General features: G+C 33.8%; 4 pseudogenes; all 4 read right to left on the bottom strand.

The window, feature by feature from the left end:
• Positions 1–2,683: 2,683 nt before the first annotated feature.
• Positions 2,684–7,215, bottom strand: LOC149555819 (putative disease resistance protein At5g47280; annotated as a pseudogene).
• Positions 7,216–21,519: 14,304 nt separating this feature from the next.
• Positions 21,520–26,051, bottom strand: LOC149555820 (putative disease resistance protein At4g33300; annotated as a pseudogene).
• A 30,117-nt stretch (positions 26,052–56,168) lies between these two features.
• Positions 56,169–60,702, bottom strand: LOC149555821 (putative disease resistance protein At5g47280; annotated as a pseudogene).
• Positions 60,703–69,162: 8,460 nt separating this feature from the next.
• Positions 69,163–72,089, bottom strand: part of LOC149555822 (putative disease resistance protein At5g47280) — a 4,532-nt pseudogene continuing 1,605 nt past the window's right edge.

Raw genomic sequence — 72,089 nt, forward strand, 5'->3', positions numbered from 1 at the left:
AACTAAAGTACAAATCATTTTTATGAAAACCTGAGCCTCCTACTAACACCGAGTTAATCGATATTTTCCCCAACACACCAAAATAGCCCAGTCGCTACAATATCAATATATTGTCACTTCCATTTATAGTTATAGTCTTCAAGTTTGTCAATCTACCAATCTCATAACTAAATTTTCAATAGCTAATCTATAGCTAGACTAGTGAATATCTTCATTTTCCACCTGATTGTTGTACCCATGTAAACATTTTGGTCGTGTTCATATGGCTTGGCACTTCCTCCCAAGTTGTTTTTGTCTGCATGATTAGTTTGATTTTATATGATTAGTCTGATGTTTTCATTGTATTTTATCTCTTGATCAGTCCATGGGCCTTTTAATGACTTGGTAAAAAATCCACCAATTATTTTGGTTCATCCAAGTTTTATTTATTCTATTCAACTTTCGTTCCATACTAGAGTGGGCCACTTGTCAGATTTCATGATCTTTTTGAGATACCCTAGTAGGTGAACTATAGCTACTTTTGCAATTCGACAAGTACCCATTTTCTATAGAGGGATCTCATATAAGATTTTAATCTTTAATCTTGAATCTGCTCATGGTAACTTGCTTTTGAGTTCTTTTGTCTGCCTACATTTGAGTTAGAGATAGATAGAGGGGTACTGAGAAATGTTGTTGGTAAGAGAGACAATATTAATTAATAACAATCAAACTAGAGTACTGATCCAAGTCATAATCTAAGATTGAGGATGAAAAAATTGTCAGTGTATGAGTTGTTATTCTTAGAAGAAGCAGAGCCAAGGCTTTTATTCTCTAATCAGTTAGAGCCACCAAAATTTAATGAGTGCTTGCAAAGTGTGACAATAGGAGGGAAACAATGCAAGAGAAAATGCACCCTCTAGTGGCAAATAACACTTGTGATTTCCTTTCACTTCTCCTAAAGCATTGAGCTTTTAAAAATCAATAGACATTTTGATTGACATAAGAGGACAGGTAAGAAAAGATACAAAACCAAATTGATTGCAGAATGCATTGATCAGTACAAGGAAATTGACCAGGGTTCATAATTTTAAAATTAAAAATTTTGATGTTGAAAGAAGATTTCTTCCAATTAAAAAGAGAGAGTTGCACGGGGAAGCAGACATCGTACCATAAGATTTGCTAATTGGGCCTCATATTAGAAGAAAGGACTTCTCAATTTTCAATTTACAGTGGCTAGTTTTGGGTTGAGGCTAGAAAATCCCCTACCAATTTAAGTGTTGTTTGTAAAAATGATTTTATTTGAACACACCTAGTAGATTTTGGGTAAGATGTATGTCCCTAGAATAAAATGATACAAAATATCCAGATTGATGGAGGCTTTTTAGTCCCAGAAAAAATACTTTTAGCCCCCCACAAAAATATAACAATCAATAAGAATGATGAAATTAGTAAACATAAATATATTTTAAAAATAAATCATTTTCAATTTTGGACTATTAAGATATTTCTTTTTTTAAAAATTAATTGTATGCCCATACATTAATTTGCAAGGACTAATAACAATGTACAAAGCTTTCTAGAATAACAAAAAGATTAGCTCACCAACATTGAAATATATATATATTCCACTAATTGTCAAAATAATTTAAAAATGTTAATACAAAATTATAGTATACTATAAAATTAAAAAGTCAAATGTATTATTTATTGAAATAAAATAATAGTATATTAATTGTAACTGAATATATATACAAGTCCCTTATTCAATTAAACTATCAAAAGTAAAACAATATTATTAAATTTAGTTACATGATAATAAATTTAAAAACTATGTACCAATCAAAAAATTAAAAATTAAAAACTATCAAACATAAATATAGTCCAAATTGATTTTAATAATATGTTAAACTTTTTATAAAAGTGGTTCCTACTTTTAGAAGGATTTTGACTTCTGTCATACATAGAGTCCCACATCAGAATTTTGTTGGCAAAGGGCGTGATAGAAATTTTGCATGGAGTATTCATTTTTGTCCTCACTATGGATCTTCCTGTTCTCTTGTATCTTGATGATGGATCATGTAGTATGATTCAAAACATTGATGGTAAAAAAACTCTACACAATCAAATCCAGAAATTACGTACTTATACTGATGAATCATGTACTATGATCCAAAACATTAATGATAAAAAAACTCTACACAATCAAATCAAGAAATTACGTACTTATACTGATTCTGTTTGTTCTCCACCATCTCCTAGATGTATGTTAAGGCTTAAGAATTTATAAATTCCTTTCCATTTGCCAGACCCAAGAAAATGTAATATGCGGCAAAGAAAAATTTTGATCTGCTAATTTCTTACTCTAGGAAAACACGTTAAAGCACGAGTGAATGGATTTAATTGTTGCTCAGGCACAATTTACCATGAAAAGAACATTGCAGCATGATCACTCGTGTGTCTGCTGTAGCTAGGGACTAAAACCCTTAATAATTTAAAAATTAAAACATATGACATAAATACAATATTGACGGTAGTGCTAAGCACTCTGTGATCCTGCCATAAGTTTAAAGTGCATAGATAGAACTCCAACCCCAATGAAACAAATGGTCTTAATTTCTAACTCCGCTTGTAAAACTAGAAAGAAAATTACTCAACCCATGGTCCATAGTCACTGTTCACAATATAAATGATTGCCGGAGCAAAGTTATGTGTCCAGAAACTCTAAACTAAATGTTGGTTCTGCAATTATCACATTAATCGACTCATGGAAACGAGACCACTCTTTTTTCAATTGCTCATCGCAGATTACATCTGACAAATACGTAAGGCCATTAACCATTCTAGGAAGTTTCTTGATTTTTTTGCAGTCACCCATGTTGAGAATTTTGAGTCTCTCCAACTTATTGAAGTCACGTGGAAGAGCCTTCAAGCCTTGACAAGGAAATGTAAATTTCCAAGTTCATAAATTGAGGCTGGCAGTTCTTTGAGATTCAGAAAAGCAACTAAGCTCAGCACTTGAAGAGATCCTGCAAGCTTCCCCAGATTCTCAGGAATCTTGCGAAGTTGATGGCAATTTGTTATAGACAGTGTTTTCAGAGAAGTGAAATTGCAAATACCAACAGGAAATTCCTCAATATCCTCACAGCAGTCAATATTAATCTCTTCAAGTTTAAGCAGCTTTGAGCACACTTCAATGTCCAATCATCCCTTATCAGTGCTGTAGAGACTCAGTGAGAGCTTCCTGAGATTTCCTAAATATTGAAAATAATCTAGATTAGGGACAATCAATTTTTCAAGCCGAAGGCTCTTCAGTTGAACCAATGAACTAAAGGTTGACATGCCGTCAATTTTAGCCCTAAGGATTTCTGGTTGATTATGATAAGAATTTTCAACCGAGACATTTCCTGCACAAATGGTGGAAGGAAATATTCATTCCCATCAAATATCAATACAAGAGCACGGGCCTCTGGAAACTCCAACTTAGGCCATTTATTCTCTTTCATTGGACCTGCAAAAGTATTCAAAACCTTTTAAAGAAGGAATATATATGTTTTGATGGGCCTCACTAATTTGCTTGAAGCCTGATACTTGTGAATATCAATAAACCAATTTAAAACAATCAACCTGTGCGAATGGCAATAATCTCAACAACTTTTATATCTCCATGTGAGGGATCTTTCCAGCAAGATAATGGAGATAATCTCAACCTTTTGCATATCTTGTCATTTTGGTTGTTGTCCGTAGATTCCGCACAATAAATAGCCAAACGCTGCAACATATCATGTTGAACTGAATATATCTCACAATTGCTGGGAAAGCAAGAGTTAAGATGCATTCAATCTTCAGTGAGACATCTTTTTCAACTTCTCAAAATGAAGTAGCAACATCTCAATGATTACAAATTTTGAGTTGAAGTAAAACGATTACATGTCCAAACTCCATTTAGATCATGCTGGAAGAAATGGGAGATTTACTCATTCGGCTTGATGATCACTATCTATATCTTTCTGCTACATATTTCAACGCAATTTCAACAAAAGAATCTAAAAGAAGACACTCACCTTGAATTATGAGTTAGCTGTACCGAATTCAAGAGCCCTCTTTTTTTGAGATCAACAAGAATCATCGATGCATGCTCTAGGCTTAAGTTGTGAACATGAATCCAAATATCATACAAAGCATCAATAGGGATTTTTTTAACTTCAGGAAACAATATCAGGTCCAAAAAGCATTTTTTTGTATCATTGTCCAGATCTTCTATGCTCAGTGCTAGGCGCTTGAGAACATCCTCTTCATAAGATCTAATATTGATTCGTCTTCCTTGTGAAAGCTTCCTTTTGGCGTATTCCCAATATGCATTTTCACTGTATTTATGTAAATAACGTCCAATCACCTCCAATACAAGTGGTAATCCTAGACATTCTTTTGCTACCTGTTAGTACAGACTAGTTAGCCGCAATATAATCTCAAAGAGTGGCCTTCAGATCTACACATATTGAACTAAAAAAACCATGCTTCTTAAATTGCAAACACGGAATGGATAGCAGATCTACACAATATCAGCTAGCAAAATATAATGTCGTATTATGGAAAATTTAGCAGACTTCAGATTCACTAAAATCAACAAATGAGACGTAGATAGACATAGGTATACCTCTTTGACTGGTTGCTTGTTGAACCATCCATCTGGAATGCTTTCTTGTCCAGAGGCCCAATAAAAAAAGAGGGATAGAGCATCTTCCTATCCAAGAGAAGACATATAATGAGTGCTATCAAGGTGTATGGAATTGACACTGTCCCTGACTGTAACAACAATCTTGCATCCCTCTGCTTCAAGCAACAATTCTTCGAGATTAACATTTGGCCCCACATCATCTAATATGACTAGAATATTTTCTTGCTTAAGCCTGAGTATTTCCTGAAGAGCCTCATGAATGCTCTCACTCTGAGAATCAGACAACGGTTGATCCCCAGTAATCATTTTCCATATGCTCTCAAGAATCGTCTTGTTATCTGGTAGCTGTGAAACTGTTTAAAAAATTATCTTGTCTCCAAAACGTTCTGAGAAGAAGAATGGAGAACGTAAGGTCAGGGAAATCAGAAAAGAACGCAAGGGTCATTTCCAATAGATAGACAAGTATTAGTAAGGTCTCATTAGTAATTAATTAACAAACATAAATAAGTTTATTTGCTAAATTGCTAATTCATTGAGTCTGTATCGTATTTGTGTTGTTTTTCTTCTCCTACTAAGGGTAGTTTTTTCTGCGATGTGGTGGCCAATAAATTGCAAGGGTTGAGCACATATGCAGATTCGTAATTACCGCAGCAATATATGAATTCTTTCAACTCTCCCATTACTGCTGTCGTTAGAATGCATTGGGAAGTAAGTTAGGATCAAGATATTGAAATTTGACTTCTTTATTGAGAGGTTGACGGGCAAGTCTAATCACGATTCGGTGATGTTACCAATATACACAAGTGTGAACACAAAGAGCATACTACAGTAAGTGAGATCAGGTCTTATGTTCTAGTCTCCCTAGAATTTTAACGTAGGATTGTAGCTAGGCTAAAAATCCCCACGCAACTTTGCCAACTAGACTAGAAGCTCTAAACACACCACTTCCTCATTGGAAACATTTTCTAACTTGTCATTTTGATATCAGAGGACAAGCCCACTTCCCAGTGAAAATAAAAGCTATCTTAAGCATAAGTATTCCGCATATTGGCCACTTGACCTGATAGTAAGGTCTTGATAGATCAGGGGCTCGAATGGATGGATCAAAGATGAGAAGGGGAGGACAGATGTCTTCACAGGAGTGACCAAACAGGATAGCTTAAGAGGAAGAGGAGAGCAGAGCAGAAAAGAGTATAGATTAAGGGGAAGAAGAGAGGACTACACCAAGTAAAGCAAGATGATGAATAAATGCTCTTCATACGCGTAAAAGAGGAGAGGAGGGGGTTATTGAAGGGAAGAGAGGAGATATGAATGGCCGTTAAGCTCTTTAAGAAGAAGGAGAGGAAGAGGATATATTGAGAAGATGGGGGACAACATTGCATTGACATAAGCAAGTTGAGGATTCAATTGCCTCTAACCACTTCAATGAAGACAAAAGAGAAAGAGGGGAAGGGGAGAGGATTTCACATCAAAGGTGGAGGCATGAATGGTGTTCAGAAACTTCGAGGAGGCAAAGATAGATCGAGGGGAAGGAGAAGAGAATCCAGAAACCACATTAAGGCATGAATCATTTTCAGGCACTGTGAGGAGGAGAGGATGGAAGAGGACTATCTAGCCTTGTCAACAGGAGATGGTTCACACAATGAAGAGCTCATCAATAGCAGACGAGACACAGTTAAAAAATACCAATGGAAAAGGATTCCCCTGCATGACTAACTGAGGAAGATTTCCATGCTAGAGCAGCTCCCTAACTTAAGCATGAGATTATATACTTAAAAAGGAGGTCGAAACATAACCTATACACAGAGATTGCCACAAACTAGAGGTAAATTTTCTCGTCACACCACGGTTAAGGTTGTTGGTATGATTGATGTTTTGAATATAGGCTTATCTGAGTGCGATGGAACACATACAGTTCCTGCATCCGATTGCTAAAGTGATGCACATTTTACCTAGCAGCGAAATAGGTTGCCCAGCACTTGGGCGAATATAGGCCAGCATTAAAATAGCCTCCTCTTCTCAGATCTAATTCCTATCAAAGCCCAGACAATACAAAAACAAGTATTTAAAGAAATTTCTTGATTCAGCAAGAATTTTTGTGTGGGTGTGTGTAAATGGTTAACTTATGGTTTCAGCATCCCTCCCGAGAGCAACTCCCAAAAAATGCATTTTACGAGATTACTTGATTCAAAGAGTAAATATATGGTCTACTTACGTTGGACATCAGAATCCCTACAGAGAGCAGCAACCAAGGTTGTTTTGCCACTGCCCGCAATTCCCATCACTCCGATCTTATTGAAATTATCTTCAAATAACCACCTTTTCAAATCCGCTACTTGATTCTCCAAACACACGCTATGTTTGGGTAGTTTTGGAATGTATGAGTCTGCAAATGAAGATGAGGGTTGCAAGCATAACAACCCCTCGCTCACCCATTGTCCCAATTTTTGATAGCCTGAGAGAAGGGTATCGACACCCGCATCAACAGGCCTAGAGAGAAGTGCTCTAACAACCTCTCTAGCAGCTCCTTGAACAAGCGCGAGAACATAGGCAGAAACCATTTTGTTAGCGTATCGGGGGTGATTAGGGCAGCCACTTATTTATCAATGACTCCTAGAGTGAAGTGGAAATGGCAGGATTTGAAAGCTGAGAGGAAACTTCTTGCAGTGTTGATTCCACACTGAATTGTACTCATTTAGCAAGCAAGCAAACAAATTGAACGCGGGATGTTGGAAGCAGAGTGGAAATTTCTCGCACATTTTTTCCACGATGAATTGTCTGCATTTAGGGAGCGAGCAAGCAAATTTTCCACATATGGGGCCCTTCTTCCCACCCTTTACCTCTCTTCAGTTTACTGTATAGGAAAACCCGCAGTCTTTCAAGAAAATTAGAAAAATAAAAGTTTTCAAAATAGTACAAGAGAGGGAGAGTCAGTCAACCATTTTTGTAATTATTAATTTATTAAAAAGTAAAAGTTAGAATAGAATCATAATTATAATAATAAATATGACATTTTGAGCACCACAATGATTTAGTGGGTATAATTATAAACCAATTTAATCTAATGAATTTTTTTTTTGACAAATGACAAAGAAAAGAGCCTACTAATAACTTAATAAGGTCGAATGCCATGGCATTTATTTAACCTTTTGTATATCTTAGTCCTTAAAGTTAAATTCTATTAGTTGAAAATCTTTGGAAATCTTTCCCATGTATGTAGGATTATAGTTTATAATTTTTCTTCAACACCGAAGAAAAAATGAATCATTTGAAGTGAATGGTAAAGGGAATGTAATTGATGGTGATGGGACATATAATTAATGCCAACTCACATTGCAAGTGTGAAGTGGAGGTGGTGGTGAGGATAGTGGACACTTCTCACCATTATGGAAATTAAAATTAGATCGATGTTTCATTTCAGGCATTCGACCCAAAATAAGACTTCCACCATTGATATGTAATCATCAAACGATATATTATTGTTCAGTACAACTCCACTGTGTTGTATTTATTACCCATTTCCATTTTGTAGTTGTTACTTAATACATTTTAATATGTACTTTTTTCCAAACAAGGAGGGCCTTTCGAGATAAAGTCTAGTAGGCAAAAAATACCTTGATCAAACATCATCCAGTAAGGCATAAAATAGTCTGGATTTATATTAATTTGAAAAATATGAGTACAATCAAGCTAGAAAATTGAAATAGTTGCATAACCTTATAAATTATATTCTATGAACATTTAACAAAGTACAATAACTTATAACTGTACGTATTATATGTTGTATATCCTATAAATACAAGTCCCAAAGGGTCTTGGCACCCATTCTTATAGAAAATGAAGGGGTGCATACAAGCTTCAGTACCTTTGGTAACTAATAACTAATTTGCAGAATTTTCCCAAAAATTTTACAAAATGATTTGGGAAACAAAAAATTAATCAAGTACCCACCGCATAGCTTGAAACATTACCAATAAATTGTCAAGGTGTTCTATGTTTGCAGCATGTGGATTGAGCCTCTTTTGTCATCACAAATCATGAATTGCCTGGTCCAACACCTCCCTTTCTACCTCCTGCTCTAGTTCATGTCGGTCACTGATATACCTAGGATAATTTATCTAGAGATTCCACATAATGTTCATCATGCTACTAATAATATCATACTAATCTCCTTCAGACCCAACCTACCTTAGGTGCACTATAGGGTCTGGTGCCTGTCCTTTTGGATGCTCATGAATATGAAGTCCTGGGATGCTCATCAAATTTCCCAACTGCAGTTGTTAATCTAGAGAAAACCTTGTGCTTTGAGTACACGTTCTCATTTTTGTCAGCAACTTGGTTTTATAAAGCATGCATTTAATGCCAAAAGGAAATTAATTGTCATGTTTCACATGCTTTGAAAACAAGTTGTACAACATTCACCAATGTGTTACATTTGTTTGCATTAATAGCCACCAAATTGCCTTATTAATTATGTACCCTTTCCAGCTAAGGGGAAAAATTGCCTCATTAATTATGTATTTTTTTCCATCAAATGAGGAAACATCACCTCATAATTTATATATTATTTCCATTCAAGAGGGAAAAAATTGCTTCCTAAGTTATGTATTTCACTAAAAAGAAGGAATTAATCACACTGATTTTATGAAATTCTTCCACATTGGAAAAAAATAGTCAATTAAAACAAAGTTTTTGTACATTGAAAATTTTGCCAAGTGAAAATATTTTTTTTCCTCTTGAAAAATGATGGATTTGAAAACATTTTATAATTTTTTTGGGTAGGGGGTTTCTTAAAGTTATCCTTGGATGAAACCCATAACTCTTTATTGTTGCAATAATAAAAGTTCACCTGTTAGGGCTACAATTTGATCATATCTAACGATCTACCCTATTAGAGGTATGCTCTATTAAAATCTTTTAAGATTATTAGGTCATACCTTAATTGAAGGATTTAATACTTACAATAAATTAAGGACTCTGTTAGAAGAATTAAATAGGACTACTAAAACCACTTTGTTAAGAAGTTCTCCCTGACTCGGTCTATTAAAATTGATTTAGTACTTGATCCTTTGGTTTGCTCTACAAGATATTTATGGATCTCCTCTCTTCAATATCTCTATTTGACCTCCCTATCTGATATACTCTATTTCATCCTTCACTGCTTTGGTTGCTTTTTCTGACCTCTTATCTGACTTAGCTTTCCTTATTTTGGTCTAAGTTTTTTCACTCCTCCGCTTCTCCATTCATCACACATAATGATTTTACGGTTAGAACCCCCCCTTAAATAGATAATTGTAGAAAGTTGTAGATCATAATCAACGATCCATATTTCATCTTTTTGTCATTTAATCCATCTAATTTTTTGATTGGTTAATATGCCTATCTTGGGATTAATGTCTTCCTCCAAAATGTGTAAGTTTCTCCTTAACTATCTCTACAATCATTCAATATCATGTAGAAGTCAGCTTAAATGATTTACATAAGTGTTTGCATCATTACAAACTCATATGTCAAACCTGGTTTACTTGGCACTTGAATGTTCTAACGCTCAATGATAACTAACATTCATGTTGGCACTCAGCTTCTATATGCTTGACATATACTAATTCAATCGACATTAATTAACTTTCCAAATTCTCAATATCTACTATTCTACTTGGCATCCTGACACTTTCTCTACTGGGGTACTTGACAACCTTTGACTTGTTCGGCATGTGAAGAAATATAAACAAGTCCTTTGTAGCTTGACCTTCTCTAGATGGCTCAGCCATAGTGATGACTGACCAACACTACCATGGAAATGACTAAGTGTTAGACACTAATAGGAAACTTGGGCTTAGAGATCAACACGATGTGCATCCATGCTTGAGACCCATTTTTGTCCCCCTCTCAAGCCCTATTCAAGGATTGATTTAAGGAGTTATTTAAGGTTTAGTCAACTTGTGGGATAAAGTTCACTTTGGACCCTTTATAAGCCCATCCATTTGCTCCATTTTGCATCATGCATTCATGACATCATCCCACACACACTAGCACTCAAGCACTCAAGCCTTCAAGTCTTTAGTTCTTAGTTTTTGTAATTATTTGAGTTTATTTTCTTACTTCTATTCGTGTTGATTTTGCTAATTAATTTAATTTTTTGATTTCAAAATTAATTTAGTTTCTTTCTTAGATTATTTTAATTCTAATTTTTAAACTAGTTTAATTTTTAATTTTTATAATTATTTTTTTCTCTTATCTTTATTTGTGCTATTTTGTTCATTTTATTTTTCTATTAATTTTTTGAAACAATTTTTTTACATATAGGTTTTTCAAATGGTCATTTTATTCATATAAAAAAAATAATAATTAAATAACATATTTAATCTATTTAAAATATATTTTAGAAGTAAATTTTTTACTTAAATTGAAAATTATAAATTACTTATAATTTTCGTGTTAATAGATCTCGTGGGGTTAATCCTCTTAGATTCAACAAGAAAAGAATTTGTGGAAGGTCCTAGAGGAAGGTTGGATCAAAGTCAATTTGGAAAGGACTTCCAAAGGAAACCTGGGACCCTCTGGGATTGGTGTAGTTGTTAGGGATGAGACTGGCAATACTAGTAATAGCGATAAAAAGGATAGTAGAAAAACCAATAATCAGGCTAAGTGTCTAGTTGTAGTAGAAGCAGTATTGTTGGGCATGAGAATTGGAGTCGAAGAATCCATTTGGAAGGTGAATCGCAACTAGTGTTGAATGACATCGCCCAAGGTGAAATGGAAACTTGGTAATTAGATAAACATGGCATGTTGATACAAAGTTCGTTGGACAAATTTGAAGAATTATATTAATCACGTGTAATAAGGGAAGCCAACAATGTGGCATACACATTGTCAAAGTTGGGAGCTAATGTGAAAATTTGTATTTTAGAGGAGGATTTTTGCAACCTAGACCTGTACAAACTGATGCCACCATTGCATCAAAATCTCTAAAAGTAGACATTCCTTATGCAAATGGAGGTAGACGAGATCGTAGATGACTAAGTACCCATAGTTTTGGCATGTGTGGTAGATTGGCAAGATTGGGTAATAATGGTAGTTAAGATTAGGAGTTGTTTCTTGTCACAAACTTTCAAATACTCACCTTCCAAATTTTATTTTTATCTAAAAATTTGAGGCACGAAAGAGAGGTGTAGTGGCAAGATGGAGGCAAAATTTTCCTTGGCTACAGATGGGAAAATCCTATGCTCCAAGGGGTTGATTTCAACCATGTGGCTCAAGAATGTGTTCATGTTCGATGAAGAATTTTTCTAGGAGGCGCTAAAGCTATTTTTTAGTGAAGAATATCTACAAAAAGATTAATGTGCAAGGTCAAATTTGGAGATTTCATCTCTGTTTTTGGCTTTATCACTTACGGTGGTTGATTTGAAACTAGAGGTGATGTATTTGGTGAGAGAATGTGTAGAGCCGAAGTGGGGTGGTGGAATTTAAGATATTTTCATAATGGCGGAGTTGGGGGTTATTTCCTGCATGGAAAATCAACCTCGGTGGATGATTGGTGGTGCCCCAAGTGAGTTCCAATCCTTACCAGTGTGGTCGGCTAGCGCTCTTGTTGAAGAACATCTCCCATTTTCTCGAAAAGTGTGGTGCAAGTTGCTGGAGTTCTTGCATGCTATGGAGTTGGATCAGGTTTTGATTAGGTACTGAGTGGTGAGGAAGTGCAAAGTGACAACCTAGAAGTCAAATGCGCTTATGGGTGAGGATAGGAAGTTGAGAATCTGAAGGCAAATTTTGGTAAGATAGAGTAAGAGGAGCTTTGAGTGGGATGGTGTTGGTTCTGTTGGGGCCAGGCTTAATCGACTCATACGAACATGGGCCTAGCCACTCTTAGCCAATAGCCTAGGGCCACTGTTATGCATTAGGCTCAGGCTATTGGCTAAGAGTGGGCTGAGCCTACTCTTAGCCAGTATTAGTCAATGGTTTGAGTGTGTCAGTTAAGCCCCTTGTTTTGGGGGTGGTTTTTTGTCTATGGATTCAAATGCCTCTAGTTAGCAGGGAGTTGGGCCAGGTGTTGATCTGCTGATGGGTTCCCTAGCTAAGTTTATAGATGTCTCTAGAACAAGCATTGATGTGTCTTTGCTTCTTCTCGTATGAAAGATTCTGGTGGGAGGTAGGCTTATTGCAAGGCTGCTGTTGTTAGGGCAAGCATTGGGATTCTGAATTTTACCAAAAAAGATGTAGGGAAGTGGTTTTAATAAGTTCAGGTTGAGTAGCATTTGGTTTGGTTTTGGAAGTCTAGGTGTATGGATCATATTTATGTAAATTATGTGGTCATTTTGCTATGATGTATGTAAAGGGTTGGGTGGCAATTTTTGTTGGGAAGGTTTTTTTTTCACTGGGTTGGCATGGATATGTCCATGACATATGGAAGGGTCTTCTTGCCTCTAATGGCATATCTTGATATATAATTTCTTTTTTAGTATTAATATAAAGACTTTATTAATGATTAAAAAAATTAATTACAATTTAATTTATTCACATTAAATTATATCTAAAAAATAATTGTATTATTAAAAACATACTAGTTTATCATTGTAAGCACAAAATAATGATATAATAATTTTTAATGACACTATATTCTTCATGTACCAACCATTTTAATTAATTGATAAGGAATTCCCTATGTGGGCACTACCTACTGGATTTGTCTTGCGTTGGAGATAAACAATGTTTTTCGACCTCTTTCACACTGCCGACAAAAGAAAAGGGTTTTTTTTCGACTTGTTTAACTCTCCCTACAGATGTTCGGGCTGCTAAAGATGGGTTTCACACTAGAAATGCGATTTCCTCGTTGTTGGGAAAGGTTTTCCGATTTATCTTATCCAACTGATAGTGGTTTTTTGTTTTCAAGGATTTTGAACATTCTATAGGTCAAACCTAATGCATGGTTGATCTTCATTAAAATGAGAAGTTGCTTGAGGAGATTGTAGTGATTTGTATCAGCAATATATTTTACATGAAGGAGAAATATTGCCATGAAGAAGAAGTTCGTCACATGATTTCTCACGGCATAGGCTTTGCTTCTCTGATATTTTTTTAATTCCCTTTAATGTTTAGATTAATCATGCATACTTTAAAATTGTTTATTATACATGAGGTAAATGAGATTAATATTTTGAATATAATATTCCACCTCATTTGTTGCGTGGGATTTAATTTCGATTGTCACCAACCCGTCCGAGAATCCCTAGATTCGGCTACAAATGCATCATTTGTCTTTCAACATTCCTCTCTGCTTTTGAGTTGCTTGCTTTCGACCAAGTTAACCAGATTCTTATTATAATAAAAAGGTGTTCCTAGGAGAAGCAGCAGGAGTATTCTTCTCACAGAATATGAGGCTAAGAGTCCGTTTGGTTCCTGGAAGATGACAGGGATTGGTTTTTCTAAATCCGGATTTGTAATTTTTTGTGTTTGTTTCAAAATTGGAAAAATGGAATTAACGAACCGGACTTCCAATTTTGCCTCAAAACCAGATTTTCCAACTTCCTACTTGCTAGTAGGAATTGAAAATCAAAACCTGGTTATGTCTTTTAAGGAGTGTGAAAACAATAGATTGGACTACTTTTTGAAATTTGTCTTCAACTCTAAGCTTACTCATAAAAATGTGCCTTCACATGCATCTTCCAAGTGAAACAAACTGTTTAAGTAAAATCCCAAAAATTAGAATGAAGATTTGCAAAACCTTGATTTGTCTAAACCAAGATTCGTAGAAATTCCAATTTTTTAAATTCTAAGAACCAAACAGACCTTAAGCATAAAGCCACAAAATACGATTTGCCTTAAAACAAAGTACACTATTCCGACAAACCGAAAGAAAGGAATTTGAAGTCTCTGTTATTAATAAATTTAGAATGACTTGACTTCAAAGATAAAATCAAAGAGATAATCTAGTGAGGGAGAAGGTAATTGTAATATTCACAACTATGGGGGTGTTTAAAAAATAAATACAGAATGAACGTGCCTTTCAATAGAGCGAAGTAATCAAATAATTGCTGCTGCTTGTGTCAAGATTGTACTGGGATGGGTGACCTCCCGGGAAGTCCCGGTGCTTCACCCCTGTGAGCATCACCTAGATCCAATGAGTGCTAAGTGTTCCATTTATTCTCATGAGAGATGGATTCATGTTGAATCACTACTCATGAAACATGGGTCATTGAGTTTGACTCAAAATCACACAGTTAAATCCTGATATTCACATCACAATTTGACTAGCTGTGGAAATCATGTCCTACTTATCAAGTTTCATATAGTAATAAATGCATAGTGAGCAATTACAAAATGCATGCATATTGATTATAGAGAAGTTGAGGAAGCAAATAGAAATGGTAATACATGCATGACAAAAAATAAATATGAACAAGATTAAATCATATTAGTTTTGTTTCAATTTATATATTGTTCAAATCATTTTTGATAGCCTCAATTTGATTTGCAAATATATTCATTTCTAAATATATGTACTCATAAATCTGTGTTATTTATGAAAGATCTTAAAAATCTATTATTTTTATTATCAAATATATTGGCAATGATTCATATTTTTTTCAATAAATCTTAAAAATAATAAAGATAGTTAATTTATATACACATTTTTTTTTGAAAATTAAAAAATTAAATTATCTTAAATTAAAACTTGAAATGCATAAAGTAAATAGAATACAAAATTTTAAAAGATAAAAAAAGATTGCATTTGTATCTAGATTTTATATTTAGAACTGTTGATTAAGAAAAGAATATTGAAAGATTGTTTTCATATCAATTACAATTTGAAATTATATGCATCCAAAAATATAAAATAGAATACAAATATTTATATTGTTAAAAAATATATAAAGTTCGTATTAAGTCTAGATTTTTAGTTTTTTGATTTTAAATTTCAGTTGATTCATTTTAGAAAATTGAAAATATAATTTAATATAATTCTAATTTTTTAAATAATATATAAGGAAGAAGAAAAATTAAAATATATATATCTAGCACATATATATTTATATTTTTTGGATATAGTAATTATTAAGATAAAAATAAAATGTATCAAAAAATGTAGTTTACATATCTTCAATAGATATAGACATATTTCCTTTGTAAGTAGATTTTAGTTTTAAATTTGTAGTTTAATGTTATCATTTGATTTTTTACAAAAAAATAATTTCATATTTAGAAAAGTTTGTTATATACACAGATTACTTTCTATATTTTTAATAAATTATAATACAAATGTTGTTTAGAGTATAAATATAAAATAATTGTTTTCTTATCAATATGCATGCAAAAGCATAAAATAAAGTAGAATTTTTTTAAAAAATAAATAAATATAGAAAGGTAACATTTAAGTATAGATTTCAATTTTTTAGTTTTTAATTTATGTTGATTCATTTTGAGAAATAGATATAGAACTTTGTTTAGTTTTAAAATTTGAAATGATTTACAAACTAGAAGAAAAATTAAAATATATGTTATACAAATTTATTTATATTTTAAAATAAAATCATTTCTATTTTTTAATTTAGTAAGTATCAAGATAAAAATGAAATGCATGCAATTAAATATTATTTACATACCTTTAATAAATAGAGAGATTTTATTTGTATCTAGGTTTTAGTTGTAAAATTATGGTTTAATTTTATAATTTGAAATTTTTTACATTAAAAGGATTTGAAATTTAGAAATGTTTGTCATATATGTAAATTAATTTCTATTTCTTTTTTATTTTCATAATTTTGACAATTATTTATTTATTTAAAATAAATTATTTTATTTTAATTTCAACATAATACATAATATAAGCATTTATTTACCTATATTATAATAATGTATTCTAAGATCATCATATTCTCACAACTTATAGAGCTATCCATTATGTAAATCCTAGCAATAACCATAATCTCCATCCTAACTATAATCATAATCCCAATTTTAAAAATAATCATTTTACCAAACCCTTAACCCTAGGCTAAACCTTAATCCAAACTTTAACCATAATGTAACTACAATGTGACCTTAACTATGGCTTAAACCTTAAACATAATCTTAATCCTAACTTAATTCAATATTGTCTATGGATTGAAAATTGTATTCACCTACTAAAAATATAAATCCATCTATCTTAATAAATTAACCATTAACCTAAAATTAAGCTTTATTAAATCATACTTAGATATTGAACCCTTACTTTAGAAATAATGAGTTTTCAATATCGTCCAAAATCTTCTCCAATAAATTAAGCTTTTAACCTAACTTGAATACTTACACATAAACAAGTTAACCCTAATCTTACACTATGTAATTGATTTTAAGAAATGTTAGTGTACTATTGCATTAATCCTAAGTGATATTAAAAATTTAAGATATATTTAAATCATAATCCTAAATCTAATCTCGGCCAACTTGAAACATCTAACCTCAAACTTAACTCTAACCCTAATTAAATATTAAGTTAAATTGTAAACCTAATCTAATTATAATTCTAAATTTAACTATAATAGTTCTTTGTTTCCTTTCATTCAATTACACAAATCATTCCTATCGCTAATCGTTGCACGTACATAAATGCACAACTGCTAGTTAATTTCATCTTTCAAATCTAATTGAAGTTTTAATTCAATTAAATCTTCTAAAATCTAAAAAATTAATTTTATGAGAAATTGAAATTTAAAAATTAGAAAATCTTCATAAACTGAAAAATCTATTTTTTCTAAAAATACAAAATCAGAAATGATTCTGAAGTATCAATTTTCAATTTTTGGAAACTTTATCTCTCCAAAATTGAAAATATCTCAAATTTTATCCTTTGTCTTTTTCAATTTAAAATTGGAAACTTTTCAATTTTTCCTCCAGTCTCTTTCATCCTTGTCCATTCATCATGATTTTCCCAAATTGATCTCAACCATTTATGGATTTCCAAAAAATCTATATAAACAATTCTCATATATCTTAATTTCATAACTGGCTTTCAGATCGAACCTATGTCATTTTGCTATCATTTGAAATCCTATCTTTCTATCATATTTCTTGGAGCTCGGAGTCTAAGTGCTACCAAAATCACAGCTGTGTGCACACTTCATATGACCAAAGACAAGTAACCAAATCTTGGAGTATTTGATTGGTTTGCATATTTTATTATGTGATTCCAATTATTTAATGCTTCTTATTTTGTTGAACATTCATAGGCTCATGTTTGGTAGCTTATGTGATTTCATTATTAGATCATTTGGTGCTACTAATCCTCATTTATTGAGTGTGTAGATTTAAGCCTATACACTAACTAGTTTTTTTATAGAGGTCTCAATAGAGAGGGGATTGGGGAAGTTATGTCTGGACTAAAGTACAAATCATTTTTATGAAAACCTGAGCCTCCTACTGACACTGAGTTAATCGATATTTTCCCCAACACACTAAAATAGCCCAGTCGCTACAATATCAATATATTGTTACTTCCATTTATAGTTATAGTCTTCAAGTTTGTCAATCTACCAATCTCATAACTAAATTTTGAATAGCTAATCTATAGCTAGACTAGTGAGTATCTTCATTTTCCACTTGATTGTTGTACCCATGTAAACATTTTGGTCATGTTCATATGGCTTGCCACTTCCTCCCAAGTTGTTTTTGTCTGCATGATTAGTTTGATTTTATATGATTAGTCTGATGTTTTCATTGTATTTTATCTCTTGATCAGTCCATGGGCCTTTTAATGACTTGGTCAAAAATCCACCAATTATTTTGGTTCATCCAAGTTTTATTTATTCTATTCAACTTTTGTTCCATACTAGAATGGGCCACTTGTCAGATTTCATGATCTTTTTGAGATACCCTAGTAGGTGAACTATAGCTACTTTTGCAATTCGACAAGTACCCATTTTCTATAGAGGGATCTCATATAAGATTTTAGTCTTTAATCTTGAATCTGCTCATGGTAACTTGCTTTTGAGTTCTTTTGTCTGCCTACATTTGAGATTCGATTTGCTGCTTATCCAAACATCCCATCCATAAAGCTCCATTGACATGACAAGTAACCCATGTTCTTGGATACCTGCATGTGTTTTGAAGAGCATATAGTGTTTTCCAACCTCCTTTATCTCTCTTCATCCTCTATGATTCGTAACTAAGCTTTTATTATTTAAGATTAGTCCTATGCATAGGTATCCTTATTATGTCATGATCTCTGTGGAGCTCCACATAAGTGTGAAAGTTTGTACGTTACCACATTATGTTCCTTTCTAAGTGAAAAGACCAACATCTTGGTTTGTTGACGTTTAGTTACATCCATGTTTCTTTGGAAAATAGATGTGTTCCTTTCAAATCGTCGAGCTTAAGCAACACACTAAGCTTTGACTGCTTAGGTGGTTGTGGGCTCGTTTCTTCCCCTTGCTTCATTTCAGTTTATAAAATAATTGTCATTAATGTTTGAGTTTGTACAATTTTTTGTTCCAACCTGTTCAATTGCATAGAAAAAAGCGAATGACAATATATTGTCATCTAACTTGCCACTAAGATATTTTCAAACATTTCCTACTTAATGCAGCGAATACAAGCCATGGGCGTCCTAACAATTCAGTCACATCAATAGTTTGGTTGGATGCCCCGTGGTCTCATGAAAGGGTGTAGTTACAGGTTGCAGGTCATGGTTTTGGTCTTTGCATGGAGTAGCATCTATCACCTTTTTAAATATGCATTATCATGTTTTATTCATATTTGACTAATCTAGAAATTTGTTTCTATTACAGAGTAAGTATTATATTTTATTTTATTAGGAAAATGATCTAAGGTAAGGTAAGTGGAGAGATAGAGGGGTACTAAGAAATGTTGTTGGTAAGAGAGACAATATTAATTAATAACAATCAAACCAGAGTACTGATCCAAGTCATAATCTAAGATTGAGGATGAAAAAAATGTCAGTGTATGAGTTGTTATTCTTAGAAGAAGCAGAGCCAAGGCTTTTATTCTCTAATCAGTTAGAGCCACCAAAATTTAATAAGTGCTTGCAAAGTGTGACAATAGGAGGGAAACAATGCAAGAGAAAATACACCCTCTAGTGGCAAATAACACTTGTGATTTCCTTTCACTTCTCCTAAAGCACTGAGCTTTTAAAAATCAATAGACATTTTGATTGACATAAGAGGACATATAAGAAAAGATACAAAACCAAATTGATTGCAGAATGCATTGATCAGTACAAGGAAATTGACCAGGGTTCATAATTTTAAAATTAAAAATTTTGATGTTGAAAGAAGATTTCTTCCAATTAAAAAGAGAGAGTTGCACGGGGAAGCAGACGTCGTACAATAAGATTTGCTAATTGGGCCTCATATTAGAAGAAAGGACTTCTCAATTTTCAATTTACAGTGGCTGGTTTTGGGTTGAGGCTAGAAAATCCCCTACCAATTTAAGTGTTGTTTGTAAAAATGATTTGATTTGAACACACCTAGTAGATTTTGGGTAAGATGTAAGTCCCTAGAATAAAATGATACAGAATATCCAGATTGATGGAGGCTTTTTAGTCCCAGAAAAAATACTTTTAGCCCCTAACAAAAATATAACAATCAATAAGAATGATGAAATTAGTAAACATAAATATATTTTAAAAATAAATCAGTTTCAATTTTGGACTATTAAGATATTTCTTTTTTTTAAAATTAATTGTATGCCCGTACATTAATTTGCAAGGACTAATAACAATGTACAAAGCTTTCTAGAATAACAAAAAGATTAGCTCACCAACATTGAAATATATATATATATATATATATATATATATATATATATATATATCCACTAATTGTCAAAATTATAGTATACTATAAAATTAAAAAGTCAAATGTATTATTTATTGAAATAAAATAATAGTATATTAATTGTAAATGAATATATATACAAGTCCCTTATTCAATTAAATTATCAAAAGTAAAACAATATAATTAAATTTAGTTACATGATAATAAATTTAAAAACTATGTACCAATCAAAAAATTAAAAATTAAAAACTATCAAACATAAATATAGTCCAAATTGATTTTAATAATATGTTAAACTTTTTATAAAAGTGGTTCCTACTTTTAGAAGGATTTTGACTTCTGTCATACATAGAGTCCCACATCATAATTTTTTTGGCAAAGGGCGTGATAGAAATTTTGCATGGAGTATTCATTTTTGTCCTCACTATGGATCTTCTTGTTCTCTTGTATCTTGATGATGGATCATGTAGTATGATCCAAAACATTGATGGTTAAAAAACTCTACACAATCAAATCCAGAAATTACGTACTTATACTAATGAATCATGTACTATGATCCAAAACATTAATGATAAAAAAACTCTACACAATCAAATCCAGAAATTACGTACTTATACTGATTCTGTTTGTTCTCCACCATCTCCCAGATGTATGTTAAGGCTTAAGAATTTATAAATTCCTTTCCATTTGCCAGACCCAAGAAAATGTAATATGCGGCAAAGAAAAATTTTGATCTACTAATTTCTTACTCTAGGAAAACACGTTAAAGCACGAGCGAAAGGATTTAATTGTTGCTCAGGCACAATTTACAATGAAAAGAACATTGCAGCATGATCACTCATGTGTCTGCTGTAGCTAGGGACTAAAACCCTTAATAATTTAAAAATTAAAACATATGACATAAATACAATATTGACGGTAGTGCGAAGCACTCTGTGATCCTACCATAAGTTTAAAGTGCATAGATAGAACTCCAACCCCAATGAAACAAATGCTCTTAATTTCTAACTCCGCTTGTAAAACTAGAAAGAAAATTACTCAACCCATGGTCCACAGTCACTATTCACAATATAAATGATTGCCGGAGCAAAGTTATGTGTCCAGAAACTCTAAACTAAATGTTGGTTCTGCAATTATCACATTAATCGACTCACGGAAACGAGACCACTCTTTTTTCAATTGCTCATCGCAGATCACATCTGACAAAGACGTAAGGCCATTAACCATTCTAGGAAGTTTCTTGATTTTTTTGCAGTCACCCATGTTGAGAATTTTGAGTCTCTCCAACTTATTGAAGTCACGTGGAAGAGCCTCCAAGCCTTGACAAGGAAATGTAAATTTCCAAGTTCATAAATTGAGGCTGGCAGTTCTTTGAGATTCAGACAAGCAACTAAGTTCAGCACTTGAAGAGATCCTTCAAGCTTCCCTCGATTCTCAGGAATCTTGCGAAGTTGATGGCAATTTGTTATAGACAGTGTTTTCAGTGAAGTGAAATTGCAAATACCAACAGGAAATTCCTCAATATCCTCACAGCAGTCAATATTAATCTCTTCAAGTTTAAGCAGCTTTGAGCACACTTCAATGTCCAATCATCCCTTATCAGTGCTGCAGAGACTCAGTGAGAGCTTCCTGAGATTTCCTAAATATTGAAACTAATTTAGATCAGGGACAATCAATTTTTCAAGCCGAAGGCTCTTCAGTTGAACCAATGAACTAAAGGTTGACATGCCGTCAATTTTAGCCCTAAGGATTTCTGGTTGATTATGATAAGATTTTTCAACCGAGACATTTCCTGCACAAATGGTGGAAGGAAATATTCATTTCCATCAAATATCAATACAAGAGCACGGGCCTCTGGAAACTCCAACTTAGGCCATTTATTCTCTTTCATTGGACCTGCAAAAGTATTCAAAACCTTTTAAAGAAGGAATATATATATTTTGATGGGCCTCACTCATTTGCTTGAAGCTTGATACTTGTGAATATCAATAAACCAATTTAAAGGAATCAACCTGTGCGAATGGCAATAATCTCAGCGGCTTTTATATCTCCATGTGAGGGATCTTCCCAGTAAGATAATGGAGATAATCTCAACCTTTTGCATATCTTGTCATTTTGGTTGTTGTCCGCAGATTCCGCACAATAAATAGCCAAACGCTGCAACATATCATGTTGAACTGAATATATCTCACAATTGCTGGGAAAGCAAGAGTTAAGATGCATTCAATCTTCAGTGAGACAGCTTTTTCAAGTTCTCAAAATGAAGTAGCAACATCTCAATGATTACAAATTTTGAGTTGAAGTAAAACGATTACATGTCCAAACTCCATTTAGATCATGCTGGAAGAAATGGGAGATTTACTCATTCGGCTTGATGATCACTATCTATATCTTTCTGCTACATATTTCAACGCAATTTCAACAAAAGAATCTAAAAGAAGACACTTACCTTGAATTATGAGTTAGCTGTACCGAATTCAAGAGCCCTCTTTTTTCGAGATCAACAAGAATCATCGACGCACGCTCTAGGCTTAAGTTGTGAACATGAATCCAGATATGAAACAAAGCATCAACAGGGATTTTTTTAACTTCAGGAAACAATATCAGGTCCAAAAAGCATTTTTTTGTATCATTGTCCAGATCTTCTATGCTCAGTGCTAGGCGCTTGAGAACATCCTCTTCATAAGATCTAATATTGATTCGTCTTCCTTGTGAAAGCTGCCTTTTGGCGTATTCCCAATATGCATTTTCACTGTATTTATGTAAATAACGTCCAATCACCTCCAATACAAGTGGTAATCCTAGACATTCTTTTGCTACCTGTTAGTACAGACTAGTTAGCCGCAATATAATCTCAAAGAGTGGCCTTCAGATCTACACATACTGAACTAAACGAACCATGCTTCTTAAATTGCAAACATGGAATGGATAGCAGATTTACACAATATCAGCTAGCAAAATATAATGTCGTATTATGGAAAATTTAGTAGACTTCAGGTTCACTAAAATCAACAAATGAGACGTAGATAGACATAGGTATACCTCTTTGACTGGTTGTTTGTTGAACCATCCATCTGGAATGCTTTCTTGTCCAAAGGCCCAATAACAAAAGAGGGATAGAGCATCTTCCTATCCAAGCGAAGACATATAATGAGTGCTATCAAGGTGTATGGAATTGACAATGTCCCTGACTGTAACAACAATCTTGCATCCCTCTGCTTCAAACAACAATTCTTCGAGATTAACATTTGGCCACACATCATCTAATATGACTAGAATATTTTCTCGCTTAAGCCTGAGTATTTCCTGAAGAGCCTCATGAATGCTCTCACTCTGAGAATCAGGCAACGGTTGATCCCCAGTAATCATTTTCCATATGCTCACAAGAATCGTCTTGTTATCTGGTAGCTGTGAAACTGTTTGAAAAATTATCTTGTCTCCAAAACGTTCTGAGAAGAAGAATGGAGAACGTAAGGTCAGGGAAATCAGAAAAGAACGCAAGGGTCATTTCCAATAGATAGACAAGTATTAGTAAGGTCTCATTAGTAATTAATTAACAAACATAAATAATTTTATTTGCTAAGTTGCTAATTCATTGAGTCTGTATCGTATTTGTGTTGTTTTTCTTCTCCTACTAAGGGCAGTTTTTTCTGTGATGTGGTGGCCAATAAATTGCAAGGGTTGAGCACATATGCAGATTCGTAATGACCGCAACAATATATGAATTCTTTCAAATCTCCCATTACTGCTGTCGTTAGAATGCATTGGGAAGTAAGTTAGAATCAATATATTGAAATTTGACTTCTTTATTGAGAGGTTGATGGGCAAGTCTAATCACGATTCGGTGATGTTACCAATATACACAAGTGTGAACACAAAGAGCATACTACAGTAAGTGAGATCAGGTCTTATGTTCTAGTCTCCCTAGAAGTTTAATGTAGGATTGTAGCCAGGCTAAAAATCCCCACGCAACTTTGCCAACCAGACTAGAAGCTCTAAACACACCACTTCCTCATTGGAAACATTTTCTAACTTGTCATTTTGATATCAGAGGACAAGCCCACTTCCCAGTGAAAATAAAAGCTATCCTAAGCATAAGTATTCTGCATATTGGCCACTTGACCTGATAGTAAGGTCTTGATAGATCAGGGGCTTGAATGGATGGATCAAAGATGAGAAGGGGAGGATAGATGTCTTCACAGGAGTGACCAAACAGGATAGCTTAAGAGGAAGAGGAGAGCAGAGCAGAAAAGAGTACAGATTAAGGGGAAGAAGAGAGGACTACACCATGTAAAGCAAGATGATGAATAAACGCTCTTCATACGCGTAAAAGAGGAGAGGAGGGGGTTATTGAAGGGAAGAGAGGAGATATGAATGGCCGTTAAGCTCTTTAAGAAGAAGGAGAGGAAGAGGATATATTGAGAAGATGGGGGAGAAGATTGCATTGACATAAGCAAGTTGAGGATTCAATTGCCTTTAACCACTTCAATGAAGACAGAAGAGAAAGAGGGGAAGGGGAGAGGATTTCACATTAAAGGTGGAGGCATGAATGGTGTTCAGAAACTTTGAGGAGGCGAAGACAGATCGAGGGGAAGGAGAACAGAATCCAGAAACCACATTAAGGCATGAATCATTTTCAGGCACTGTGAGGAGGAGAGGATGGAAGAGGACTATCCAGCCTTGTCAACAGGAGATGGTTCACACAATGAAGAGCTCATCAATAGCAGACGAGAAACAGTTAACAAATACCAATGGAAAAGGATTCCCCTGCATGACTAACTGAGGAAGATTTCCATGCTAGAGAAGCTCCCTAACTTAAGCATGAGATTATATACTTAAAAAGGAGGTCAAAACATAACCTATACACAGAGATCGCCACAAACCAGAGGTAAATTGTCTTGTCACACCACGGTTAAGGTTGTGGGTATGATTGATGTTTTGAATATAGGCTTATCTGAGTGCGATGGAACACATACAGTTCCTGCATCCGATTGCTAAAGTGATGCACATTTTACCTAGCAGCGAAATAGGTTGCGCAGCACTTGGGCGAATATAGGCCAGCATTAAAATAGCCTCCTCTTCTCAGATCTAATTCCTATCAAAGCCCAGACAATACAGAAACAAGTATTTAACAAAATTCCTTGATTCAGCACGAATTTTTGTGTGGGTGTGTGTAAATGGTTAACTTATGGTTTCAACATCCCTCTCGAGAGAAACTCCCAAAAAATGCATTTTATGAGATTACTTGATTCAAAGAGTAAATATATGGTCTACTTACGTTGGACATCAGAATCCCTACAGAGAGCAGCAACCAAGGTTGTTTTGCCACTGCCCGCAATTCCCATCACTCCGATCTTATTGAAATTATCTTCAAATAACCACCTTTTCAAATCTGCTACTTGATTCTCCAAACCCACACTATGTTTGGGTAGTTTTGGAATGTATGAGTCTGCAAATGAAGATGAGGGTTGCAAGCATAACAACTCCTCACTCACCCATTGTCCCAATTTTTGATAGCCTGAGAGAAGGGTATTGACACCCGCATCAATAGGCCTAGAGAGAAGTGCTCTAACAACCTCTCTAGCAGCTCCTTGAAAAAGCACAAGAACATAGGTAGAAACCATTTTGTTAGCGTACCGGGGGTGATTAGGGAAGCCACTTATTTATCAATGACTCCTAGAGTGAAATGGAAATGGCGGGATATGAAAGCTGAGAGGAAACTTCTTGTAGTGTTGATTCCATGCTGAATTGTACTCATTTAGCGAGCAAGCAAACAAATTGAATGCGGGATGTTGGAAGCAGAGTGGAAATTTCTCGCACATTTTTTCCTTGATGAATTGTCTGCATTTAGGGAGCGAGCAAGCAAATTTTCCACATATGGGGCCCTTCTTCCTGCCTTTACCTCTCTTCACTTTACTGTCTAGGAAAACCTGTAGTCTTTCAAGAAAATTAGAAAAATAAAAGTTTTCAAAATAGTACAAGAGAGGGAGAGTCAGTCAACCATTTTGGTAATTATTAATTTAGTAAAAAGTAAAAGCTAGAATAGAATCATAATTATAATAATAAATATGACATTTTGAGCACCACAATGATTTAGTGGGTATAATTATAAACCAATTTAACCCAATGAAATTTTTTTTTGACAAATGACAAAGAAAAGAGTCTACTAATAACTTAATAAGGTCGACTGCCATGGCATTCATTTAACCTTTTGTATACTTTAGTCCTTAAAGTTAAATTCTATTAGTTAAAAATCTTTGGAAATCTTTCCCACGTATGTAGGATTATAGTTTATAATTTTTCTTCAACACCGAAGAAAAAGTGAATCATTTGAAGTGAATGGTAAAGGGAATGTAATTGACGGTGATGGGACATATAATTAATGCCAACTCACATTGCAAGTGTGAAGTGGAGGTGGTGGTGAGGATAGTGGACACTTCTCACCATTATGGAAATTAAAATTAGATCAATGTTTCATTTCAGGCATTCGACCCGAAATAAGACTTCCACCATTGATATGTAATCATCAAACGATATATTATTGTTCGGTACAACTCCACTGTGTTGTATTTATCACCCATTTCCATTTTGTAGTTGTTACGTAATACATTTTAATATGTACTTTTTTCCAAACAAGGAGGGCCTTTCGAGATAAAGTCTAGTAGGCAAAAAATACCTTGATCAAACATCATCCAGTAAGGCATAAAATAGTCTGGATTTATATTAATTTGAAAAATATGAGTACAATCAAGCTAGAAAATTGAAATAGTTGCATAACCTTATAAATTATATTCTATGAACATTTAACAAAGTACAATAACTTATAACTGTATGTATTATATGTTGTATATCCTATAAATACAAGTCCCAAAGGGTCTTGGTACCCCTTCTTATAGAAAATGAAGGGGTGCATACAAGCTTCAGTACCTTTGGTAACTAATAACTAATTTGCAGAATTTTCCCAAAAATTTTACAAAATGATTTGGGAAACAAAAAACTAATGAAGTACCCACCGCATAGCTTGAAACATTACCAATAAATTTTCAAGGTGTTCTATGTTTGTAGCATGTGGATTGAGCCTCTTTTGTCATCACAAATCATGAATTTCCTGGTCCAACACCTCCCTTTCTACCTCCTGCTCTAGTTCATGTCGGTCACTGATATACCTAGGATAATTTATCTAGAGATTCCACATAATGTTCATCATGCTACTAATAATATCATACTAATCTCCTTCAGACCCAACCTACCCTAGGTGCACTATAGGGTCTGGTGCCTATCCTTTTGGATGCTCATCAAATTTCCCAACTGTAGTTGTTAATCTAGAGAAAACCTTGTGCTTTGAGTACACGTTATCATTTTTGTCCGCAACTTGGTTTTATAAAGCATGCATTTAATGCCAAAAGGAAATTAATTGTCATGTTTCACATGCTTTGAAAACAAGTTGTACAACATTCACCAATGTGTTACATTTGTTTGCATTAATAGCCACCAAATTGCCTCATTAATTATGTACCCTTTCCAGCTAAGGGGAAAAATTGCCTCATTAATTATGTATTATTTTCCATCAAATGAGGAAACATCACCTCATAATTTATATATTATTTCCATTCAAGAGGGTAAAAATTGCTTCCTAAGTTATGTATTTCACTAAAAAAAAGGAATTAATCACACTGATTTTATGAAATTCTTCCACATTGGAAAAAAATAGTCAATTAAAACAAAGTTTTTGTACATTGAAAATTTTGCCAAGTGAAAATATTTTTTTTCCTCTTGAAAAATGATGGATTTGCCAACATTTTATAATTTTTTTGGGTGGGGGGTTTCTTAAAGTTATCCTTGGATGAAACCCATAACTCTTTATTGTTGCAATAATAAAAGTTCACCTGTTAGGGCTACAATTTGATCATATCTAATGATCTACCCTATTAGAGGTATGATCTATTAAAATCTTTTAAGATTATTAGGGCATACCTTAATTGAAGGATTTAATACTTACAATAAATTAAGGACTCTGTTAGAAGAATTAAATAGGACTACTAAAACCACTTTGTTAAGAAGTTCTCCCTGACTCGGTCTATTAAAATTGATTTAGTACTTGATCCTTTGGTTTTCTCTACAAGATATTTATGGATCTCCTCTCTTCAATATCTCTATTTGACCTCCCTATCTGATATACTCTATTTCATCCTTCACTGCTTTGGTTGCTTTGTCTGACCTCTTATCTGACTTAGCTTTCCTTACTTTGGTCTAAGTTTTTTCACTCCTCCACTTCTCCATTCATCACACATAATGATGTTACGGTTAGAACCCCCCCTTAAATAGATAATTGTAGAAAGTTGTAGATCATAATCAACGATCCATATTTCATCTTTTTGTCATTTAATCCTTCTAATTTTTTGATTGGTTAATATGCTTATCTTGGGATTAATGTCTTCATCCAAAATGTGTAATTTTCTCCTTAACTATCTCTACAATCATTCAATATCATGTAGAAGTCAGCTTAAATGATTTACATAAGTGTTTGCATCATTACAAACTCATATGTCAAACCTGGTTTACTTGGCACTTGAATGTTCTAACGCTCAATAATAACTAACATTCATGTTGGCACTCAGCTTCTATATGCTCGACATATACTAATTCAATCGACATTAATTAACTTTCCAAATTCTCAATATCTACTATTCTACTTGGCATCCTGACACTTTCTCTACTGGGGTACTTGACAACCTTTGACTTGTTCGGCATGTGAAGAAATATAAACAAGTCCTTTGTAGCTTGACCTTCTCTAGATGGCTCAGCCATAGTGATGACTGACCAACACTACCATGGAAATGACTAAGTGTTAGACACTAATAGGAAACTTGGGCTTAGAGATCAACACGATGTGCATCGAGGCTTGAGACCCATTTTTGTCCCCCTCTCAAGCCCTGTTCAAGGATTGATTTAAGGAGTTATTTAAGGTTTAGTCAACTTGTGGGATAAATTTCACTTTGAACCCTTTATAAGCCCATCCATTTGCTCCATTTTGCATCATGCATTCATGACATCATCCCACACACACTAGCACTCAAGCACTCAAGCCTTCAAGTCTTTAGTTCTTAGTTTTTGTAATTATTTGAGTTTATTTTCTTACTTCTATTCGTGTTGATTTTGCTAATTAATTTAATTTTTTGATTTCAAAATTAATTTAGTTTCTTTCTTAGATTATTTTAATTCTAATTTTTAAACTAGTTTAATTTTTAATTTTTATAATTATTTTTTTCTCTTATCTTTATTTGTGCTATTTTGTTCATTTTATTTTTCTATTAATTTTTTGAAACAATTTTTTTACATAGAGGTTTTTTAAATGGTCATTTTATTCATATAAAAAAAATAATAATTAAATAACATATTTAATCTATTTAAAATATATTTTAGAAGTAAATTTTTTACTTAAATTGAAAATTATAAATTACTTATAATTTTCGTGTTAATAGATCTCGTGGGGTTAATCCTCTTAGATTCAACAAGAAAAGAATTTGTGGAAGGTCCTAGAGGAAGGTTGGATCAAAGTTAATTTGGAAAGGACTTCCAAAGGAAACCTGGGACCCTCTGGGATTGGTGTAGTTGTTAGGGATGAGACTGGCAATACTAGCAATAGCGATAAAAAGGATAGTAGAAAAACCAATAATTAGGCTAAGTGTCTAGTTGTAGTAGAAGCAGTATTGTTGGGCATGAGAATTGGGGTCAAAGAATCCATTTGGAAGGTGAATCACTACTAGTGTTGAATGACATCGCCCAAGGTGAAATGGAAACTTGGTAATTAGATAAACATGGCATGTTGATACAAAGTTCGTTGGACAAATTTGATGAATTATATTAATCACGTGTAATAAGGGAAGCCAACGAGTTGGCATACACATTGTAAAAGTTGGGAGCTAATGTGAAAATTTGTATTTTAGAGGAGGATTTTTGCAACCTAGACCTGTACAAACTGATGCCACCATTGCATCAAAATCTCTAAAAGTAGACATTCCTTATGCAAATGGAGGTAGACGAGATCGTAGATGACTAAGTACCCATAGTTTTGGCATGTGTGGTAGATTGGCAAGATTGGGTAATAATGGTAGTTAACATTAGGAGTTGTTCCTTGTCACAAACTTTCAAATACTCACCTTCCAAATTTTATTTTTATCTAAAAATTTGAGGCACGGAAGAGAGGTGTAGTGGCAAGATGGAGGCAAACTTTTCCTTGGCTACAGATGGGCAAATCCTATGCTCCAAGGGGTTGATTTCAACCATGTGGCTCAAGAATGTGTTCATGTTCGATGGAGAATTTTTCTAGGAGGCGCTAAAGTTATTTTTTAGTGAAGAATATCTAAAAAAAGATTAACGTCCAAGGTCAAATTTGGAGATTTCATCTCTGTTTTTGGCTTTATCACTTACGGTGGTTGATTTGAAACTAGAGGTGATGTATTTGGTGAGAGAATGTGTAGAGCCGAAGTGGGGTGGCAAAATTTAAGATATTTTCATAATGGCGGAGTTGGGGGTTATTACCTGCATGGAAAATCAACCTCGGTGGATGATTGGTGGTGCCCCAAGTGAGTTGCAACCCTTACCAGTGTGGTTGGCTAGCGCTCTTGTTGAAGTACATCTCCCATTTTCTCGAAAAGGCTGGTGCAAGTTGGTGGAGTTCTTGCATGCTATGGAGTTGGATTAGGTTTTCATTAGGTACTGAGTGGTGAGGAAGTGCAAATTGACAACCTAGAAGTCAAATGCGCTTATGGGTGAGGATAGGAAGTTGAGAATCTGAAGGAAAATTTTGGTAAGATAGAGTAAGAGGAGATTTGAGCGGGATGGTGTTGGTTCTGTTGGGGCCAGGCTTAATCTACTCATACGAACATGGGCCTAGCCACTCTTAGCCAATAGCCTAGGGCCACTGTTATGCATTAGGCTCAGGCTATTGGCTAAGAGTGGGCTGAGCCTACTCTTAGCCAGTATTAGTCAATGGTTCGAGTGTGTAAGATAAGCCCCTTGTTTTGGGGGTTTTTTTTTGTCTATGGATTCAAATGCCTCTAGTTAGCAGGGAGTTGGGCCAGGTGTTGATCTGCTGATGGGTTCCCTAGCTAAGTTTATAGATGTCTCTGGAACAAGCATTGATGTGTCTTTGCTTCTTCTCGTATAAAAGATTCTAGTGGGAGGTAGGCTTATTGCAAGGATGGTGTTGTTAGGGAAAGTATTGGGATTCTGAATTTTACCAAAAAAGATGTAGGGAAGTGGTTTTAATAAATTTAGGTTGAGTAGCGTTTGGTTTGGTTTTGGAAGTCTAGGTGTATGGATCATATTTATGTAAATTATGTGGTCATTTTGCTATGATGTATGTAAAGGGTTGGGTGGCAATTTTTGTTGGGAAGGTTTTTTTTTCACTGGGTTGGCATGGATATGTCCATGACATATGGAAGGGTCTTCTTGCCTCTAATGGCATATCTTGATATATAATTTCTTTTTTAGTATTAATATAAAGACTTTATTAATGATTAAAAAAATTAATTACAATTTAATTTATTCACATTAAATTATATCTAAAAAATAATTGTATTATTAAAAACATACTAGTTTATCATTATAAGCACAAAATAATGATATAATAATTTTTAATGATACTATATTCTTCATGTACCAACCATTTTAATTAATTGATAAGGAATTCCCTATGTGGGCACTACCCACTGGATTTGTCTCGCGTTGGAGATAAACAATGTTTTTCGACCTCTTTCACACTGCCGACAAAAGCAAAGGGTTTTTTTTCGACTTGTTTAACTCTCCCTACAGATGTTCGGGCTGCTAAAGTTGGGTTTCGCACTAGAAATGCGATTTCCTGGTTGTTGGGAAAGGTTTTCCGATTTATCTTATCCAACTGATAGTGGTTTTTGGTTTTCAAGGATTTTGAACGTTCTATAGGTCAAACCTCACGCATGGTTGATCATCATTAAAATGAGAAGTTGCTTGAGGAGATTTTAGTGATTTGTATCAGCAATATATTTTACATGAAGGAGAAATATTGCCATGAAGAAGAAGTTCGTCACATGATTTCTCACAGCATAGGCTTTGCTTCTCTGATATTTTTTTAATTCCCTTTAATGTTTAGATTAATCATGCATACTTTAAAATTGTTTATTATACATGAGGTAAATGAGATTAATATTTTGAATATAATATTCCACCTCATTTGTTGCGTGTGATTTAATTTCGATTGTCACCAACCCATCCGAGAATCCCTGGATTCGGCTACAAATGCATCATTTGTCTTTCAACATTCCTCTCTGCTTTTGAGTCGCTTGCTTTCGACCAAGTTAACCGGATTCTTATTATAATAAAAAGGTGTTCCTAGGAGAAGCAACAGGAGTATTCTTCTCACAGAATATGAGGCTAAGAGTCCGTTTGGTTCCTAGAAGATGACAGGGATTGGTTTTTCTAAATCTGGATTTGTAATTTTTTGTGTTTGTTTCAAAATTGGCAAAATGGAATTAGCGAACCGGACTTCCAATTTTGCCTCAAAACCAGGTTTTCCAACTTCCTACTAGCAAGTAAGAATTGAAAATCAAAACCTGGTTATGTCTTTTAAGGAGTGTGAAAACAATAGATTGGACTACTTTTTGAAATTTGTCTTCAACTCTAAGCTTACTCATAAAAATGTGCCTTCACATGAATCTTCCAAGTGAAAGAAACTGTTTAAGTAAAATCCCAAAAATTAGAATGAAGATTTGCAAAACCTTGATTTGTCTAAACCAAGATTCGTAGAAATTCCAATTTTTTAAATTCCAAGAACCAAACAGACCTTAAGCATAAAGCCACAAAATACGATTTGCCTTAAAACAACATAATAACTATGCGATTAATTCACAAGCTAAGTAAAAGACAACAGAATATCATTTGCGAGCGTTCCAAAACAAAGTACACTATTCCGACAAACCGAAAGAAAGGAATTTGAAGTCTCTGTTATTAATAAATTTAGAATGACTTGACTTCAAAGATAAAATCAAAGAGATAATCTAGTGAGGGAGAAGGTAATTGTAATATTCACAACTATGGGGGTGTTTAAAATATAAATACAGAATGAACGTTCCTTTCAATAGAGCGAAGTAATCAAATAATTGCTGCTGCTTGTGTCGAGATTGTGAGAACTGCGCTGGGGCAAAATGGAATCCAGTCTTGAAGTCGGAAGGCTTTTCTCACCATCTGTGTGTTTTTAGCATTTTCTCTTGATGCGGACATCAATTAAAGATTATAAAGAGAGGTTCTTATATTTTCTTTGAATCAACTGTTCCACATTTAGGTCTCCGTGCCTGTCAATCACTATCCAGGGAAAACACGCGATGGATAGGATCATTTCTGTGGTCATGCCGATGATGTACAACATTATCCACCGTTAGATGGAAAAATCACCTTCTTCAAATAGAAAAACGCCTTGGGCATAATAACCTTAAGCCCGTTACTGCATCCTGGTGAAGTTTGTGCACATCTAAGCTGAAAGGTATCATGGACAGTCAAGATCCCATTGACGTTTCATAATGGTTGGCCAAAATCCAAGAAGATTCATACATCTTACAAGTGGGTAGCGATAAAGGGCTTGCTAGCATTTTCACGGTGCCAATTACTCTGAGAGAAAACGATGCCATCTTCATTCCTCAGGCAATATTGTTAGGGCCCTATCACTTCCTCAAACCACACCTTGCTGAAATGGAGTCTGAGAAATCTCAAGTCATTGCACGGACGGTTAGCAACAAGCTTCCCGGAGATTTCTTTGACCCACTTTAAAAAGTTCAAAATGGCGGGAGTCTTTCAGATCTTAAGGATGACAATTTCTTTGCAAGTGAAGTCCCTCGTTGCAGGGACTTCTACGGGGATGCTCATTTATTCAAAAATATGAACGATGAGGCTTTCGTCATGATACTGTTTAGGGATGCTTCCTTCCTCCTCCTTTTCCTCTCCCACCATCGACCAAAAAAAAATCTCAGATAAGTATAGCAACCCATTCCATGATCTAAAGTCAGGTGAAGGTCCGTGGTTTGCTGTGATGACAGATGTCTTCAAATTGGAGAATCAAATCCCTCTGCTTGCCTTAGAGTCGCTCTATGCTTTTATTTGTGGTCCACTAAATCAGTCTAATTTCAAGAACTTTTTTGAAGGCATATGCTCTAGATACTCCCCCTTGTGGATTCAACACAGACATGAAGAGCCACAAGATGTAGATAGCTGTTGACATCTCCTGCATTCCATCCATGCGAGGCTCTATAGGAAGCGTCATCATGAGGGCTCTGACCAACACCCTACTCAAAATGGCCGGTCTCCTCTTGTACGGCTTAGAAACAGAAATCATAAGGAGCGACGATCGGAAGAGGTCAGGCTTCGCAACCAATGAAAGATTGGTATTCCGTCCGCTTCATACTTGAGCAAAATCGGAGTAAAATTCAGCCGTTTCGATGGAGGCATTGAGCTGATACAGTTTGACACCACTCATTCTGCTTTATATCTTCTCGTGCTAAAGATTGGTATTATGACTGAGACGATCGTTAGAAACTTGATAGCATTTTAGGTATGCTCACCAAAGATTAAAGAAAACGCTGTTACTGCTTTTATTCGCCTGTTGAAGGAGCTAATCCACGACACCAATGACATGGAGTTGCTGAGGAAAAATGAAATCTTTTCAACCTTGGGCATGGATGATGAGGAGATTGTGGAGATTGTGAAAAGATTGAGAAGATCAACATGGAATCCGATCTGTGAACCTGTCAACAATGCCAGGAAAGGCCTCTATAACTACTATATGAGAAATTTGGGTTTTGATCACAGCTTCGTGCGCAAGGTCAGTGGCGCTTCTTATGACTGCAGTGCAAGTTTTTTGTCTGTTCTACGCCTGCAGTATATAATAGTAGTTTTTAGGGGTATGCAATAAGTGTTTTTTTAATAAAACTATTAGTGCATTTCTACAGTCATGTCTACTTACTGTAGGCCTTTTGAGTCTTACACCCGTTGTATTAGATTGTTGTGCGTGCAGCACTAGTCCCTGTCTGGGGTGGGGTTAGCACTAGTCCACTAGTCCCTGAATGATATCATACTCTGGTTTCATTGTTTATGCTACATCTGTTAGTGGTTTCTATGAAATTTTCTTTGTGAAGGAAAATGATCTTCGTAATGTGGTTAAATTTTAGAACAAAGCACCCTCCTCCAGATGGATGATTTGCAAGTTTTGGTAATGGTTTTAGTGGTTTCCTTGGTGCTCTTCTTGATTGTTATTTGATATCATACTAGATGCTCTATCCTACACTGTAAAATGGTCTCACACCTTTGAAAATCTTTTATTGCATAATAAACTATTATCATAATAGAAAAATAGATGTTTGAATTACTATTTAAAATACAATTTGCTTCCACTTTTTAAAAACCATGTGCCTCGTCCTCTGCTTCCACATTTTCCAAGCATTTTGTTCGAATAATTTTAGCGTCATTACTGTGCGTTTTAAAGGTAACAGTGCAGTTTGACCACTGTTTCGCCTCTGTTTCATGGACTCTTTTTGCAAGCAAAGCTTCCATGTCCAGCTCCACTTCAAACTGGAGTCTTATAATAAGGAATAATAAGCATCGTTTCCATAGGAATCTTTCATTTCATTTCATCAGAAAATATATTATTATTATTTCCAGGTTTTTCTTTTCGTTCCCCGTTTCTCTAGTATAGAGAATGAGTTATTACCAGTGTAAAATTCGTAATATTCGTATTGGGGTACAACGAGATGTTTTGGAAAAGTTTTTGGGATGGCAACAACGGGTCTCAATTTTGGAGGGGATGGTGACAAGGTCATTGATCATTTAACATGGTAACATATTACATATCTATTAGTAACATTCAAAAATTAAAATTCAAATAGATATTCAAGTACTTATCCTAGTTGCACCATGGTTGTAGAATGGCAGAGGTGGGGGTAGTCCAATGCTCCAAGTATCTGGCGTGGTGATGTCTCAAAAGACCTCTCAACCCATATCTCCCACCTCAAAAGACCTCTCAACCCTGTGCTGATCAGCATATTGCTTCTGCTGATTTTGTGCCTTTTTCAAATTTTCCTTCAAGGATCGCATAATGTCCTGACACTCCTGCAAAGTATCCTTGGCCTTAGGTACCCTGCTGTCCCCAAATAACAAATCCAAAAAATTAGGAGCATCATACCCGTACAGTGCCATAAAAGGGGACATTTGAATAGACATATGGAAAGAGGTATTATAGCAGTACTCCCCTAGATGTAGCCACTTCACCCAAGCCTTCTACTCTCCTGCAATGTAGTTTCAAAGGTACCCCTCAACCCATTTGTTCACTATCTCTGTCTGTCCATTAGTTTGGGGTTGGTAGCTCGTACTTGGAGTGAGCTCTGTTCCACATAACCTGAACAACTCCTGCCAAAAGTGGCTCATAAATCTGCTATCTCTGTCACTGACTATGCTCTGTGGTATCCTATGTTGTCTGAATACCTCTCGAAAAAATAGTTCTGTTGTTTGTGCTGCTGAATATGTAGACGAAATTGCAAAGAAGTGTGAAAATTTTGTCAATCTGTCTACCACAACAAAGATACAATCTCGACCCTGTGCCTTGGGGAAGCCTGTGATAAAATCCATGGAAATGCTATCCCACTTCTTCTCTAGTATGGGTAGGGGCTGTAGTAAACCACCCGGAAAAGAATGTTTCTGTTTGTTTTGCTGACACACAGGGCATTCCCTAACAAACTGAAGCACCTCTAATTTGAGTCTTTTCCAAGTGAAGCGCTCTCTCACCTGCCGATATGTCTTAAAGAATTCGGGATGTCTTGCCATTGGTGAATAATGAAATGCCCTCAAAATCTTCTGCTTCATAGCAGACCCGGGTACTAAATAAATCCTTTCCTTGTAGATGATCAGATCATTTACGACAGTGTATCGACTATCTTGAATAGCTCCCTCAATAATCCTAGATGCCCAACTATCCTTAGCATATTCTACCAAGATCATCTTTCTCCAATCATCCATGACTATCCCAATAACAAGCAAATGAGGCCTTCTAGATAAAGCATCTGCAACAATATTTTTCTTCCCTTTGACATAGGCTATGTCAAAATCATAGGCCTGTAGTTTACTCACCCATTTCTGTTGCCTGTCATTAAGGTCCTTCTGTCCAAGGAAATGTTTCAAGCTATTATGATCTGTTTTTACTGTGAATCAGCTTCCCACTAAGTACTGCCTGAACTTAGCTAGCGCGTGCATGATTGCTAGCATCTCTTTGTCATAGATGCTATAGGTTCTCTCCACACCTCATAATTTTCTACTCTCATATGCGATGGGATGTTTGTCTTGCATGAGAAAAGCTCCTATGCCCTCTCCCGAGGCATCACACTGCAGCTCAAAGGGCCTGGTGAAATCTGGAATGGCTAAAACAAGACATGTACTCATCAGCTCCTTAAACCTGTCAAAAAAATCCTGAGGCCTCTCTGACCACTTGAAACTATCTCTCCGTGTCAAATCTGTAAGTGGTGCTGCTATCTGTGAAAATCCCTTCACAAATCTGCGGTAGAACCCACAAAGCTCAAGAAATCCCTTGAGTTGTGAAGTGTTCCTCGGTGGTGGCCAATCCAGAATGGACCTGATCTTGTTTGGGTCAACCCGAACACTTCCTGCACTAATAATATGCCCTAGATAGAGCAACTCTGTCATCCCAAACTCACATTTACTCATCTTGGCATATAATGACTCCCTCTCTAGAATACTGAGAACTGTATCAATATGCTTCAAATGTTCCTCCCAAGTACAGCTGTATATCAGTATATCATCAAAAAATATCAACACAAACTTCCTCAACTGATCTCTGAACACTCTATTCATACAGGACTGGAAAGTGGCAGGGGCATTTGTCAACCCAAAGGGCATGACTAAGAACTCAAAATGTCCATAGTGGCATCTAAAGGCTGTCTTCTCCACATCCACCTCTCTAACCCGTATCTAATGGTAGCCAGATCTCAAATCAATCTTGGAGAAGTAGCATGCACCATGCAATTCATCAATAAGCTCATCGATGCGCAGGATAGGGTATCGATTCTTGATTGTCTTCTTGTTTAGCTCCCTATAATCAATGCACATCCTCATTGTACCATCCTTCTTCTTCACCAATACTACTGAAGAAGCGAAAGGACTTTTGCTTGGCCGTATGTGCTCGATGTGAATCAAGTCCTTAATTGCCTTTTCTATTTCATCCTTATATCTTTTTTGGATGGCGGTAAGGTGTGATGATAACTGGCTTAGCCCCTTCCTCTAATTCAATAACATGCTCGATTCCCCTATCCGGGGGTCTCCCTGGAGGTATCTCACCAAACACCTTAGTATGTTTGGTTATTATTTTTTGTACATCAAGTGGATACTCTAGTTTATGATGCTCTGTCATCTCAAGCATTACTCTAAACTCTGCTGCCCACTGCACCTGATCATGTCTAAAGAAACTCATCATCCGCTTGAGTGACACCACTCAAAGTCTCCCATCTGACAAACCTCTGAGCACTATCTTCTTACCATTTGCCTCAAACCTCATTTCCATTTTCTTAAGGTTAAATGTGAACTCTACCAGAGACTTCATCTAGCTCATCCCAAGCACCATATCCTGATCACCAATGTTGACCACAAAGAAATCTCCTGTCATGTCATAATCTCCCAAACGAAGCTGCAAGTTGGAGATTTTCTTGGTACATTCAATTTTGAAGCCATCGGAAACCATCACCTTAAATCCCCTATGCTCCTCTATATGTAGCCCTCTACGTGTCACAAACTTCTCATCAATGAAGTTATGTGTCGCCCCTGTATCAATGAGTGCCACAACTCTTTGTCCATCCAAGGTTCCCCTAACTCTGAAAGTGACGGCCTCCTGTATACTTGACAACTGAGCTATTGTGCTATCACTGCGTGCTTCCTCCTGTGAAGAACTATCATCATCTCCATCTAATTTAGATGACTGCTCTGAATCTCCATCTACTGACTCTTCGGTTGAAACGTACTCCATCTGCTTAGCTTTTTCTTTCACTGGACACTTATGTGACAAATCCCAAGGCTCCCTGCAATGAAAACAAAGCTTCTTCTTCCTGAGATCATTAAGTGTCTCATTTTTCAACCTCTTACTTTCCTCCTTAGCTGGCTGAACCTCTTTATGAAGAGGTTTCTTGTCCTTATCTTTCCTTGAAGGGAAACTCTTTGCCTGGAATTTATTTTTTGAAGATGAAGAGGAATCCATGTCACGAGCTTTCTTAATGGCATCCTGCAAAGTGGGAGAGTTGAGAGCTTTAATCCACCCTCTCAACGGATCAGCTAACCCATGCATAAATAGAACTAGTATCCTCCGTTCAGATACATCTGTTACTAACACTGCAAGTTTCTGAAACTCTGAAGTGTATGTTTCCAATGAGCCCCACTGTTTAAGCTGAGCTAACTCCTTGAAATCGAGTTTTTGATCCTTCCTGTCAAAATGTTCAATCAGCCTCTCTGTAAACTCCACATATGAGGTAATGTGTGCATGTCCCATAGTGACCATACCATGATGCCACCACTCGTGTGCTAACCCATCCAGATGAATTGCTGCATACTTAATAGCTTCTTCCTCGGGCATAGGGTTCAATTGAAAGTATGTGTCAAGCTTTTGAACCCAGGATCTTGCTGTAGACTTTCCTGAGCCATCATAATATGGTAACTCAAGTCTCCCTACTTTCTTCTGTAGCTCATAGCTCTGGTTCCTGTCATGTCCACGTGGCATATGTTTCATCCGCACATCCATTTAATCCCTAAAGGTAATTGCAGCAGTAAAATCTGGCCCTCCAGCTTCCCAATCTCTCCTCAACTAGTCCTGTATATCACTAATCTAGGGCTCTGGTATGAGCTACTCTGGAGCTCTAGGAGGAAATGTAGGAATCATGGGCCTTGAACTCACTGTCTTAGCTCACTAGGGTGCATGACCAAAATTGTTCCCAACTTGTTCATCTCCATTATCTGTCCCATCCTGATCATTTCCATTCTGATTATTTCCTCCACCCTTGTTAGCATTCAACCCCATTTGACGAGCCATCATCTGCATCATAAGATCCAATCTCTAATTCTGTTCCTGTGCCCTTTGTTCTGCTACTCGCTGACCCTGTACCAAGGTCTCTAATAACTGTAAGAATATTTCCTCTCTAGGCTCTGGACCGACATTCCCGCCTCCACCTAATCTTGTATTCCTGTCATCTCGGTCACCCATATTGCTGTCTTGATCAAAGAATACCTCCGCTGTTTCTGTATGACTAGATTCTATACCCCCCTATACGGATGAACTAGACTATTTGCTTTGTAGGTCTGAACTCCTACTTTATCTTGCTCTGGTATTGCGAAAATTATAAGGCCCCTGTCGCATGCTCAAACATAAATGCTCTGGTTTTAGTGTTTTGACATTTCATCAAACAATTTCCCCTCTATCCACCAGTTCCAAATTTCCTATAAGCCCTCCACAGGATGACAAGACTTATAGCTCTGATACCACTGTAGTATCCTCCCCTGATTTGAACTTTGACTTGCAGAAATTTAACTTAAGGAATATTGTCAAACACTTTGTATGCAAACTCATAAAGCTGATTTCCTCAATAAATTGCTTTCCAATGAGTAGATTTACGAACAACTATGAAGTGACATTAAAATGCATAATACACATCGTAACATTTTCAGAAACACTTGGTACACATTCAATAGTATATGAAAAATTTGGAAACTCTTTCAATCTGCTAATAAAGGGTGATTTTTAAATGTAGATGTGCACTTACAGCTGCCTTAAAGGCTGTAACAACTATTCAGACTTGTATTCAACAATTATTATGCAAAATATCAAAATTTGATAGAAGAAACCTGGAATTAGTGGCCGTAGTATTTTGTAGATGTAGTCGGCCAGCCCTCCAAACTTCTAATCAGCTGAAAAAACAAGTAAACTTGATACCAACAATGTTCACGCCATACTGTAGCAAAATACTGTTCATGCTGACTGTAGCAAAAACTAACTTCAGATCTGCACTTCAAACCCTTGTAAATTTCTTTACAAACGCCCCAAATGAAACCCAGTGTGTTTCCTGAAGTGAAAACACCCTTGATCCTCCTAACTGTGTCTTCCAAAAGTGAAGAGAATGCTAGCAAAGAGGGATTCCATCCTCCAAGCCCGATAATCAAATATCCAGCAACATAACATTAATCTTCATCCAAGCATACACAAAAAAAGCTCTTCCATTTCTTTCATAGTGTTCTCACAAAAGCTCAATCCTTCGTTTTATCAATGTGGCATAAAACATAACTCCCTTTATGTACCTTATGTCTCCAATGTGTTATAAAAATAAGGGGAACTCTTTTAATTTAAATATTTCTCACAAACTATAGTCTATGCATTAATAAAGTTAAATATTTAAATTTAACTTTATAAAATAGCTTTATCAATGCATAACAAATCTTATCAATGATGAATAAATCTTCTTGTTGATTTTAAACAATTACCATTGACATACCACTGTGACTGAATGTCCGGCCATGTCCAAGATGACTTACTATAAATAGTAAGTATGCCCAAAGTTGCCTTAGAACCCCTCAAAAAGACCTGCAACTGAAACTGTTTAGGCCAAATGGCCTCTAAGCCCCTTTAATGTCCTAGTTAGCCTACAGGACTATGGGGAAATAGGCTAATGACAACATCATGCTATGAATGCTAGAAAGGGGACATTACAGTGAATGCATTTTCTATCACTGCAAATGATTTCACAAAATTGATCAACTACTTGATTTGCTAACACTACAAATACATTTGTTATTGCTACAAATGTGTCTTCAAGACTTGATGATTACAAATGTCCCGTAGCCCTCCTTTTATACTACTCTCTTTGAAAAGAAAATAATCAATGCCATTAGCTGAGATAAAATAAATCTTAACAACCGTAATTAAATTGGTTGTAAGAATTTAATAATTAAACAATTATTTAATTAACCAAGGTTCTCAGTAAAATAAGCAATTATTTAATTAGGACTAGACAACTTTCTCACTACAAAAATTAACACTCCCTCTTAGCAAGGAAGTTGTTCTACATGATACCCAACTTATCCCTGAAGAAGATGAATTTAGCCTTCCCCAATGCCTTAGTCATAATTTTTGCTACCTACCCATCTATAGGTATGCATTGTAGTTGAACAATCTATCTATGTACACAATCTCTAATGAATTAATATCTAATGTCTATAAGTTTAGAACTATCAATAAAATCAAAAGATCACAAAAGACCACATACCATACATCAGTTCTTAAATAAGCAACTAACAAGTACTAAAAAAACACTGATCATAATCACGGATTCCACCAATACGATCATCCTAACGGGACTGATCCCAAAATCAAGTATACAGAAACCAATCCATGTCATAACATGACATCACCAAGAACAAATCATACAAACACCTCAGTCCTATAAAAGCGACTGGAAAGCAATCGAAATACAATTGATCTAAGACTCAAAGGTTATATTAGATAATTCACACCATTCACCTCAGTTTCACACAAGAACATTGGAAAGCAACAATCAATGCATCAAAACATCTCATAGAGCATACGAAACACATTATTGTGGTTGAGTATAAAAGACCGAGATCAAAACATCATCATGACATCACAAAATAGAACTCTCGAGCCTCTGGTAAACATCTTGACTGGCCAAATCTATGTCAAACTCGAAAACCCAAACACCAGTAAATCACACGTTACATAAAGTGCATACAAAAGTGAATTTCATAATTCATTAGGTTTTGAAAACCCTAAAGTTCAATATTTACTAAAAGTTTTTAGATTAAATCACAAACAATTCTATAATAGAAATCAATTTTCTCAAACAAGAGTTTCAACCCAAAGAACTTCTGAAAATAGAAACACTACAGACATGAAGAGGACATGAATTTGAAAAATGAGCAACTACTGCACAAACCCACATTATCCTACATGGATATGATGCTAAAACAATGAACGCACAAACACACAAGAATCTTCCTTTTCCTTCGAAAACCCTATTTTCAAAAATTGGCTCCTCCAAACTTGTGTATCTAGAAATGAGCTATAATTTCTTTAATAAAGAGTTTTCCCCCAAATCAAGGCTTTGATCATGCAATCATGTGAAAACCTTTTGTCTTTAATTACTATATTTTAATTTTCATGCACACACTTTATGCAATTTAATTAAAATAAACTTTATTAAATTAAAGCTTTCTCTCCCTTATCAAATCATGCGACAATTTTTTATATAATATTTATTAATTTAACTAATAATATTATTTAGAGTTTATTAAAAATAAAACTCCTAAATAAATTATTATCAAATTAAATAAATATAAATACGCCTAAATTAGAACTTTAATCAAATCTTTTAAATGTAATTCTTTCATGCACATTTAATGAACTTTTTAATTAAAATATTCTTTTATATTTTCTTTTCCTCCACTTATTAATTAGTGTAAGCACTATTTAAAGCATAGTTTATTATTTAAATTAATAAGAATAATTAGCGCTCATTATTTAAATGCAACTCTAATTTAATATCTATTAATTAAATAATCATAATAAAATAATATTTAATATTTAATCTTTTAATCTTTTAATTCTATTTTTATCCAACTTCTTAAATTAGACTTTTAAACTAAATATTTTAAACTGAAGTAGATATTTAATTAATTTCTAATTAATTTAAAAACATCATATTCTAATCTTTCTTTAACTAATTTTCTAAATTTAAATTTTTTATTTAGAGTTTATTATTAAAATAAAACTGTTAAATAATAATTATTAAATTGAATAAATATAAATATGCTAAAATTAGAACTTTAATTTAATCTTTTAAATTTAATTAATTTTTCAATTAATTAAATATTGAATTTTCCATATACAATTTTCATACGACAACTTTAAGCAATTTAAATTAAAATATATTTATTAAATTTAATTTTTTATAACTTTAATTAACCATGAGACATTTTTAATATCATATTTATTAATTTAACTAATAATATTATTTAGAGTTTATTAATAAAACTCCTAAATAAATTATTATTGAATTAAATAATTATTAATATGCCAAAATCAGAACTATAACTTTATCTTTAAATTTTATTCTTTTATTTAAGTAATTCACGAGACATTTTTAATAATATATTTATTAACTTAATTAATAACATTATTTAGAGTTTATTATTAAAATAAAACTCCTAAATAATTCATTAAATTAAATAAAGATAAATAGATCAAAAATAAAACTTTAATAAAATATTTAAATTTAATTTTTTTATTTAATTAATCCACGAGACACTTTTAATAATATATTTATTAACTTAATTATTAATATTATTTACAGTTTATTATTAAAATAAAACTCCTAAATAATTATCATTAAATTAAATAAATATAAATATATCAAAATAGAACTTTAATAAAATCTTTAAATTTAATTCTTTTATTTAATTAATTTCTCAATTAATTAAATATAATTGAATATCAAATTTATTTATAAATTTTTAATTAAATTAAATCATTAGATTATATTTTAATTTGATTTAATTATAACAGAAAATCACCACATACCCATAAAACAAAAAATGACAACTCAACTGAAGGCAAAGAACACTTGAATCAAATGCCAGGGTCAAAATCACGAATTCATGTCACTTGACAAATTCGGATGGGTAAACTAACTCTAATATTTGACCTATTTTCTAGGATAATTAGCTTAGGGTTTAGGATTTGGACTCAAGAGTTATATCCCCACTTATACCATTAAAATACTATGATAAGGTGCGCTCATCTTGGCAATTCAGGGAAGTTGATACCCGGTACCTATAATCTACATAAAATGCACACATGTACAAACACAATATTTTAAACTAAACAAGCAATGGTAGGAAGTGGTTCATCGTGCCGATCTCGACTAGCAGGTGACTACAACTCCCTTCCTCAACCACATCAGAAACATCAAACATAAAGAAAACATACACGCACACCATACACATGCAACTATGGGATAAGTATCCCTATAAATTGCATAAAAATCATTCGTCTAACTAACATCATTCAATAACTAAAATAATAGGCACTAAGTACCTCAATATATATATATATATATATATATATATATATATATATATATATATATATATATATATATATATATATAGATAGATAGATAGATAGATAGATAGATAGATAGATAGATAGATAGATAGATATCAACTGAATATGAAATACAACTAATCAATTCTGGTAATCTAACACTGCTAATCATAAAACATAATAATAGAACATGCCTAAAAGAACCTTTATCTTCTTTCTGTCACATTCTCCACAAGAGCCTTCAACTCTTAGAATCGACTAAAAACCTCATCTTTGGTCTTCAAGAAGTATATCTAGGTCTTCTTGGAGAAATCATCAATAAAAGAAACATAGTACTCATATCCTTTGAGAGACTTCATCGACATCAGTCCACATACATCTAAATGCACTAGATCAAGAACACCCTCAAATTTGGTATCGCTCCTTGGAAAAGATGCTTTCACAAACTTTTCCAACACACATCCCTTGCATACATCATCATGCTTTATGCTCACCTCTATAACACCTATCATTGTCTCACAAAGAAATTTAAGTGCTCCACAATGAATATGGCCCATCCTCCTATGTCATAACTCTCAAAGATCTCTAGGATTATTTCTACTTATGAGTTCCTTAGGAGTATCAAACTACAACCTATAAAGGCGACCACTCCTAATTCTAATAGTTATGGGTGATTTCCAATCCTTATGCTTAATCAACACATGAGTCCCTCTAAAGAGTACACTATACCCCTTATCTTGAAGAACATATACAGAAATTAGATTCATACCTAAGCTAAGAACATGCAACAAACCATGAAGTAGAATTATCTTTCCATTCTCCCTTTAAAACTAAGCAATCCCTTTCCTAACTGGGTTGACTTTGGACAAGTTTCCCATTGAAATCTGGATATTGGTGTTCTCCTTATAATTGGAGAAGTACTCTCTAACTTGTATCACATGAAATAATGCCTCATCTATATATCAAAAACACTATGAGGTTGAACTAACCAAACAAGCTATGAGTGCAAACTCATCTTCCATTCTACTAGCGAGTTCTTTTGCACTTGTTGAAGTTGCTACCCGCTTCTTTGCCTTCTTTTTTTTTGAGCAATCACTGACTTAGTGACCATACTCATGACAACCAAAGCACTTGACTTTACAAATGTCCTTTTCTTCTCACTTTGTGAATTCGATCCTTTGCTAGACCCCTTCTTTTCTTTCCCTTTTCCTGCTAGGGCAACACTTTCATGTTCCACCTCATTTTTCTGACTCTTGTTGGCCTCATTGACAAGACATAGTCTAAAATCCTACTGAGTGAAATCAATCCATAGTTGATCCCAACTTGATAAGGTGCATCGTCCACTAACAACTTGAAAAAAGACACTCCAATACTTAGTAAACCCATTTAGGGCTATTCTCACTAGCTCGTCATCACTAAGACTATCTCCAAAAACTGTTAACTCATCCTTGACAAGTCTAATCCTAGTGAGGTAACTTGTGACATCTTCTCTTTGGTTCATCAGGATATTCTTCAACTTTTCTCTAAGAATCATCTTCATGTTGGTGGTAGCATTCTGGTACATATTCAAAATGGCACCCCACATCTTCTTTGATGTATCTAGCTCTAAGATATGTGGAACAATATGATCCTCGACACTATCAAGGATTATCGTCCTCACCTTGGCATCGTCCTTCTTGTATGTTGCAAGTTGTGTCACATTTGTAGGTATAGGTACAACACTGGTAACATAATTGTTAATACCATTCTCTTCCAACAATAAAGAAAGTCTAGCCTTCCAGACACCAAAATTTGAGGGACCATCCAATCTATCTCGATCTCTCACAAAAGCTGAAGCCATCTTAAGGGATTAAAGCAATAATAAATCTAAAGAGATCAGGTTTTAATAAACCCTTAATTTCTTTACTAGGATAGATTATTTCTACGGGGGGTTGGGGGTAGCGCCCCTGCAAGGTCCTAGGGTAGCACCCCAAGTGTGCTCCCTATCACATTACAGGGTGGGGTCAAGAGGCAATGCCCCCCAAAAACCAAAAATGCCCTTATATTGTAAAAGGCATAGGCTACTATTTTTCTATCATTCTAGCACTAATTTTGTAAACAACAAAAGCTTGTATAAAAATGCTTAGGGTTAGGGATTTCATGATGAATGGTGATATTGTAGCTTCTTGCGGCGATATTGATCTGTAAGGGATCACGAATCATAATTAATTTGTAATCACTGGATAATAATAATATTGGACTTCTTTATGGTGGATATAGCCCAAGGATTGGGTGAACCACATTAACTCTTGGTGTCTTGTGTTCTCTTTTATGCAATCTACTATTTTCTAGTATTGGTTATATTTGCATGTAATTGTTATATATGTCTGAGGTTAATCCTAACATTCTTTACCCTCAACATTGCTCTAATACTCTATGAAAAAGAGCTATTGCAATCATTGATTATTAATCTCCTATCTTGAAAGATTATTTAATTGTCGAAAACTAATTCAGAACCAAATATTGAATAACAACACAATTGCAAGTTCACAAAAATTATGTGAAAAGAAATTTGAACACAGTGACACAATATTTTTGAACAAAATTGTCCTTGGAAAAACCCCTAAGGGAAAACCAGTTCTTCAGATGGAAAATATATTAATCTTCAACAATATAAGATTTACAAAAGAATCCCTTGCCTCTCACTGGTAGAACTTTGACAAACTCCCAATGTCTCCCGATGATATCCCCCACTACTATCCCAATGCTAGCATTGCGCCCTCACTTCCGCTATAAGATTATTCACTTTCATTGCAAATGATTTCACAAAACTTGATCTTCTACTTGATCTGCTAACAGTGCAAATACATATGCTATTACTACAAATCTGTCTTCAAGACTTGATCTTCAAACTTGATGATTACAAATACCACCTAGCCCTCCTTTTATTCTACTCTCATTGAAAAGAAAATAATGACTGACATTGGCTGAGATAAAATAAATCTTAAAAACCATAATTAAATTGGTTATAAGCATCTAATAATTAAACAAGTATTTAATTAACCAAGGTTCTCGGTAAAATAAATAATTATTTAAGTAGGGCTAGACAACTTTCTCGCTACAAAATTTAACACTAGGGTCATGGGGAATGTGAGGACCCTAGGCAATGTGAGGTAAAAGGCAGAGTTATCAAGAAATTAATAAAAGTTAAGGATTTGGGCATCCTTAAATCACTTCTATTTCTTTTCGGTACATGTGTATGTATACAATTATTTTTTTCACTAATATGGGGTCTAATTGTCGACACCCAAAAATGGACAGACTTGCAAATTTACATTTAACACGCTTATTATTCTTCTATTAATTATTAATTCTTTAATTATTAATTAATCATATTATTTCTTCTATAATCAAATATTTGCATCATTTAATCATTCCCTAATTTTAATTAAATTAATTAAATTTATTTAATTATTTAACCTTTAATTAATTGATCATTATCAGTTACTTAAATTCAATTTCCCACAATTTCAATAATAATTATTGATTTTTTAAATTAACTAATATATTCCTCTTTATTAAATTAAATTTAATTTCATCTTCATTTCACATCAATTTCAATTTGTAATTAAGTCGATAGGCTTATTGTGGGAGCTTTGCTCCTCAATTTGCTTTTTTTGCACGAAAATGTTGTAAGACTGCACGGAAATATAAGAAAAGTTTCTATTTCTTCTTCTATTTAACTTAAATGTTTATCAATTAACCTATTTTTCTCTCATTTATGACATTGTGTAGGTTCTATTGGATTTCTTATCAACAATTTTAGTTATTTTATCTTCTGTGTATGTTCAATTTTTTTTTCTTCATATATGCAGTTATTATAATGCCATAAGTTTATATACTGGTTTGAATTGCTTGACAAGTTTATCAAAATAATAAGTACATAATGAGTAGTTACAAAATGTATGCATATAGATTATAACAAGTTTATATATTCATTTGAATTGTTTGACAAGTTTCATATAGTAATAAATGCATAGTGAGCAATTACAAAATGCATGCATATTGATTATAGAGAAGTTGAGGAAGCAAATAGAAATGGTAATACATGCATGACAAAAAATAAATATGAACAAGATTAAATCATATTAGTTTTGTTTCAATTTATATATTGCTCAAATCATTTTTGATAGCCTCAATTTGATTTGCAAATATATTCATTTCTAAATATATGTACTCATAAATCTGTGTTATTTATGAAAGATCTTAAAAATCTATTATTTTTATTATCAAATATATTGGCAATGATTCATATTTTTTTCAATAAATCTTAAAAATAATAAAGATAGTTAATTTATATACACATTTTTATTTGAAAATTAAAAAATTAAACTATCTTAAATTAAAACTTGAAATGCATAAAGTAAATAGAATACAAAATTTTAAAAGATAAAAAAAGGTTGCATTTGTATCTAGATTTTATATTTAGAATTGTTAATTAAGAAAAAAATATTGAAAGATTGTTTTCATATCAATTACAATTTGAAATTATATGCATCCAAAAATATAAAATAGAATACAAATATTTATATTGTTAAAAAATATATAAAGTTCGTATTAAGTCTAGATTTTTAGTTTTTTGGTTTTAAATTTAAGTTGATTCATTTTAGAAAATTGAAAATATAATTTAATATAATTCTAATTTTTTAAATAATATATAAGGAAGAAGAAAAATTAAAATATATATATCTAGCACATATATATTTATATTTTTTGGATATAGTAATTACTAAGATAAAAATAAAATGTATGAAAAAATGTAGTTTACATATCTTCAATAGATATAGACATATTTCCTTTGTAAGTAGATTTTAGTTTTAAATTTGTAGTTTAATGTTATCATTTGATTTTTTACAAAAAAATAATTTCATATTTAGAAAAGTTTGTTATATACACAGATTACTTTCTATATTTTTAACAAATTCTAATACAAATGTTGTTTAGAGTATAAATATAAAATAATTGTTTTCTTATCAATATGCATGCAAAAGCACAAAATAAAGTAGAAATGTTTTTAAAAATAAATAAATATAGAAAGGTAACATTTAAGTATAGATTTCAGTTTTTTAGTTTTTAATTTATGTTGATTCATTTTGAGAAATAGATATAGAATTTTGTTTAGTTTTAAAATTTGAAATGATTTACAAACTAGAAGAAAAATTAAAATATATGTTGTACAAATTTATTTCTATTTTAAAATAAAATCATTTCTTTTTTTTAATTTAGTAAGTATCAAGATAAAAATGAAATGCATGCAATTAAATATTGTTTACATACCTTTAATAAATAGAGAGATTTTATTTGTATCTAGGTTTTAGTTGTAAAATTATAGTTTAATTTTATAATTTGAAATTTTTTACATTAAAAGGATTTAAAATTTAGAAATGTTTGTCATATATGTAAATTAATTTCTATTTCTTTTTTATTTTCATAATTTTCACAATTATTTATTTATTTAAAATAAATTATTTTATTTTAATTTCAACATAATACATAATATAAGCATTTATTTACCTATATTATAATAATGTATTCTAAGATCATCATATTCTCACAACTTATAGAGCTATCCATTATGCAAATCCTAGCAATAACCATAATCTCAATCCTAACTATAATCATAATCCCAGTTTTAACAATAATCATTTTCCCAAACCCTTAACCCTAGGCTAAACCTTAATCCAAACTTTAACCATAATGTAACTACAATGTGACCTTAACTATGGCTTAAACATTAAAAATAATCTTAATCCTAACTTAATTCAATATTGTCTATGGATTGAAAATTGTATTCACCTGCTAAAAGTATAAATCCATCTATCTTAATAAATTAACCATTAACCTAAAATTAAGCTTTATTAAATCATACTTAGATATTGAACCCTTACTCTAGAAATAATGAGTTTTCAATATTGTCCAAAATCTTCTCCAATAAATTAAGCTTTTAACCTAACTTGAATACTTACACATAAACAAGTTAACCCTAATCTTACACTATGTAATTGATTTTAAGAAATGTTAGTGTACTATTGCATTAATCCTAAGTGATATTAAAAATTTAAGATATATTTAAATCATAATCCTAAATCTAATCTTGGCCAACTTGAAACATGTAACCTCAAACTTAACTCTAACCCTAATTAAATATTAAGTTAAATTGTAAACCTAATCTAATTATAATTCTAAATTTAACCATAATAGTTCTTTGTTTCCTTTCATTCAATTACACAAATCATTCCTATCGCTAATCGTTTCACGTACATAAATGCGCAATTGCTAGTTAATTTCATCTTTCAAATCTAATTGAAGTTTTAATTCAATTAAATCTTCTAAAATCTAAAAAATTAATTTTATGAGAAATTGAAATTTAAAAATTAGAAAATCTTCATAAACTGAAAAATCTATTTTTTCTAAAAATACAAAATCAGAAATGATTCTGAAGTATCAATTTTCAATTTTTGGAAACTTTATCTCTCCAAAATTGAAAATATCTCAAATTTTATCCTTTGTCTTTTTCAATTTAAAATTGGAAACTTTTCAATTTTTCCTCCAGTCTCTTTCATCCTTGTCCATTCATCCTGATTTTCCCAAATTGATCTCAACCATTTATGGATTTTCAAAAAATCTATATAAACAATTCTCATATATCTTAATTTCATAACTGACTTTCAGATCGAACCTATGTCATTTTGCTATCATTTGAAATCCTATCTTTTTATCATATTTCTTGGAGCTCGGAGTCTAAGTGCTACCAAAATCACAGCTGTGTGCACACTTCATATGACCAAAGAGAAGTAACCAAATCTTGGAGTATTTGATTGGTTTGCATATTTTATTATGTGATTCCAATTATTTAATGCTTCTTATTTTGTTGAACATTCATAGGCTCATGTTTGGCAGCTTATGTGATTTCATTATTAGATCATTTGGTGCTACTAATCCTCATTTATTGAGTGTGTAGATTTAAGCCTATACACTAACTAGTTTTTTTATAGAGGTCTAAATAGAGAGGGGAATGGGGAAGTTATGTCTAAACTAAAGTACAAATCATTTTTATGAAAACCTGAGCCTCCTACTGACACCGAGTTAATCGATATTTTCCCCAACACACTAAAATAGCCCAGTCGCTACAATATCAATATATTGTCACTTCCATTTATAGTTATAGTCTTCAAGTTTGTCAATCTACCAATCTCATAACTAAATTTTGAATAGCTAATCTATAGCTAGACTAGTGAGTATCTTCATTTTCCACCTGATTGTTGTACCCATGTAAACATTTTGGTTATGTTCATATGGCTTGCCACTTCCTCCCAAGTTGTTTTTGTCTGCATGATTAGTTTGATTTTATATGATTAGTCTGATGTTTTCATTATATTTTATCTCTTGATCAGTCCATGGGCCTTTTAATGACTTGGTCAAAAATCCACCAATTATTTTGGTTCATCCAAGTTTTATTTATTCTATTCAACTTTCGTTCCATACTAGAATGGGCCACTTGTCAGATTTCATGATCTTTTTGAGATACCCTGGTAGGTGAACTATAGCTACTTCTACAATTCGACAAGTACCCATTTTATATAGAGGGATATCATATACGATTTTAATCTTTAATCTTGAATCTACTCATGGTAACTTGCTTTTGAGTTCTTTGGTCTGCCTACATTTGAGATTCAATTTGCCGCTTATCCAAACATCCCATCCATAAAGCTCCATTGACATGACAAGTAACCCATGTTCTTGGATACCTGCATGTGTTTTGAAGAGTATATAGTGTTTTCCAACCTCCTTTATCTCTCTTCATCCTATACGATTCGTAACTAAGCTTTTATTATTTAAGATTAGTCCTATGCATAGGTATCCTTATTATGTCATGATCTCCGTGGAGCTCCACATAAGTGTGAAAGTTTGTACGTTACCACATTATGTTCCTTTTTAAGTGAAAAGACCAACATCTTGGTTTGTTGACGTTTAGTTACATCCATGTTTCTTTGGAAAATAGATGTGTTCCTTTCAAATCGTCGAGCTTAAACAACACACTAAGCTTTGACTGCTTAGGTGGTTGTCGGCTCGTTTCTTCCCCTTGCTTCATTTCAGTTTATAAAATAATTGTCATTAATGTTTGAGTTTGTACAATTTTTTGTTCCAACCTGTTCAATTGCATAGAAAAAAGCGAATGACAATATATTGTCATCTAACTTGCCACTGAGATATTTTCAAACATTTCCTACTTGATGCAACGAATACAAGCCATGGGCATCCTAACAATTCAGTCACATCAATAGTTTGGTTGGATGCCCCGTGGTCTCATGAAAGGGTGTAGTTACAGGTTGCAGGTCATGGTTTTGGTCTTTTCATGGAGTAGCATCTATCACCTTTTTAAATATGCTTTATCATGTTTTATTCATATTTGACTAATCTAGAAATTTGTTTCTATTATAGAGTAAGTATTATATTATATTTTATTAGGAAAATGATCTAAGGTAAGGTAAGTGGAGAGATAGAGGGGTACTGAGAAATGTTGTTGGTAAGAGAGACAATATTAATTAATAACAATCAAACCAGAGTACTGATCCAAGTCATAATCTAAGATTGAGGATGAAAAAAATGTCAGTGTATGAGTTGTTATTCTTAGAAGAAGCAGAACGAAGGCTTTTATTCTCTAATCAGTTAGAGCCATCAAAATTTAATAAATGCTTGCAAAGTGTGACAATAGGAGGGAAACAATGCAAGAGAAAATGCACCCTCTAGTGGAAAATAACACTTGTGATTTCCTTTCAATTCTCCTAAAGCACTGAGCTTTTAAAAATCAATAGACATTTTGATTGACATAAGAGGACAGGTAAGAAAAGATACAAAACCAAATTGATTGCAGAATGCATTGATCAGTACAAGGAAATTGACCAGGGTTCATAATTTTAAAATTAAAAATTTTGATGTTGAAAGAAGATTTCTTTCAATTAAAAAGAGAGAGTTGCACGAGGAAGCAGACATCGTACCATAAGATTTGCTAATTGGGCCTCATATTAGAAGAAAGGACTTCTCAATTTTCAATTTACAGTGGCCGGTTTTGGGTTGAGGCTAGAAAATCCCCTACCAATTTAAGTGTTGTTTGTAAAAATGATTTGATTTGAACACACCTAGTAGATTTTGGGTAAGATGTAAGTCCCTAGAATAAAATGATACAGAATATCCAGATTGATGGAGGCTTTTTAGTCCCAGAAAAAATACTTTTAGCCCCTAACAAAAATATAACAATCAATAAGAATGATGAAATTAGTAAACATAAATATATTTTAAAAATAAATCATTTTCAATTTTGGACTATTAAGATATTTCTTTTTTTTAAAATTAATTGTATGCCCGTACATTAATTTGCAAGGACTAATAACAATGTACAAAGCTTTCTAGAATAACAAAAAGATTAGCTCACCAACATTGAAATATATATATATATATATATTCCACTAATTGTCAAAATTATAGTATACTATAAAATTAAAAAGTCAAATGTATTATTTATTGAAATAAAATAATAGTATATTAATTGTAAATGAATATATATACAAGTCCCTTATTCAATTAAATTATCAAAAGTAAAAAAATATTATTAAATTTAGTTACATGATAATAAATTTAAAAACTATGTACCAATCAAAAAATTAAAAATTAAAAACTATCAAACATAAATATAGTCCAAATTGATTTTAATAATATGTTAAACTTTTTATAAAAGTGGTTCCTACTTTTAGAAGGATTTTGACTTCTGTAATACATAGAGTCCCACATCAGAATTTTTTTGGCAAAGGGTGTGATAGAAATTTTGCATGGAGTATTCATTTTTGTCCTCACTATGGATCTTCTTGTTCTCTTGTATCTTGATGATGGATCATGTAGTATGATCCAAACCATTGATGGTAAACAAACTCTACACAATCAAATCCAAAAATTACGTACTTATACTGATGAATCATGTACTATGATCCAAAACATTAATGATAAAAAAACTCTACACAATCAAATCCAGAAATTACATACTTATACTGATTCTGTTTGTTCTCCACCATCTCCCAGATGTATGTTAAGGCTTAAGAATTTATAAATTCCTTTCCATTTGCCAGACCCAAGAAAATGTAATATGCGGAAAAGAAAAATTTTGATCTGCTAATTTGTTACTCTAGGAAAACACGTTAAAGCACGAGCGAAAGGATTTAATTGTTGCTCAGGCACAATTTACCATTTAAAGAACATTGCAGCATGATCACTTGTGTGTCTGTTGTAGCTAGGGACTAAAACCCTTAGTATTTTAAAAATTAAAACATATGACATAAATACAATATTGACGGTAGTGCTAAGCACTTTGTGATCTTGCCATAAGTTTAAAGTGCATAGATAGAACTCCAACCCCAATGACACAAATGGTCTTAATTTCTAACTCCGCTTCTAAAACTAGAAAGAAAATTACTCAACCCATGGCCCACAGTCACTGTTCACAATATAAATGATTTTCGGAGCAAAGTTATGTGTCCAGAAATTCTAAACTAAATGTTGGTTCTGCAATTATCACATTAATCGACTCACGAAAACGAGACCACTCTTTTTTCAATTGCTCATTGTAGATCACATTTGACAAAGACGTAAGGCCATTAACCATTCTAGGAAGTTTCTTGATTTTTTTGCAGTCACCCATGTTGAGAATTTTGAGTCTCTCCAACTTATTGAAGTCACGTGGAAGAGCCTCCAAGCCTTGACAAGGAAATGTAAATTTCCAAGTTCATAAATTGAGGCTGGCAGTTCTTTGAGATTCAGACAAGCAACTAAGCTCAGCACTTGAAGAGATCCTGCAAGCTTCCCCAGATTCTCAGGAATCTTGCGAAGTTGGTGACAATTTGTTATAGACAGTGTTTTCAGTGAAGTGAAATTGAAAATACCAACAGGAAATTCCTCAATATCCTCACAGCAGTCAATATTAATCTTGTCAAGTTTAAGCAGCTTTGAGCACACTTCAATGTCCAATCATCCCTTATCAGTGCTGCAGAGACTCAGTGAGAGCTTCCTGAGATTTCCTAAATATTGAAAATAATCTAGATCAGGGACAATCAATTTTTCAAGCCGAAGGCTCTTCAGTTGAACCAATGAACTAAAGGTTGACATGCCATCAATTTTAGCCCTACAGGATTTCTGGTTGATAATGATAAGAATTTTCAACTGAGACATTTCCTGCACAAATGGTGGAAGGAAATATTCATTTCCATCAAATATCAATACAAGAGCACGGGCCTCCGGAAACTCCAACTTAGGCCATTTATTCTCTTTCATTGGACCTGCAAAAGTATTCAAAACCTTTTAAAGAAGGAATATATATATTTTGATGGGCCTCACTCATTTGCTTGAAGCCTGATACTTGTGAATATCAATAAACCAATTTAAAGCAATCAACCCGTGCGAATGGCAATAATCTCAGCGGCTTTTATATCTCCATGTGAGGGACCTTCCCAGCAAGATAATGGAGATAATCTCAACCTTTTGCATATCTTGTCATTTTGGTTGTTGTCTGCAGATTCCGCACAATAAATAGCCAAACGCTGCAACATATTATGTTGAACTGAATATATCTCACAATTGTTGGGAAAGCAAGAGTTAAGATGCATTCAATCTTTAGTGAGACATCTTTTTCAAGTTCTCAAAATGAAGTAGCAACATCTCAATGATTACAAATTTTGAGTTGAAGTAAAACGATTACATGTCCAAACTCCATTTAGATCATGCTGGAAGAAATGGGAGATTTACTCATTCGGCTTGATGATCACTATCTATATATTTCTGCTACATATTTCAACGCAATTTCAACAAAAGAATCTAAAAGAAGACACTCACCTTGAATTATGAGTTAGTTGTACCGAACTCAAGAGCCCTCTTTTTTCGAGATCAACAAGAATCATCGACGCATGCTCTAGGCTTAAGTTGTGAACATGAATCCAAATATTAAACAAAGCATCAACAGGGATTTTTTAAACTTCAGGAAACAATATCAGGTCCAAAAAGCATTTTTTTGTATCATTGTCCAGATCTTCTATGCTCAGTGCTAGGCGCTTGAGAACATCCTCTTCATAAGATCTAATATTTATTCGTCTTCCTTGTGAAAGCTGCCTTTTGGCATATTCCCAATATGCATTTTCACTGTATTTATGTAAATAACGTCCAATCACAGCCAATACAAGTGGTAATTCTAGACATTCTTTTGCTACCTGTTAGTACAGACTAGTTAGCCGCAATATAATCTCAGAGAGTGGCCTTCAGATCTACACATATTGAACTAAAAAAACCATGCTTCTTAAATTGCAAACACGGAATGGATAGCAGATCTACACAATATCAGCTAGCAAAATATAATGTCGTATTATGGAAAATTTAGCAGACTTCAGGTTCACTAAAATCAACAAATGAGACGTAGATAGACATAGGTATACCTCTTGGACTGGTTTCTTGTTGAACCATCCATCTGGAATGCTTTCTTGTCCAAAGGCCCAATAACAAAAGAGGGATAGAGCATCTTCCTATCCAAGCGAAGACATATAATGAGTGCTATCAAGGTGTATGGAATTGACACTGTCCCTGACTGTAACAACAATCTTGCATCCCTCTGCTTCAAACAACAATTCTTTGAGATTAACATTTGGCCCCACATCATCTAATATGACTAGTATATTTTCTCGCTTAAGCCTGAGTATTTCCTGAAGAGCCTCATGAATGCTCTCACTCTAAGAATCAGGCAATGGTTGATCCCCAGTAATCATTTTCCATATGCTCTCAAGAATCGTCTTGTTATCTGGTAGCTGTGAAACTGTTTGAAAAATTATCTTGTCTCCAAAACATTTTGAGAAGAAGAATGGAGAAAGTAAGGTCAGGGAAATCAGAAAAGAACGCAAGGGTCATTTCCAATAGATAGACAAGTATTAGTAAGGTCTCATTAGTAATTAATTAACAAACATAAATAAGTTTATTTGCTAAATTGATAATTCATTGAGTCTATATCGTATTTGTGTTGTTTTTCTTCTCCTACTAAGGGCAGTTTTTTCTGTGATGTGGTGGAGAATAAATTGCAAGGGTTGAGCACATATGCAGATTCGTAATCACCGCAGCAATATATGAATTCTTTCAACTCTCCCATTACTGCTATCATTAGAATGCATTGGGAAGTAAGTTAGGATCAAGATATTGAAATTTGACTTCTTTATTGAGAGGTTGATGGGCAAGTCTAATCACAATTCGGTGATGTTACCAATATACACAAGTGTGAACACAAAGAGCATACTATAGTAAGTGAGATCAGGTCTTATGTTCTAGTCTCCCTAAAAGTTTAACGTAGGATTGTAGCCAGGCTAAAAATCCCCACGCAACTTTGCTTACCAGACTAGAAGCTCTAAACACACCACTTCCTCATTGGAAACATTTTCTAACTTGTCATTTTGATATCAGAGGACAAGCCCACTTCCCAGTGAAAATAAAAGCTATCCTAAGAATAAGTATTCTGCATATTGGCCACTTGACCTGATAGTAAGGTTTTTATAGATCAGGGGCTTGAATGGATGGATCAAAGATGAGAAGGGGAGGACAAATGTCTTCATAGGAGTGACCAAACAGGATAGCTTAAGAGGAAGAGGAGAGCAGAGCAGAAAAGAGTATAGATTAAGGGGAAGAAGAGAGGACTACACCATGTAAAGCAAGATGATGAATAAATGATCTTCATAGGCGTAAAAGAGGAGAAGAGGGGGTTATTGAAGGGAAGAGAGGAGATATAAATGGCTGTTAAGCTCTTTAAGAAGAAGGAGAGGAAGAGGATATATTGAGAAGATGAGGGAGAAGATTGCATTAACATAAGCAAGTTGAGGATTCAATTGCCTTTAAGCACTTCAATGAAGACAGAAGAGAAAGAGGGGAAGGGGAGAGGATTTCACATCAAAGGTGGAGGCATGAATGGTGTTCAGAAACTTCGAGGAGGCAAAGACAGATCGAGGGAAAGGAGAAGAGAATCCAAAAACCACATTAAGGCATGAATCATTTTTAGGCACTGTGAGGAGGAGAGGGTGGAAGAGGACTATCTAGCCTTGTCAACGGGAGATGGTTCACACAATGAAGAGCTCATCAATAGTAGACGAGACACAGTTAACAAATACCAATGGAAAAGGATTCCCCTACTTGACTAACTGAGGAAGATTTCCATGCTAGAGCAACTCCCTAACTTAAGCATGAGATTATATACTTAAAAAAGGAGGTTGAAACATAACCTATACACAGAGATCACCACAAACCAGAGGTAAATTATCTCGTCACACCACGGTTAAGGTTGTGGGTATGATTGATGTTTTGAATATAGGCTTATCTGAGTGCGATGGAATGCATACAGTTCCTGCATCCGATTGCTAAAGTGATGCACATTTTACCTAGCAGCGAAATAGGTTGCCCAACACTTGGGAAAATATAGGCCAACATTAAAATAGCCTCCTCTTCTCAGATCTAATTCCTATCAAAGCCCAAACAATACAAAAACAAGTATTTAACAAAATTCCTTGATTCAGCACGAATTTTTGTGTGGGTGTGTGTAAATGGTTAACTTATGGTTTCAGCATCCCTCCCTAGAGCAACTCCCAAAAAATGCATTTTAGAAGATTAATTGATTCAAAGAGTAAATATATGGTCTACTTACGTTGGACATCAGAATCCCTACAGAGAGCAGCAACCAAGGTCATTTTGCCACTGCCCGCAATTCCCATCACTCCGATCTTATTGAAATTGTCTTCAAATAACCACCTTTTCAAATCCGCTACTTGATTCTCCAAACCCACGCTATGTTTGGGTAGTTTTGGAATGTATGACTCTGCAAATGAAGATGAAGGTTGCAAGCATAACAACCCCTCGCTCACCCATTGTCCCAATTTTTGACAGCTTGAGAGAAGGGTATCGCCACCCGCATCAACAGGCCTAGAGAGAAGCACTCTAACAACCTCTCCAGCAGCTCCTTGAACAAGCACGAGAACATAGGCGAAAACCATTTTGTTAGCGTATCGGGGGTGATTAGGGCAGCCACTTATTTATCAATGACTCCTAGAGTGAAGTGGAAATGGCAGGATATGAAAGCTGAGAGGAAACTTCTTGCAGTGTTGATTCCACGTTGAATTGTACTCATTTAGCGAGCAACCAAACAAAATGATTTGGGAAACAAGAAATTAATGAAGTACCCACCACATAGCTTGAAACATTACCAATAAATTGTCAAGGTGTTCTATGTTTGCAGCATGTGGATTGAGTCTCTTTTGTCATCACAAATCATGAATTTCCTGGTCCAACACCTCCCTTTCTACCTCCTGCTCTAGTTCATGTTGGTCACTGATATACCTAGGATAATTTATCTAGAGATTCCACATAATGTTCATCATGCTAATAATAATATCATACTAATCTTCTTGAGACCCAACCTACCCTAGGTGCACTATAGGGTCTAGTACCTGTCCTTTTGGATGCTCATGAATATGAAGTCCTGGGATGCTCATCAAATTTCCCAACCGCAATTGTTAATCTAGAGAAAACCTTGTGCTTTGAGTACACGTTCTCATTTTTGTCAGCAACTTGGTTTTATAAAGCATGCATTTAATGCCAAAAGGAAATTAATTGTCATGTTTCACATGCTTTGAAAACAATTGTACAACATTCACCAATGTGTTACATTTGGTTGCATTAATAGCCACCAAATTGCCTCATTAATTATGTACCCTTTCCAGCTAAGGGGAAAAATTGTCTCATTAATTATGTATTTTTTTCCATCAAATGGGGAAACATCACCTCATAATTTATATATTATTTCCATTCAAGAGGGAAAAAATTGCTTCCTAAGTTATGTATTTCACTAAAAGAAAAGAATTAATCACACTGATTTTATGAAATTCTTCCACATTGGAAAAAAATAGTCAATTAAAACAAAGTTTTTGTACATTGAAAATTTTGCCAAGTGAAAATATTTTTTTTCCTCTTGTAAAATGATGGATTTGCCAACATTTTATAATTTTTTTGGGTAGGGGGTTTCTTAAAGTTATCCTTGGATGAAACCCATAACTCTTTATTGTTGCAATAATAAAAGTTCACCTGTTAGGGCTACAATTTGATCATATCTAATGATCTACCCTATTAGAGGTATGCTCTATTAAAATCTGTTAAGACTATTAGGTCATACCTTAATTGAAGGATTTAATACTTACAATAAAGTAACGACTTTGTTAGAAGAATTAAATAGGACTACTAAAACCACTTTGTTAAGAAATTTTCCCTGACTCGGTCTATTCAAATTGATTTAGTACTTGATCCTTTGGTTTTCTCTACAAGATATTTATGGATCTCCTCTCTTCAATATCTCTATTTGACCTTCTTATCTGATATACTCTGTTTCATCCTTCACTGCTTTGGTTGCTTTGTCTAATCTCTTATCTGACTTAGCTTTCCTTACTCCGGTCTAAGTTTTTTCACTCCTCTGCTTCTCCATTCATCACACATAATGATTTTACGGTCAGAACCCCCCCTTAAATAGATAATTGTAGAAAGTTATAGATCATAATCAACGATCCATATTTCATCTCTTTGTCATTTAATCTTTCTAATTTTTTGATTGGTTAATATGCTTATCTTGGGATTAATGTCTTCATCCAAAATGTGTAATTTTCTCCTTAACTATGTCTACAATCATTCAATATCATGTAGAAGTCATCTAAAATGATTTACATAAGTGTTTGCATCATTACAAACTCATATGTCAAACCTAGTTTACTCAGCACTTGAATGTTCTAACGCTCAATCATAACTAACATTCATGTTGGCACTCAGCTTCTATATGCTCGACATATACTAATTCAATTGAAATTAATTAACTTTCCAAATTCTCAATATCTACTCTTCTTCTTGGCATCCTGGCACTTTCTCTACTGGGGTACTTGACAACCTTTGACTTGTTTGGCATGTGAAGAAATATAAACAAGTCCTTTGTAGCTTAACCTTCTCTAGATGGCTCAGCCATAGTGATGACTGACCAACACTACCATGGAAATGACTAAGTGTAAGACACTAATAGGAAACTTGGGCTTAGAGATCAACACGATGTGCATCCATGCTTGAGACCCATTTTTGTCCCCCTCTCAAGCCCTGTACAAGGATTGATTTAAGGAGTTATTTAAGGTTTAGTCAACTTGTGGGATAAAGTTCACTTTGAACCCTTTATAAGCCCATCCATTTGCTCCATTTTGCATCATGCATTCATGACATCATCCCACACACACTAGCATTCAAGCACTCAAGCCTTCAAGTCTTTAATTCTTAGTTTTTGTAATTATTTGAGTTTATTTTCTTACTTCTATTCGTGTTGATTTTGCTAATTAATTTAATTTTTTGATTTCAAAATTAATTTAGTTTCTTTCTTAGATTATTTTAATTCTAATTTTTAAACTAGTTTAATTTTTAATTTTTATAATTATTTTTTTCTGTTATCTTTATTTGTGCTATTTTGTTCATTTTATTTTTCTATTAATTTTTTGGAACAATTTTTTTACATAGAGGTTTTTTAAATGGTCATTTTATTCATATAAAAAAATGAATAATTAAATAACATATTTAATCTATTTAAAAAAAATTTTAGAAGTAAATTTTTTACTTAAATTGAAAATTATAAATTACTTATAATTTTCGTGTTAATAGATCTCGTGGGGTTAATCCTCTTAGATTCAACAAGAAAAGAATTTGTGGAAGGTCCCAGAGGAAGGTTGGATCAAAGTCAATTTGGAAAGGACTTCCAAAGGAAACCTGGGACCCTCTGGGATTGGTGTAGTTGTTAGGGATGAGACTGGCAATACTAGCAATAGCTATAAAAAGGATAGTAGAAAAACCAATAATCAGGTTGAGTGTCTAGTTGTAGTAGAAGCAGTATTGTTGGGCATGAGAATTAGGGTCGAAGAATCCATTTGGAAGGTGAATCGCAACTAGTGTTGAATGACATCGCCCAAGGTGAAATGGAAACTTGGTAATTAGATAAACATGGCATGTTGATACAAAGTTCGTTGGACAAATTTGATGAATTATATTAATCACGTGTAATAAGGGAAGCCAACGAGGTGGCATACACATTGTCAAAGTTGGGAGCTAATTTGAAAATTTGTATTTTAGAGGAGGATTTTTGCAACCTAGACCTGTACAAACTGATGCCACCATTGCATCAAAATCTCTAAAAGTAGACATTCCTTATGTAAATGGAGGTAGACGAGATCATAGATGACTAAGTACCCATAATTTTGGCATGTGTGGTAGATTGGCAAGATTGGGTAATAATGGTAGTTAACATTAGGAGTTGTTCCTTGTCACAAACTTTCAAATACTCACCTTCCAAATTTTATTTTTATCTAAAAATTTGAGGCACAGAAGAGAGGTGTAGTGGCAAGATGGAGGCAAACTTTTCCTTGGCTACAGATGGGGAAATCCTATGCTCCAAGGGGTTGATTTCAACCATGTGGCTCAAGAATGTGTTCATGTTCGATGGAGAATTTTTCTAGGAGGCGCTAAAGTTATTTTTTAGTGAAGAATATCTACAAAAAGATTAACATCCAAGGTCAAATTTGGAGATTTCATCTTTGTTTTTGGCTTTATCACTTATGGTGCTTGATTTGAAACTAGAGGTGATCTATTTGGTGAGAGAATGTGTACAGCCGAAGTGGGGTGGCGGAATTTAAGATATTTTCATAATGGCGGAGTTGGGGGTTATTACCCGCATGGAAAATCAACCTCGGTGGATGATTGGTGGTGCCCCAAGTGAGTTGTAACCCTTACCAGTGTGGTCGGCTAGCGCTCTTGTTGAAGTACATCTCCCATTTTCTCGAAAAGGGTGGTGCAAGTTGTTGGAGTTCTTGCATGCTATGGAGTTGGATCAGGTTTTCATTAGGTACTGAGTGGTGAGGAAGTGCAAAGTGACAACCTAGAAGTCAAATGCGCTTATGGGTGAGGATAGGAAGTTGAGAATCTGAAGGCAAATTTTGGTAAGATAGAGTAAGAGGAGCTTTGAGCGGGATGGTGTTGGTTCTGTTGGGGCCAGGCTTAATCGATTCATACGAACATGGGCCTAGCCACTCTTAGCCAATAGCCTAGGGCCACTGTTATTCATTAGGCTCAAGCTATTGGCTAAGAGTGAGCTGAGCCTACTCTTAGCTAGTATTAGTCAATGGTTTGAGTGTGTTAGTTAAGCCCCTTGTTTTGGGGGTGGTTTTTTGTCTATGGATTCAAATGCCTCTAGTTAGCAGGGAGTTGGGCCAGGTGTTGATCTGCTGATCTGTTCCCTAGCTAAGTTTATAGATGTCTCTGGAACAAGCATTGATGTGTCTTTGCTTCTTCTCGTATGAAAGATTCTGGTGGGAGGTAGGCTTATTGCAAGGATGGTGTTGTTAGGGAAAGTATTGGGATTCTGAATTTTACCAAAAAAGATGTAGGGAAGTGGTTTTAATATGTTTAGGTTGAGTAGCGTTTGGTTTGGTTTTGGAAGTCTAGGTGTATGGATCATATTTATGTAAATTATGTGGTCATTTTGCTATGATGTATGTAAAGGGTTGGGTGGCAATTTTTGTTGGGAAGGTTTTTTTTTAATTGGGTTGGCATGGATATGTCCATGACATATGGAAGGGTCTTCTTGCCTCTAATGGCATATCTTGATATATAATTTCTTTTTTAGTATTAATATAAAGACTTTATTAATGATAGCAGATCTACACTATGTAATTGATTTTAAGAAATGTTAGTGTACTATTGCATTAATCCTAAGTGATATTAAAAATTTAAGATATATTTAAATCATAATCCTAAATCTAATCTTGGCCAACTTGAAACATGTAACCTCAAACTTAACTCTAACCCTAATTAAATATTAAGTTAAATTGTAAACCTAATCTAATTATAATTCTAAAATTAACCATAATAGTTCTTTGTTTCCTTTCATTCAATTACACAAATCATTCCTATTGCTAATCGTTGCATGTACATAAATGCACAACTACTAGTTAATTTCATCTTTCAAATCTAATTGAAGTTTTAATTCAATTAAATCTTCTAAAATCTAAAAAATTAATTTTATGAGAAATTGAAATTTAAAAATTAGAAAATCTTCATAAACTGAAAAATCTATTTTTTCTAAAAATACAAAATCAGAAATGATTCTGGAGTATCAATTTTCAATTTTTGGAAACTTTATCTCTTTAAAATTGAAAATATCTCAAATTTTATCCTTTGTCTTTTTCAATTTAAAATTGGAAACTTTTCAATTTTTCCTCCAGTCTCTTTCATCCTTGTCCATTCATCGTGATTTTCCCAAATTGATCTCAACCATTTATGGATTTCCAAAAAATCTATATAAACAATTCTCATATATCTTAATTTCATAACTGACTTTCAGATCGAACCTATGTCATTTTTCTATCATTTGAAATCCTATCTTTTTATCATATTTGTTGGAGCTCGGAGTCTAAGTGCTACCAAAATCACAGCTGTGTGCACACTTCATATGACCAAAGAGAAATAACCAAATCTTGGAGTATTTGATTGGTTTGCATATTTTATTATGTTATTCCAATTATTTAATGCTTCTTATTTTGTTGAACATTCATAGCCTCATGTTTGGTAGCTTATGCGATTTCATTATTAGATCATTTGGTGCTACTAATCCTCATTTATTGAGTGTGTAGATTTAAGCCTATACACTAACTAATTATTTTATAGAGGTCTAAATAGAGAGGGGATTGGGGAAGTTATGTCTGAACTAAAGTACAAATCATTTTTATGAAAACCTGAGCCTCCTACTGACACCGAGTTAATCGATATTTTCCCCAACACACATAAATAGCCCAGTCGCTACAATATCAATATATTGTCACTTCCATTTATAGTTATAGCCTTCAAGTTTGTCAATCTACCAATCTCATAACTAAATTTTGAATAGATAATCTATAGCTAGACTAGTGAATATCTTCATTTTCCACCTGATTGTTGTACCCATGTAAACATTTTGGTCATGTTCATATGGCTTGCCACTTCCTCCCAAGTTGCTTTTGTCTGCATGATTAGTTTGATTTTATATGATTAGTCTGATGTTTTCATTGTATTTTATCTCTTGATCAGTCCATGGGCCTTTTAATGACTTGGTAAAAATTCCACCAATTATTTTGGTTCATCCAAGTTTTATTTATTCTATTCAACTTTCGTTCCATACTAGAGTGGGCCACTTGTCAGATTTCATGATCTTTTTGAGATACCCTAGTAGGTGAACTATAGCTACTTCTGCAATTCGACAAGTACCCATTTTCTATAGAGGGATCTCATATAAGATTTTAATCCTTAATCTTGAATCTGCTCATGGTAACTTGCTTTTGAGTTCTTTTGTCTGCCTACATTTGAGATAGAGATAGATAGAGGGGTACTGAGAAATGTTGTTGGTAAGAGAGACAATATTAATTAATAACAATCAAACCAGAGTACTGATCCAAGTCATAATCTAAGATTGAGGATGAAAAAAATGTCAGTGTATGAGTTGTTATTCTTAGAAGAAGGAGAGCCAAGGCTTTTATTCTCTAATCAATTAGAGCCACCAAAATTTAATAAGTGCTTGCAAAGTGTGACAATAGGAGGGAAACAATGCAAGAGAAAATGCACCCTCTAGTGGCAAATAACACTTGTGATTTCCTTTCACTTCTCCTAAAGCACTGAGCTTTTAAAAATCAATAGACATTTTGATTGACATAAGAGGACAGGTAAGAAAAGATACAAAACCAAATTGATTGCAGAATGCATTGATCAGTACAAGGAAATTGACCAGGGTTCATAATTTTAAAATTAAAAATTTTGATGTTGAAAGAAGATTTCTTCCAATTAAAAAGAGAGAGTTGCACGGGGAAGCAGACGTCGTACCATAAGATTTGCTAATTGGGCCTTATATTAGAAGAAAGGACTTCTCAATTTTCAATTTACAGTGGCTGGTTTTGGGTTGAGGCTAGAAAATCCCCTACCAATTTAAGTGTTGTTTGTAAAAATGATTTGATTTGAACACACCTAGTAGATTTTGGGTAAGATGTAAGTCCCTAGAATAAAATGATACAGAATATCCAGATTGATGGAGGCTTTTTAGTCCCAGAAAAAATACTTTTAGCCCCTAACAAAAATATAACAATCAATAAGAATGATGAAATTATTAAACATAAATATATTTTAAAAATAAATCATTTTCAATTTTGGACTATTAAGATATTTCTTTTTTTTTAAATTAATTGTATGCTCGTACATTAATTTGCAAGGACTAATAACAATGTACAAAGTTTTCTAGAATAACAAAAAGATTAGCTCACCAACATTGAAATATATATATATATTCCACTAATTGTCAAAATAATTTAAAAATGTTAATACAAAATTATAATATACTATAAAATTAAAAAGTCAAATGTATTATTTATTGAAATAAAATAATAGTATATTAATTGTAAATGAATATATATACAAGTCCCTTATTCAATTAAATTAGCAAAAGTAAAACAATATTATTAAATTTAGTTACATGATAATAAATTTAAAAACTATGTACCAATCAAAAAATTAAAAATTAAAAACTATCAAACTTAAATATAGTCCAAATTGATTTTAATAATATGTTAAACTTTTTATAAAAGTGGTTCCTACTTTTAGAAAGATTTTGACTTCTGTCATACATAGAGTCCCATATCAGAATTTTTTTGGCAAAGGGCGTGATAGAAATTTTGCATGGAGTATTCATTTTTCTCCTCACTATGGATCTTCTTGTTCTCTTGTATCTTGATGATGGATCATGTAGTATGATCCAAAACATTGATGGTAAAAAAACTCTACACAATCAAATCCAGAAATTACGTACTTATACTGATGAATCATGTACTATGATCCAAAACATTAATGATAAAAAAACTCTACACAATCAAATCCAGAAATTTCGTACTTATACTGATTCTATTTGTTTTCCACCATCTCCCAGATGTATGTTAAGGCTTAAGAATTTATAAATTCCTTTCCATTTGCCAAACCCAAGAAAATGTAATATGCGGCAAAGAAAAATTTTGATCTGCTAATTTCTTACTTTAGGAAAACACGTTCAAGCACGAGCGAAAGGATTTAATTGTTGCTCAGGCACAATTTACCATGAAAAGAACATTGCAGCATGATCACTCGTGTGTCTGCTGTAGCTAGGAACTAAAACCCTTCATAATTTAAAAATTAAAACATATGACATAAATAAAATATTGACGGTAGTGCTAAGCACTCTGTGATCCTGCCATAAGTTTAAAGTGCAGAGATAGAACTCCAACCCCAATGACACAAATGGTCTTAATTTCTAACTCCGCTTGTAAAACTAGAAAGAAAATTACTGAACCCATGGTCCACAGTCACTGTTCACAATATAAATGATTGCCGGAGCAAAGTTATGTGTCCAGAAACTCTAACCTAAATGTTGGTTCTGCAATTATCACATTAATCGACTCACGGAAACGAGACCACTCTTTTTTCAATTGCTCGTCGCAGATCACATCTGACAAAGACGTAAGGCCATTAACCATTCTAGGAAGTTTCTTGATTTTTTTGCAGTCACCCATGTTGAGAATTTTGAGTCTCTCCAACTTATTGAAGTCACGTGGAAGAGCCTCCAAGCCTTGACAAGGAAATGTAAATTTCCAAGTTCATAAATTGAGGCTGGCAGTTCTTTGAGATTCAGACAAGCAACTAAGCTCAGCACTTGAAGAGATCCTGCGAGCTTCCCTAGATTCTCAAGAATCTTGCGAAGTTGATGGCAATTTGTTATAGACAGTGTTTTCAGTGAAGTGAAATTGCAAATACCAACAGGAAATTCCTCAATATCCTCACAGCAGTCAATATTAATCTCTTCAAGTTTAAGCAGCTTTGAGCACACTTCAATGTCCAATCGTCCCTTATCAGTGCTGCAGAGACTCAGTGAGAGCTTCCTGAGATTTCCTAAATATTGAAAATAATCTAGATCAGGGACAATCAATTTTTCAAGCTGAAGGCTCTTCAGTTGAACCAATGAACTAAAGGTTGACATGCTGTCAATTTTAGCCCTAAGGATTTCTGGTTGATTATGATAAGAATTTTCAACCGAGACATTTCCTGCACAAATGGTGGAAGGAAATATTCATTTCCATCAAATATCAATACAAGAGCACGGGCCTCCGGAAACTCCAACTTAGGCCATTTATTCTCTTTCATTGGACCTGCAAAAGTATTCAAAACCTTTTAAAGAAGGAATATATATATTTTGATGGGCCTCACTCATTTGCTTGAAGCCTGATACTTGTGAATATCAATAAACCAATTTAAAGCAATCAACCTGTGCGAATGGCAATAATCTCAGCGGCTTTTATATCTCCATGTGAGCGATCTTCCCAGCAAGATAATGGAGATAATATCAACCTTTTGCATATCTTGTCATTTTGGTTGTTGTCCGCAGATTTCGCACAATAAATAGCCAAACGCTGCAACATATTATGTTGAACTGAATATATGTCACAATTGCTGGGAAAGCAAGAGTTAAGATGCATTCAATCTTCAGTGAGACATCTGTTTCAAGTTCTCAAAATGAAGTAGCAACATCTCAATGATTACAAATTTTGAGTTGAAGTAAAATGATTATATGTCCAAACTCCATTTAGATCATGCTGGAAGAAATGGGAGATTTACTCATTCGGCTTGATGATCACTATCTATATCTTTCTGCTACATATTTCAATGCAATTTCAACAAAAGAATCTAAAAGAAGACACTCACCTTGAATTATGAGTTAGCTGTACCGAATTCAAGAGCCCTCTTTTTTCGAGATCAACAAGAATCATCGACACATGCTCTAGGCTTAAGTTGTGAACATGAATCCAAATATAAAACAAAGCATCAACTGGGATTTTTTTAACTTCAGGAAACAATATCAGGTCCAAAAAGCATTTTTTTGTATCATTGTCCAGATCTTCTATGCTCAGTGCTAGGCGCTTGAGAACATCCTCTTCATAAGATCTAATATTGATTCGTCTTCCTTGTGAAAGCTACCTTTTGGCGTATTCCCAATATGCATTTTCACTGTATTTATGTAAATAACGTCCAATCACCTCCAATACAAGTGGTAATCCTAGACATTCTTTTGCTACCTGTTAGTATAGACTAGTTAGCCACAATATAATCTCAAAGAGTGGCCTTCAGATCTACACATATTGAACTAAACGAACCGAGCTTCTTAAATTGCAAACACGGAATGGATAGCAGATCTACACAATATCAGCTAGCAAAATATAATGTCGTATTATGGCAAATTTAGCAGACTTCAGGTTCACTAAAATCAATAAATGAGACGTAGATAGACATAGGTATACCTCTTTGACTGGTTTCTTGTTGAACCATCCATCTGGAATGCTTTCTTGTCCAAAGGCCCAATAACAAAAGAGGGATAGAGAATCTTCCTATCCAAGCGAAGACATATAATGAGTGCTATCAAGGTGTATGGAATTGACACTGTCCCTGACTGTAACAACAATCTTGCATCCCTCTCCTTCAAACAACAATTCTTCTAGATTAACATTTGGCGCCACATCATCTAATATGACTAGAATATTTTCTCGCTTAAGCCTGAGTATTTCCTGAAGAGCCTCATGAATGCTCTCACTCTGAGAATCAGGCAACGGTTGATCCCCAGTAATCATTTTCCATATGCTCTCAAGAATCGTCTTGTTATCTGGTAGCTGTGAAACTGTTTGAAAAATTATCTTGTCTCCAAAACGTTCTGAGAAGAAGAATGGAGAACGTAAGGTCAGGGAAATCAGAAAAGAACGCAAGGGTCATTTCCAATAGATAGACAAGTATTAGTAAGGTCTCATTAGTAATTAATTAACAAACATAAATAAGTTTATTTGCTAAATTGCTAATTCATTGAGTCTATATCGTATTTGTGTTGTTTTTCTTCTCCTACTAAGGGCAGTTTTTTCTGCGATGTGGTGGCCAATAAATTGCAAGGGTTGAGCACATATGCAGATTCGTAATCACCACAGCAATATATGAATTCTTTCAACTCTCCCATTACTGTTGTCGTTAGAATGCATTGGGAAGTAAGTTAGGATCAAGATATTGAAATTTGACTTCTTTATTAAGAGGTTGACGGGCAAGTCTAATCACGATTCGGTGATGTTACCAATATACACAAGTGTGAACACAAAGAGCATACTACAGTAAGTGAGATCAGGTCTTATGTTCTAGTCTCCCTAAAAGTTTAACGTAGGATTGTAGCCAGGCTAAAAATCCCCACGCAACTTTGCCAACCAAACTAGAAGCTCTAAACACACCACTTCCTCATTGG

Source organism: Cupressus sempervirens, chromosome 5 (assembly GCF_028749045.1).
Source record: "Cupressus sempervirens isolate cs-2001-9-10 chromosome 5, ASM2874904v1, whole genome shotgun sequence".
NCBI classification, from domain to species: domain Eukaryota; kingdom Viridiplantae; phylum Streptophyta; class Pinopsida; order Cupressales; family Cupressaceae; genus Cupressus; species Cupressus sempervirens.